Below are 72,089 nucleotides of genomic sequence, written 5' to 3' on the forward strand. Positions count from 1 at the left end.
ACTAATAGTTGTTGACTTAAGCAGTCACCTATTTGCTAAAGGTCAGGCTTACGTTGCTTTGAGCAGAGTGAGATCTTTCTCCGGGCTTGCTATCAGTTCTCTTGACCCTAAAAAATTACTTAATCAACCACATGATGTAAACTGTTTTAATGAATTGAACCGATTACGTCAAAGAGCAACACGGAGGGAAGTAGCCATGTACAGGCGTTCCCCTCTGTCAAGGTATAAGGCCAAATGGCCATATGCGTACAATAAAACTAGTTGCAGCCGTTCTGATCACTAGACTAAATCTAGTTGCGCGATTGAATCAACGTCCTTCAAAAAATGCCAAATTGTTCTGTTTTTTGCTTCAAAAAAAGATCTGCCACGTCAAATTTACTAAAACATGGCGATACCTTTCATACGTAAGTATTTTTTAATCACATTACTACTTGTATACTACTTTTAAACCTTTTTTAAACTTAAAAATTACAAATATTATCGGTCGTGTTGACTCGATTTGTTTACCAACATAGGCCGCTCGCCCTCATACAATATGCGGATCGGTCGAGCGACTGATCGGAGTCTATTTCCGAGAAGTCACTGTCGCCGAGCGATAGTGTTGTTACCGGTTTGTTTGTAGATAGTTATCGATAAAAACGGCAAAGGCAAAAGAGGTGACAGACATTTTTGAGATCTTGATTTATTTATAATATAATATTGCTAGCTTTTTTTAATAAACATAGTTATATAATAAAATTGCATTAAATTAAATATAATACGCGTATTACGAGTATTAATACATTTTACTAGAATTACTTAATGTGAACTTCGACCATAATGTTTTATATAAAAATTTGGCAGGTTTTCTGAAAATCCAAATTTAAGGAATACATGGAAAAAAATTGTAATAACAGACAGACCTGGACGCCCACAAAAAATAGTGTAATTTGTTCAGATCATATCAATACCACTAACTTTCAAGTGTTGGCGAACAATAGAAGGATTAGTCGAGGGCACCAAACCAACACTAACGCCACACTGTTTTTGTACCGTAAGTTTTTTTTTGTCTCATGTACAAGGTAATCAAGATAAGGTTCACCTTTGTCATAGTAGTGAAACGAAACTTAGATTTGTCAACTTTGAAAATTAACAATGTTAAGTCCATCCTTTCAGAGTCATCAACAAATCATTTAATCTAGCAGATGACAGGCTATCATCTTATGATGCCATTAGTGCTACGCTCCCTATTCCTGATTCGTTGACATCACAGTGTACATCATCAACTCCTCAAAATGTGGGTTAATTTTAAATCGTTTATTGTAGACTGGCATTGTTTGGCACAACAACGTTGCACCAAACGTATTGTGACATAATTATGTCTAACATATGCTGTCGCGACACTTTTTAACCGACTTCCAAAAAGGGAGGAGGGTCTCAATTCGAGTGTATTTTTTATGTATATTACTTCAGAACTTTTGACTGGGTGGACCAATTTTGATAATTTTTAATTTAATAGAAAGCTGATGTTTATCAAGTGGTTGCGCTTAAATTTCATCGAGATCTGATAACAACTTTTTGAGTAACCTTTGATAACGCGTATATATTACATATATTGTATTACTTGTCGATGTAATTGAAGTCAGTTTTTTTTTTCGTTTGCGAGCAAATACAATTATAGTAGATAATGATGTATTCTACAAAGTCTTACTACATTTTCTATTTCTATTATCATTAGTTTTTGCAGCGCACGCAATGTAAGGAATTTTTCAGGATATTTTTTTACCCTTTGGGTTACATTATTGGAGTTTTAGTAAAGATCCCTAATATTTTTAAAAATATAGTATAACCTATGTCGCTCAAGGATAGTGTAGCTTCTCAACGATGAAATAATTTTTTGAATCGGTACAATAGTTTCGGAGCCTATTCAATGCTAACAAACAAACAATCAAATCTTTACTCTTTATAATCGTTTATTTTACATGAAGATGTTTGATTTGTAGTATATAATAAATTAAGTCTATTTTTATAATAATATCTTACCTTTGTATCACTTTAAAAACATTATTTCCCTAACCGAGTAGTTGAATTTATCGATAATGCATATCGACAGTTGTTACAACCACGGCTGTTAGCAACTTTTCAGTGTAGTTGCGGCGTGTCATTATACTGTAATGACATAGAATGTATCTATGTGTGTGTGAAAAATGTAAGTGTGATTTTAATTTAGTATGTGTGAGTTTCGTAGTGACAGACGATTATTTTTGTGTGGGAATTAGATAAAGTGTGCATGTGTGTAATTTCCCCCCGCAAAAAATGACAGAAAGTTTTGTATCGGTAACAAACGCAATGGCCACTCCCCTCCGTGTTGCTCTATGGATTACGTAATTTGTCTGACTAAAAAGACATAAATAAAATAATAATTTAAAAAAAAACAAAAAACCCGCCTGCGTGAAGAACAACTAATAGAAAATCAACTGAAAAAGCTGGAACAAGATAAAAATTCAATATGTACACAAAGTCAGCGAAATAAATAAAAACAATATCAAACATTTTGTGCTGTACATTTAAAATATTTTAATACGGTAGTCCTTCGAAACTTTATGCAACGTCGTAGATAATATGCAGTCGGAGGCATGAAATTGAAGGATAAGTCAAATCATTCTCTCTTTGTATAGTGTATTGACACAATGTATCTATATGTATGTTTGTGAAAATTGTAAGTGTGTTTTTAATTTAGTATGTGTGATTTTCGTAGTGACAGACAATTAGGGAATTAGATGAAGGTGTGCGTAGCACAGATTTCCCACCGCAAAAAATAAGACAGTTTTGTATCGGTAAAAAACGCTATGCTACTCCCCTCCATGTTAGTCAATGCTTCCGTATGATCCGTATCGATTTTTTTATTACAGTTAGGTACTACTTCAGTTTTCACATTGCTTTAATACATTTATTAGAGATTTAGTTAGAGCATAATATACCTAATATAATATATTGTGTGTATAGTACAGAGTATACTAGTTTACAACTTATATGAAGTCTATCTATGGTATAGCTTTTTCTTTATATTCAATTTTATTTATATTATCTGTACTTGGTCTGTAGTCTGTACGAAGCATTGACATTTATCAAGCCATTTCGATTACCAAAAACCTGCTTGTTAAATTTTTCTACACCCGTCTTTTTTGCTAGAGTTGATAAAAGAGTTTTAGAATTTTACATTAATTATAATAAATTAGATAGAAGTAATTGATTCGTTTTTGATAAGTATTTAAGTAACCTTTAAGTAGTTGTTTAAAGTTTTAATGATCGTCAACTCGTCTAAAATTTTATGGAGTGCAAGATTTCTGTTTAAATTGTAGAAGCAAATATGGAATTGGTAAGTGAGCACGAAATAAATTGTCATAGTTACATATATTGTGATTAATACAATTTAATTCGTATTGTTATGCTATTGACATAACCTCACATTAAAAATAACAATATTGTAATAATAGGTTAATTTAAATGTCGTGTAAGACGTTTTCTTCCGTTTTTCAGAACAATAAAATACTGTAGTTGTCCTGTAAACGCTGAACTGCGTTAAGTTCAACTATACAGTAGCATTTGGCATGTGCAACGCATAGATACAGATCTGATCAATAACAAAATAATAGTTGTGACTACTTTTACAGCTTCATTGAAAAACTTGTTGTGTTGTAGTAATGCCAAATTGAATTGATACAAAGTTGTATCATAGCTGCTTGCTTCACATTGAATTAATAAATTAAACATACTTCAATCAACATCACAAATCAAAGAAATCATCTATTTAAGATATCCATTAAGTTAGAGTAATTTTGGTCGGTGGACTCACGTCTGCTTTAGCGACACCAAGCTAGAATAACTGGTTTTCTTAATGTCAGCTGCAGTAGTGTAGGTACCAAGTAACAATTATAAACAAAAATAAAAATTGGAATAACAAAAGCATGGGCATTATAATCCTGTGGGTATATCTTTATATAATAAAAAAAAATTAAAGAAATCAAAACAATTTATAGCCCCATGTATAAAATCTCGCATTGGCGCAACTGTCACAGCACTGGTTTGTGGCTGTTGTGCTAGCGGTTGCAGGTTCAATCCCCGCACATGACAAACATTCAGATTGGCCATTAAGGTGTTTGCCGTGGTCTGGGTGTTTGTGCAGTCCTAGTGGGTCTCCCCACCGTGCCTCGGAGAGCATGTTAAGCCGTCGGTCCCGGTTGTTATCGTGTACATCTGATAGCGATTGTTACTCATAGTAGGGAATATATCCGCCAACCTGCATTGGAGCAGCGTGGTGGATTAAGCTCTGATCTTTCTCCTACACGGGGAAAGAAGCCCATGCCCAGCTGTGGGATATTACAAGCGTCCATATAAAAATCATAATATCTCCGGTCAATACAGATGACTGCATAGATAGAAAGGCCAAAGATATCAGTAGAATAATAATTTATCATGTGGTTAATCTTGTAACCATATTGCGTATGCAACCACCAGCACTATGCCAGACTGTAGCGTTAAAATGCCGCTTACGTGAATATAATGTAGTGACGCTATCTAAGTGTGTTGCCGTCAGTTGCAGGGCGCGGAGGCGGCGGCGGCGCCGGGCGCGGCGGCAGGCGGTGAGTACCGCGGAGAGAGAGAGAGGCAGAGGCAGCAGGCAGCCGTCTAACGCGCCGCGGTGCTCGCTGTTGCAGGCGCGGCGCGGCGCGACGGCGGCCGGCGCGGCGCGGGCCCCTGCGCGGCGCCTCTCTCGCCTTCTCGCGCTCTCGCCCTCAGTGATCAGTGTTCTGCTTTCTGTTTCAGGCTAGATATAAGTTAGGTTTTTGGTAAACGCTTAGGCGATGGCCGCGCCGTCGCTCGTCGGCGCCTCGCCAGCTCCGCGCCGGACAATGTACCTACTTCAATATATCTGTCGTCCCCGCGTGCCCGATGACGGTTTGTGTGCGCCGCCGCGGCTCATGATGAACGGATGCTGATTAAGTGCGATTTTAAAAATTTGATCGGTATCTAGGCTCGAGGCTCGTCCGTAAACAGTGCCGTTTCACTAATGTAAATCTATTAAACATTACCAGTCCACATCTTTCGAGTATAAAATAATAGAATCATAAAATCCCAACTTCCAATGCGGTGTCGATTACGAAACCGATTTTAGATTAATTTAAACATATTGAACGAGGTACCTATCGTAGTTTTAATTAAAACGTGAAGTGAGAACCGCGCGAGAGCGAAAGGTGCGGCGTGGACGGGCCGGGGTGAGGCGAGCCGCGGCGGGTGCGAGCCGAGTGTCAGCGTGAGGCGTGCTCGCGTCCCCTCCCCCCGCGCCGCCCGCGCTCACGGCCTCTGTGTTGCAGGGTACCTCGCGGCGCCCGTGTACGACCTGCAGCAGGTGGGCGACGTGTACACAGGTGAGTGCCAGTGGGGGTGCCAGCGCGATAAGCCTAGTAGCCCGGCAGACTAAGAAGTTAGACCCGACATTTTCTTAAAAAATGCTATCTAAATTATAAGACATACGATTTTGCGTATTAAGGCTATTTTGTTTATCAAAACTTTTTCTCAAATTTTAATTGTGAGGCGAAAAGTCGAACACCTTTTGACTTGGCCCGACACGCATTAAAAAACCGTAAGCCAGCTTTATCTGGACGCCCGGCAGCCCTGATTGAGTGGTGCGAGTGCCTGCTAACCGGTTCATTAACGACACACCCGACGTCCAGGTCCAGGCGCGAAGTGCTCCACGCTGCCCGCCATCCTGGGCGGCACGCTGCCGCGCCTGTCGTCCGAGCAGGCGGACGCGGTGGCGCGCGCCAAGAAGTACGCCATGGAGCAGAGCATCAAGATGGTGCTGATGAAGCAGACGCTGGCGCACCAGCAGCAGCAGATGGCCTCGCAGCGCACGCAGGTGCAGCGCCAGCAGGCGCTCGCGCTCATGTGCAGGTGGCGGCAGCGTCGTTATAGCGAGATAAATGATACATAATATAAAATAGTTCTAACAGTGATAGCACAATTACTAAGCAGTGATGAGAGCGATATCTCGAGATTCCCGCTCCGGCTGGTCGAGTCTATGATTCTAAGCTGAAAAGATCTGAAATTTTATTTAAAAATATACTAGTAACTGGCTGTTCAAAACGAATCTTACAAAAATTATATTTTTACAGAGTCTACGTAGGATCAATCTCTTTTGAGCTGAAGGAAGATACCATAAGACAAGCGTTCCTTCCGTTCGGACCTATCAAATCTATCAACATGTCATGGGACCCTGTGACGCAAAAGCACAAAGGATTCGCCTTTGTTGAATATGAAATACCAGAAGCTGCACAACTGAGTCTCGAACAGATGAATGGTGTGATGTTGGGTGGAAGGTTCGTTTGGTATATTAAATTTTTAAGTATTGTGAAGAAAATAGAGTACAATACAATAACTAAGTAAAATGGTAAATTATTTATAACATCTTGATATGTTTGTAGAAACATTAAGGTTGTGGGGCGGCCGTCCAACATGCCACAGGCACAGGCTGTTATTGATGAGATCCAAGAGGAAGCTAAGCAGTACAACCGCATCTACGTTGCATCCATTCATCCCGAACTCACCGAAGACGATATTAAAAAGTGAGTAGTCCTCTCAAGTTGTCCTGTATTCATTATATAAATGTAAAATTATTCATTACAAATGATTGTATTATGCTACAAAATTTTTATTTTATTAGTGATTCACTTATTTGCTACCTTTTTAGTCAAATATGTGTACAAAAAAAAAAAAGTATGTGTCAGCTCTGACGCACGACTGGACTTTACTCCTTCAGATCTACTGTCTAAATAGGCACAAAGAAGGCTTACTAATCTAAGAAAAAGATTAATACCATATCAAATGGTAAATAAACGAATCAAATAATGCCATATATCGGCAAAAGACGTCGTTATTCAAAAACGTCATCGTCTATCGGAATCATATTGAGTTCCGATAGACATTGGACGGTGTTACGAGAAACGTAACGGTCATTCGTTCAGTAAATATACTCCTCATATTTTTTTCATTCAGGGAACTTATATAAAAATCAATTCTTAAGGAGTAAACTCCAAAAAAATAAAAATACATCACCTGTAACTTCTTTAAAACTAAATATGATCTAACTTTGAAATAATTTCTAGTGTTTTCGAGGCATTTGGACCAATCACATACTGCAAATTGGCGTACGGAGCGTCAGCGCACAAACACAAAGGGTACGGGTTCATAGAGTACGCGACGCTGCCTGCCGCGCTGGAGGCCATCGCCTCCATGAACCTCTTCGACCTCGGAGGTGCGCACCGTTCCCCAGAAATTCCTCCACCACATCCCACTTGTTGGTGGATTAATAATAATATGGATTTAATAATAATAAATAATAATTGATAAACACCTTACAATTAACAACTGCCATTAGCATTTTCTCTTAACTCAGAACACAATACACATGCATAAATGCTCAGACTACGGCAAATATCTGTATGGCCAATACAAATGTATTCTATGTACAAAGTGACCGCCTCCCTGCCCGCAGGCCAGTACCTGCGCGTGGGGCGCGCCATCACGCCGCCCAACGCGCTGGCGGGCCCGCCGCAGGCCTCCGCCATGCCCACCGCCGCCGCCGTGGCCGCCGCCGCCGCCACGGCCAAGATCCAGGCCATGGACGCCGTCGCCAGTAACGCGGTCGCGCTGGGGCTCACGAAACTCAACGCCCTCGGCGTGTCGCCCGCCGCCGCACTGCCCACGCTGGCGGCCGCGCTGCCGGTCGCGCTCCCGGCCGCGCTTCCTGCCGCGCTGCCGGCGGGCCTGCCCGGCGCTCTGCCGGTGACGTTACCCGGCGCTCTGCCGGTGACGCTGCCCGGAGCTCTGCCGGTGACGCTGCCCGGAGCTCTGCCGGCGACGTTACCCGGAGTTCTACCGGCGACGCTACCCGGCGCGTTACCCGCGACACTGCCCGGTGCCTTGCCTGGCGCCATACCGGCGGCGATCCCGGCAGCGTTGCCGGGAGCGTTACCGGGAGCGCTTCCCACGTCGTTGGCGGTTAGCGCCAGCGCGGCGCTTCCGGCCCAGGCCATCCCTCCGCCCGGCGTCGTCATTCCACCGCCACCACGGGCGCGCGCCCCCACCTCGGTATGTATCTCATCGCTCCCACTCCTACTCCTACTTTAACTCCCGCCACAACTTTCACTCACTGACACTCCCAATCCCGTGTGCCGCAGGCGGAGGGCGAGGGCGGCGGGCAGCAGGCGGCGCTGCAGCGCAAGCTGCTGGACAGCTCGCCCGACACGCTGCAGCAGCAGGAGTCGCTGTCCATCTCCGGCCAGTCGGCGCGCCACCTGGTCATGCAGCGGCTCATGCGGCGCCGCGCCTCGCGCACCGTGCTGCTGTGCAACATGGTGTCCGCCGAGGAGGTCGACGAGGCGCTGCACCACGAGATACAGGTACGAACCGTTCACCTCCCTTCATTAATATACTCGATAGCGATCGTTCTTCATAGTAGCGAGTTTATCCGCCAAAGTGTAACAGCGCCTTGAATTAAGTTCAATCCTCCTCCTCCAGGGACACAGTGGCCTGGGACCAGCAGTGGGATATTACTCTCTGAATCGTATTCATTAATATATTTAGTCATCCACCTCTAATTAAACTGACTTGTGAACGTGAAGAGCTAGTTCTAAAAACTTGCTCAGCCTATACGAAGTTTAACTGATGTGTGAACCGAATAATGGACCAGTGTTGTGTGGACAGGAGGAGTGCTCGAAGTGGGGCCGCGTGGAGCGGCTCGTGATCTACAACGAGCGGCAGAGCGAGGACGACGACCCCGCGCACGCCAACGTCAAGATCTTCGTGCAGTTCGCCGAGCCCGACGGTACGTCACACTTGCACTTCTCATTGCTCGAGTATCCTGCTAGATGATAGCTGATAGAAAAAAATACTGGCATAGTTGTTGCGTTTAGACGATTGGTAACAAACAACGGATGTAATTAAAATAAATATTTAATATGTTTTCTAACTTCGTTCTTTGATGTGTTATTTGAAAAAAAAAGGGTATAAATAATTGCACGCTGTTAATAACACTGTCTGTCGCCACAGAGGCGGGTGCGGCGGCGGGCGCGCTGGACGGGCGCTACTTCGGCGGTCGCACCGTGCGCGCCGCGCTGTACGACCAGGACCTGTTCGACCACGGCGACCTCTCCGGCTAGCGCTCGCGCCGCCACGTGGCAAGCGCCGCGCTGTACGACCAGGACCTGTTCGACCACGGCGACCTCTCCGGCTAGCGCTCGCGCCGCCACGTGGCAAGCGCCGCGCTGTACGACCAGGACCTGTTCGACCACGGCGACCTCTCCGGCTAGCGCTCGCGCCGCCACGTGGCAAGCGCCGCGCTGTACGACCAGGACCTGTTCGACCACGGCGACCTCTCACGCCTCTTAATATAATTATGATACTGATACTCCCTAAAAATTCTTTTATTCATTTTGTTTTTATTCACCTTTCAATTCGCCCTTTTTCGGCTAGATAACTGATGATGATGTTTTGTGTTGCATTTGAAATGTGACAACTGAAACCTTATTTCTTTTATTCCTTCCTCGAAACTGAATGTCCAGGATTGCACGATTAAACAACTAACTGGAAAACCTGCTATGTGTATTTATATCTTCTACAGTCTATAGAACATCTACGTATATTTATTTATGACACGTGACAGTCACACGTCACAAATAAGTGTTCTAGACAAAGCTGCCAAACAAGTGTACGGCCCACCCAGATAAGCTTTTAGCGGACCGTAGTTTATAGCGATCAGTACTTAATACCAGAAGAATCGCGAGTGCGTTTGTGTTCTGCACAGCTAAATTTCTTTAAAAAACCACAAAGCACATCATATTTTATGATTTTCATAATTATTAGCTAATTTTTAAAGCATTGTCGTTACAGAAAACCGTAAAACAACAACTCGAGTAATAGTATTGATACCCTTAGTAACAAGGCATTTGATTCGGTGCGGCATTAATCATCGTTAACTAGTCATTTACTACGGTGTTAAAACTGTTAGGGGCTGTTTCACCACTTGCCGATAAAAGATATGATTAGTTACCCAAATCATTGCATTATCCAACAGATAACATTTTATTTCTTTTTCACTATCGAACTTCTCATTAAATTCATACGCGCAAAGTTAGAAGTTGCCTAGTAAATTTTACAGAGCAGCAACAGCGCTTTTTTGCGTTTTGTAATTCGATAAAAATAAATTACGATAAAATATTTTTGGACTTTACTCCTAAGAATCGATTTTCATATTTAAAAAAATATGAGGAGCAAAATCTACTGACCTCGTTACGTTTCTCGTAACGCCATCCAACGTCTACATTGTTAACTTTTCTCACCCTGTTAAGTTCCGATAGGTGACGTTCTCTAATAACGCCGTATATCGCCGATAGATGGCGTTATTTGATTCGTTTATTTACCATTTAATTTTGATGACTCCAGTCCAAAGAGAAACGAGAGGGACATAGAGTAACTTATTATGGAGTGGGAGTAGCCATGTACAGGCGTTCCCCTCTGTCAAGGTATAAGTCCAAGTGGCCATATGCGTACAATAAAACTAGTTGCAGCCGCACTGATCACTAGACTAAATCCAACTAAATCTAGTTGCGCGATTGAATCAACGTCCTCCAAAAAATGCCAAATTGTTATGTTTTTTGCTGCAAAAACAGACCTGCCACGTCAAATTTACTAAAAGATGGCGTTACCTTTCATATGTAAGTATTTTTTAATCACATTATTACTGTATACTTCTTTTAAACATTTTTTGAACTTAAAAATTACAAGTGTTATTGGTCGTGTTGTTTCGTATTTGTTTACCAACACAGGCCGCTCGCCCTCATACAATATGCGGATCGGTCGAGCTACTGATCCCACAGTGTTGCCAACCCGAATTTTAGAAAATTAGTAGATTATGTGCCAAATGTTGGTAGAAGTTGGTAGAATGTAGAATGCAAAATGGTAGACCTGCCTCAATTTAGAAGATTTTTTAAGATTGTTGACGGCGATAAGGGTTGTTTATTGCTTGTTAGGTTTAAGCACAGTAAAACGACGTGTGGACTCTTTGACTGTTTATTTGTAACTGATGAAGTTCAAAAATTTGGAGATGCAGTGGACTGTATACTTATATATAATTATAACTAGGATTAGATGCTATGCGTTTAAACATTCCGCCCACCAAAGGATCTATCCTTTCAGTGACATTACAAAAATAAAACAAAAAACAATAAACTATAGTTGAATAATGTGCGTAGGCTTATGACATATTTTGACTTAATAATAAATGAAATAGAAATCACAATAGAAACAAAGATATTATAAAATAAAGATATAAACGATAAGTATTAATATTGTATGTAGTATTGCATTTACAGCTCCTAACCGCCCACCGTGCGATATTGTTTAATATTAATTTACTTATGTAGTTTTACGGATAAGTAGATTATTACCAAGCTAGGAATGCTCACTACGTACATAAAAAAGTAAGTAACTTATGATTACATTACATCTACATAACTAATGTAGGCACATTATTGAAAATGTATACAATTTATAAGAATAAAAACTAATTTTGTTTAGGTAACATACATAATTTACTCACTGGCCGTTTATAGACACCGTTTTTACATTTAACTGTTACAACACGAGTAATGCCATCTGGGCCTACATGCTTAAGAATTATTCTACCCAATATCCATTTACTTGGAGGAATATTATCTTCCTTTAGAATGACTATGTCATCGATTTCTGGTTCAGGATTCTTTTTATTCCATTTATATGTTTGGTTCAAGTTCACGAGATATTCTTTGTACCATCTGTTCCAGAAATCGTTAACTATTTTTTGTGTTAGCCTCCATCTATCTAAACTAGAAATATTTTAGTAAATTATGTATGTTACCTAAACAAAATTAGTTTTTATTCTTATAAATTGTATACATTTTCATCGCTTAAATTTATTAAAGGTTCACCAATCAGAAAGTGACCGGGTGTCAGCGGAAGGGGGTTATTAGGGTTATCACTTAGTAAAGTTATTGGTCGAGAATTCAAACAGGCTTCGACTTGTGCTAGTACTGTGGCTAGCTCCTCATAAGTAAGGGCAGTATCCCCAATGACTTTTCTAAGATGAGTCTTGGTGCTACGCACGCCAGCTTCCCAAAGCCCGCCAAAATTAGGTGCATGAGGAGGTATAAAGTGCCACGTAGTACGCTCTAGCGCTAACAACTCTGCTATCTCACCAGGAATGGTAGACTTGGCATTATTAAACATATCTCTTAGCTGTTTATCTGCACCTACGAAATTAGTACCGTTATCACTATAAATATCGTGGCAATGCCCTCGTCTCGACGTAAAGCGTCGGAATGCCGCAATAAATGCCTTAGAAGTTATCTCGGTGACGGCTTCCAGATGTATGGCACGCGTTACCATGCAGATAAATAGGCATATATATCCTTTGTAAGATTTACTTCCTCTACCTGGTGAGAAACGAATGTTGATGGGACCTGCATAGTCCACACCGGCTGATTTAAAAGGTCGGTCGGCCTTTACTCTTACGTCAGGTAACTGACCCATTAGTTGCGTGGTATTCTTCTTAGAATACCTAATACAAGTAATACACTCACGGTAAATTTTCTTTGTACGGTCTTTTGCTCGTAAGATCCAGTATTTTGATCTCAAATAATTAAGCATAACTAGAGGACCACCATGCATTGTCCTAAGATGTGCTTCTTTGATTACTAATTTACTAAGATGACTTTTCGCAGGTAAAATGATCGGATGCTGTGTATCATAAGCTATTTGAGATCTTTGAAGACGTCCGCCAACTCTTAGTATTCCAATGTTGTCTAGAAAGGGACAAAGGTTGCGTATCTTACTCTTTTTCAATACGTAACCATGAGACTTTAACTGCTTTATATCATCGCTAAATTCAATAGACTGGACTTGTTTAATACAGTTATTTAAAGATTCTGTTAACTCCTTTGGGGTAATAAATTTAAAATAAGTTTCACGTTTGTCTTTAGGTAATTTTAAATTAATAAATCGTCTACAATATGAAATTACTCTTAACATTTTTGATAAACTAGAAAATTTTGTCCAAATAAATTCTTCTTCGGTATTGTGTATAACATTTAAAGACCTAACACGTTCTTCTTCTTGTGTATCTTCGATGTTAGTAACACCGATGCTCATATTTAGGTCCGACAACCATACCGGTCCATTCCACCATAGTGAATGATTTAACAATTCTGAACCTTGTAAGCCCCGTGACGCACAGTCAGCTGGGTTGATATCTGTAGATACATGCCCCCATCGCTCGAAATCTACAGTGTTTAATATATCTGATACCCGGTTGCTTACAAAGGTGCTCCACCTGCTGGGTCCACCCTTCAACCAAGCTAGTACAATAGTGGAATCGGTCCACGCAAATAACTTATTTTTTGGTACACACAGCACTTGTGATGTTTCTAAAATCAGTTTAGCTGCTAATGCCGCTCCGCAAAGTTCCAATCTAGGAATCGAGATTTGTTTTTCGATTGGAGCGACCTTTGTTTTGGACGTTATTAGATTAACGTACACTCGTTCTTCGTTTATGACTCGCATATAAACTGCTGCTCCATATGCGGCTTGTGATGCATCTGCAAACACGTGCAATTCTATACTTATTGCGTTACTATAGTGTAACCATCGTGGTATACTCAGGTTTTTGATGTACGCTAAATTCTCACGATATCGATTCCATTCTGCTAACAAAATATTATCAATAGGTTCATCCCATTCTAATCCTGACTTCCATAATTTCTGCATGATAATTTTTGCGATTACTACAACGGGAGCTATCCAACCCAAAGGATCATATAGCTTAGCTATTTCTGAAAGAATATGTCTTTTAGTTACAGGTTGTTTAGGCTCTGGCAAGTTTACTGTGTATTCAAAACAATCGGTGTCTCGATTCCAACTTAGCCCTAATACTTTAACAACACTATTAACCTTTAAAGGCAACTCATGATCATCACGCTTATTTTTTCCTATGTACTGTAAAAGAGCTTCACTGTTGCTACTCCATTTTTGTAGCTGAAATCCCCCAGAGTTCATTAAATTGTTCATCTCGTTGTAAATATTCGTAGCTTGTTCCTCTGTGTCACAGCCTGATAGTAAATCGTCCATGTAGTAATCCGTTTTTGTTATTTTTGCAGCAGTAGGATATTTTAACTGCTCCTCATTGGCAAGTGTCTGTAAAGATTTAACTGCAAGGTATGGTGCACACGCTGTGCCAAAAGTCAATCTTAAGAGTTTGTAGTGTTTAATAGGTTCGTGGGGTGAAGACCTCCATAATAGTCTCTGATAGTCTGTATCTTCATCTGCCACACGAACCATTCTGTACATTTTAATTATATCTGCTGTAATACAGATTCTGTGAGTTCTCCATCTCATTAATATATGACGTAACTCTTGCTGCAATTGAGGCCCAACACACAAGTCATCATTTAAAGAATAGTTATTAGACCCCTTGCAAGATGCGTCGAAGACTATACGAAGCTTTGTGGTTGACTTGTCCTCTCGAACCACGGCGTGATGAGGAAGATAGACAGCTGTAGGCTTATCAATTTCTGAAGAATCGACCTCTACCATGTGCTTTAAATTAATATATTCATCCATTACCTTGTAGTATTCTTCTCGAAGCTTAGGATTTTTAGATAATTTTCTTTCTAAGAAATTAAACCTTTTAGCAGCTATTTCTCTTAATTCACCGTATTGACATTTTGGATCTTCGTTTTTAAATGGTAACCTTACCACAAATCTTCCATCTTCGTCTCTCACAGTTGTGGCATCATAAAATTCTTCACATTTTTCTTCTTCTTTTGAGAATTTCTTTCGTATATTGTTTGGTTCCCTCTCTATTTCCCAAAATCGTTTCAGTAAATCATCGTCTTTTACCTGTGTATGTAAACTTGTGATTTGTTTTCTTGCTGACATGGTTTCTAGTGTCATCCTGCCAGACACCACCCACCCTAGGATTGTATTTTGTGCCACTAATTTTCCCTCAGGGTGCTTGATAATACCATCTAGCAGTACGTCGCCATAAACGTCAGCTCCAAGTAAAATGTCAATTTTACCTGGTGTTATGAAATCTGGATCTGCTAAATCCAATTTCCGAAGTTCTAACCAATTAGGATGTTTAAGATTACTGGTAGGTAACAGTGTTGTTAGCGTACGCATGACATACGCGTTTATTCTAATAGACTCATGGGGATGATGACGTGATTTCACACAAAACGAAACCATATGTTTGATCCTCGTTTGCCCTTCCCCTACACCGGACACCCAACCAGTCACTGATTTACGTGTAAGACTTAATAATTGAACAGTTGCCTCAGATATAAATGACGCTTGTGATCCTTGATCTAGCAAGGCTCTGATAATATGTTTACAACCATTCTTACTATTAACTAACACCTTAGCAGTAGCTAATAACACAGCATTGGTTTGTATACGCTCACTTAAAAAATTAGACACAATATGCGAATCATTAAATGTAGGATCGGACTTACCTATCGTCGTGTCACGAACTGTACCTGTAGCCGTGTTTGTTCCTTCGTTAGGCTTCTCGATTATTTCTTCTCTCTCGAAGTGAAGAAGAGAATGATGCCGACGACCACATCGTTTGCAGCACGTCGACTGTCGACACTTGTTCACCGAGTGCGATGGTACGAGGCAGTTGAAGCAGAGTTTATTTTTCTTCACATTCTCTTGTCTTTCTTTCATTGACATATCGACGAATGCTTTGCATTGATAAATGTGATGCTGGCTTCCACACATTACACATTTAATTTCACGCTCTTTTCCCTCCTTGGTGACATTCACGTGAAATGTTTTAGGCTTAGATGCTGGTTTCAGTTGTGATGTTTTTGACTTACTGATCTCGATCATCTCCAAAGATCTAAACCTAGACTCCAAAAAATTTCTCAAGTCTTGCCAAGTAGGTAGATCGCTTTTGTTAGTGCTCAACTGTTGTTCCCACAGTCTTAGTGATTCTGGATCGAGCTTGGACACGGTTAAATAGTTAATAATTAAATCCCACTTATCGGTCTCAACATCTAAGTTCTTTAACGCCTTTAAGCATGTTGAAGTTGTGTCTACCAAATGTCTTATAAAACTCGCTGACTCCGTATGTATGTATTTTTGCGCAAAAAGAACTTTTAAAATTGCATTACAATTATAACGCTTGTTGTTATAACGTTGTATTAACTCGTTCCAAGCATCAGCGTAGTTTGCATCTGTCGTAGAATAATTGCGTAAGATTACTTCTGGTTCTCCTGTTAAATTGCTTTTCAAGTAATGTAGTTTCTGTACTGGAGATAGTTTTGTGTTTTTATTGATTAGAGAATTGAATAAGTCATAAAATGTTTGCCACTCTTCATATTTGCCGCTGAATGTTGGTATTTTGATTTGTGGCAATTTAATATCACTGTCCGAGGGAGAGGAGGATGACCCTTGAGATGACCCTTGGATGACCCTTCGAAATTATGATTTATACGTCGGATAAGGCGAAATCAGTCAATCAGAGACTAGCGCCAATCGGTAAAACAGGCCCTTAGGATTTGTTTCACAGATGAGGATGAGGATGAGGATTGCTTAATACCAGAATGTTTAACGCGAATTTTGGAAGGCTTACCTCCAGCAGTGGAATGCCATAGGATGATGAAGAAAGGTATATATCTCACATATAAAGGTAAGGTATATAAAGGTAAGAAAGGTATAGATCTCACAGTCTTATAACTCGGTATAAAATTTGATCTGCATTTGTCCACGGTTTATAAGGTTTTTTTCATAGGGGTCCACTAACTATTAACTACCTCAATGTGAAATTTAAAGTTTGTAGCACAAAAATTAGTAACTTTTATGAAATGTTTCGAGACTTCTTAGATCTCATTAATGTGGCTCTGTCGCAAAATTCGCTTTTATAGTGGACGTCTACTAACCATACACTAGCCCCTGCAATAGCCTGACGATGATAGATATACATATATAGATAGGTATTTAATGAGTATTAAATGCCAACATTTCATTTATTTAATATTATTTTTATATATATATATTCTTTATTGCACTTTAAAAAAAACATCATAATTACAAGTTTACAAAAAATGTTGGCAAGGGCGAACTTATCTCTGTAAGAGATCTCTACCAGTCTACCCATGGTGGTGAGAGAAAATGTTATCGCGGGACTCATAAGCGCATTTGTGATATAAAATACATATATACTTAAATACTTACACAGTTACATGCACATATGCATGCGTACATACCCACATACATATCTACACATATACATACATAAATACATACATACACACATACATACATACACATATACATACATAAATACATACACATATACATACATACACATTTTACTTTAGTTTAAATATTTTTTAATATTATATATAATCATTCTCGTAAGATTAACGATGTAGGTACTTAAGTTATTAATTATAAATCGAATCGAGTTAGTACCACATTTACCTATACATTACATAACGATATTTACTCAAATAGGTAAGAGCCTAACTGACACTGAGGCGACAGTATTTAAATAATAAACGTTAAACAATATTAATTTATTTTAATACCTTAACTTCCATAGTGTACAGCAAGTGTAACTTAGAATCTAGGATAAATTTACATCAATTAATACAACACTTTCACTTATAATAATAAATATTATTGCAATAATAATTATTTACACACACAAAACACTTCGTTTAAGTGCATTACAAAATACTATATGTATTACGTATACCTATATACTCGTATATAAAGGAGAAAAGGCAAAATAATAACCGGTAGCTGTTTATTGCTTTCTGCACTCGAGTATTACGTTATACATACTGACACGGGTATGCGAGGGTAACGTGTAGGTACGCCTAACACGGACACATGACACCCGGGTTCATGTCCGAGCACGCGCTCGTCAGTCGTCAGCAGGGCTGCCAGATGGGGCGATTTGTCGCGAATTGGGCGATTTTTTTCATGGATACGCTCCTTTTTTTAAGTTTGGGCGACAAGACGCAAATTAGGCTCTTTTTAATCCTCAGTGTTGGCAACAAGTTAAAAGTACAAAAACCGTTACAAAAAATTTTGTTTTTTTTTAATGTCCCAATAAGCTTCCTTTAATTTTGAAATTGAGTCAATATATTTTATCTGTATCTTTTATTTTATCTTTTGTATCTTGGGACATCATGTAAGTTAATGATATTTTAAATATATAATTTTTAATTTCGAGTCTGTTATGATAGACTGTCACAAAAAACTGACAGGCAGATCCTAGTGTATATTCAAACTGTCATTGGGCGACTTCTAAGAATATTTTGTGACTTTCGAACATAAATGGCGTGACTTGAATCAAAACTTCTGGCAGGCCTGAGTCGTCAGTGCGCCGCCGGCCGCCTCTCCTGGAACAGCAGCGGTAGGCCGCCGCGCACGGTCTGCACGATGCCGGCGGCGGGGTCCACGGGCGGGCGGCGCGCGGAGTGGGGCGCGGGCCGCACGCTGAAGCGCGACAGCACGGCCGCCAGCCCCGCCAGCGACTGCATCAGCCCGAGCCGCTCGCCTGCGGGGTTACCAGTACACACGTCAATGTATGAAATGCCATCGAAATATTTTGCCGTAAGGTGATACACACTTAACGAACGTCAAAAAAGTATCTCCATTTCGTAAAAATCTATTGTAGTCATAAGTTATCGGAGACGATATCGTATACGAAGTGGGACGGTTTTAAGATGTCTCTGAATGAATAAGAAAGTTTTCTACTAAAAATAGCGCATTTGTTAAGATTTATTATGTATTTGTTGATGAATTTTACTGTTGTAACATTCTCAAATGTAATTGGTTTTGGTTTTCACTAACAGTTTCGTTTTATTTATTTGTAAAAGTTTTTTTGAAGTGAAAACTTCTTTTGGCGCACCGCACAAACTTTTTTTCGTAGTTAGTAAGTTAGGCTGATCCGTCACGCTTTGAAGTGGAAGGCTCGATCGGGTTAAATTGGGTTAATTCGCACTTAAAATGGCGTGAACTCATGTGTTTTGCTCATAGTCACCACGCTGGGCAGGCCACCGAAGACGCTGATACTCATCTTTGGCCTGTGTATTTGAAAGCCAGCAGTTAGATGGTTATCCTGCCATAGGTCGGATTTATAACTTCCAAGGTGGTAGTGGAATTGTGCTACTTACTACCGTCTACTGCCGTAACCGCGCAGCAGTATGTATGTATGTATGTTTATTTATATGTGTATATATGTATATATACACATACTCAGACCCTACTACCAACAGGCTACATTTTATATTGCAAAAAATAATATCGACTCACCAATGCACGCTCGAGGTCCAATACCGAACGGCATATACACGTACTTATTGTCAGTATCAAAATTGTTCGGATCGAATCTTTCGGGGCGGAACTCACTCGGATTATCGAAATACTTAGGATCTTGGTGCAACGCCTGAAGAGGTATCATCACTCTCACGCCCTCGTCGATGGTTAGATCCATATCCTTGAAAGTGTATTTGCGCGAGCACTCTCTGATCAAATAACCCAGCGACGGGAACACTCTCATGCCCTCTTTGAACGTCCACTCTAAGTAATGCATTTCTTTCACGGCGTCGTAACTTAATTTGTTATCATACTTAGCTAGGACTCTATCTATATCTTCTTGTACCTTTGCTTGTACGTCGGGGTTATATGCTAGTTCGTGCAGGGTCATGCTCGTTGCAGAGGAAGATGTTTCGAAACCAGCGGCGAAGAATACAAATACTTGAGCGACAAGCAGATCTTCATCCATTTCCAAAGTAGCGGTCTCTGGTTTTCCATCCGACTTGAGTTTTTCGATGGATTCTCCAATCATCTTTCCCTTTTTTTGACATTCGAGTAACAAATCTATAAAATCGTTTCTTCCCGACGGTTCGTAATTTCTTTGTCGTAAGACTTCGTTGACTAAATGATAAACGTCTTTTTCGACGTGAGAGAAAAATTTTAGGCTCGAAAATGTTTTAGGGAAAATTTCTCGTAGTACAATTATAGTAATGATTCTAATTCCCACACTGAATATATTAACTCCCAGTTTTCTAAAGGCCGAGTCGTCCTCCAGAAGCGAATCAGAATCAAGCCCGAATCCGCAGGCCCCGATGAAGTCAATGGTGTAGCGAGCCATGAGGTCGCGCGCGTCAATCTCCTTGTTGGCGGCTGCGGCGCTGAGAGCGCGCGCCTGCAGCCTCTCGGCGCGCTCCACGATTAGCGGGAACATCGCTTTTAGTTTCCCACTGGTGAACGCAGGCGTTATGCGTTGACGCAGTAACTTCCAGAGGTCCCCGTCTGCAAAGAACAAATTTCTTAGCAGAGGCTCTATATTGTCTCGGTCCTGGTTCAGTCCTCGCAGATAAAAGTGGGCAAAATCAGTTATCAAGATTTGTTTGGCAACTTCTGGGTCTCTGATTACAAGTTCGGGCCGAGAAGCTCGATAGAAACCCACCACTTTCTCCGTTGGATACTTCCAGTACATTTCTTCTGTCATTTGGGACGTACTTATTTGCATAAAGTAATTTCTAAAGTTGTTGCCGAAAAACGGTACGGGCTTATCATGTTTCACCCCTCGATTTTCCCAGTACTTGTGGTTTCTCGTCCCAAATAAATAAAGACCGAAGATCACAATAACTACTAAGGCTAACGTAAACATTTTGAAAGATTTGTAATTCGATCGAAACCCTAAACCTTATAACAAGAAGCAAGTCCACCGAAGCGGGCGCGCGACCAGCTCGCCGCAAACCAACTGAGCTCTGTTCTCGTGACGTACGACTGTGATATAGCGACTATCGCCGAGTGCTGCTATCAAACGAGATAGTATACTTATGAACAATTAGCCACTTGCCCTGATTTTTTTCATTAATCTCAATGTTTTATTTCGAGTTTTAATGAGTACTTTGATATTTCGTAAGACTAAAGCAGCTAAATAGTTATTGGGCACTGCTTCATTGAAAATACACACACAGGATCTAGATTAAACGTATTAATTACACAAAAATTTTCATACAAAGACAAAAAAATAAAGGATTGTTATTATTAAGTTATAACTATTATAATACATATATAGAAAATGCAAGACTTCTTATTTGAATCACACACGTGAAGACAAGCGTCCTTTAACTACTGAGTATTGTGTAAGGTTTATCAATATGGGGGTTTTAATTCATAATTGAAAAATGTGACGTATTTTGACATGTTTAGGTATTTACATCTCTTCGTAGCAGTACCGTGAAAATTTATACAAATCGACCGCGATGATATCCTTATAATAATTTTTAAGACAAATCATAATTGTAGTATCTAAAATAACGTAAACCGCTTTGTAAATAAACGGATTTTTTAATATTAAATTAAATCGCTTAATTTAATACCATCAACAAGAACAAATGAGCTTCAGGACCTTTTTCATGTATCTGTGTATTATTTAGTTTCACAATCGAATTTCACTGTATTTGTGAGATTGTTACGAAACGCTCTTCGCCAGGATTTGCTGACCGGAGTTTGCTCTGAAGCATTCCTACGACTCGAAACGTTAGCCGGAGCTTGTTGCGAAACTTTTCCACCTGGGCATCGCGCCGGTAGAAAACGACCCAGCACGAAGAATGCCATACAACCCGATGCCCCGACTGAACGATGCTTCTTTAATTTTGAGTCACTCTTGTTTCTCACATCGAATAATTGTCACGTCTAATTAATTATAATTTAGTAATAAGAAATTTAATTTTAAGTTAAACTTTGCTTTTTTTTGCAACCTTCGGCTGTCGCTTTTATAATTAGATGCTTCTATTCGCAAATATGAACCTAAAATCTTGATTATTTATTGGGGTGAAACAAGTACAACGGGCTTATTCTGTCTGAAACAAGCCCTTAGAGTTCTAGATTAGCCCGAGAGAAGATTATTACAAGTAGGTAATCGACCATAATTATCGCCGCAATCGCTTCACTACAAGATGTTAGTTAAAGAGCTACTATACGGCTAACGGAAGTGATTTATTTTTATCTGCATGGTAATTATCAATTAAGTGCGAATTTTGAATTATCGTTTAATTTAAAATAATCAATATTATTAATATAATAATATCGTTTAATTTAAAATTACATATGAAAGTATAGATTAAGCCTACGATAATTATGATGTATCGAAAAATCTAGAATAATACTACATTTAAGTACCTGGTGGCCGTTTTGTTTATTAAAAACCTCAGATAAGCTATCAGGCATGTGGGAAACATACACATCCATATTCCGTGCAATTTTAACGAGAGATTCTTAAAGAGTCCTAATATATCACGTCACACGTCTTTTCTTAAGGTTCGGGAGGCTACTCCTTAGTGCTTCTTTACTTGACGCTCAGTTGCTGTCCACGGCATAATCTCTCACCGAATAAGACTTCTACCGAAACTGTTCGTTCGGGTTCAACCGCATTTGGCAAACTTTGGTAATAATCTTTTTTTAACCAACTTCAAAAAAGGAGGAGGTTACTCAATTCGACCGAATATATATGTATCTATATATTTTTTATGTATGTTCGGGGATAACTTCGTCGTTTATGAACCGATTTTGATAATTCTTTTTTTTTGTTGGAAAGGAGATATTCCATGTGTGGTACCAGGATAAGCAAACCAGGACCGGATGATGGGATCTCAGATAAATCGAGGGAAACACGAAAATCTGCATTACTTTTTACTGGGTGTACCGATTCTGATAATTTTTAATTTAATCGAAAGCCGATATTTATCATGTGGTCACATTTAAATTTCATCGAGATTTGATTACAACTTTTGGAGTAATCTTTGATAATGCGTATTTACTTGACTAATTTTTCGTCTAAGTACGTTGTATTACTTGTCGATATAATTGAAGTCGGATTTTTTTCGTTTGCCTGCAAACACATTGTATGTCCATCATTCCAACATCCGACCTAAATAGCCATTGAATTCTTTGATCTGTTGGTATTACATTCAAATTATTATTATCAGAAATTTTCATTTTACTAAATTTTTTCTACGATAAAAGTCATTTTTTTTATAAGTATGACGCAATTACGCGGAATGTGAAACAAACTAAAAGGATTATCCAAAGATTTCAAAGAAAATATGATATTCGCAGTTCATTTAATACTTTTCATATTTTTTCCTAACTTAACAGTTCATAAAACTTTTTGTATAAATCTATAACCTACTTTCAAATTAATTTTTATTCAAAAAAATTCTTAGGATGGAGGGGTTGCATCTGTTGTGACGTAATATTTTAGGGGGTCGCTGAAAGAGTGAGTTAGCGTGACAGAGGGGAAGGGAGGGACTAAAATGAAAAATTTTTGAAAGTAGTTTTCTTCGAACATTGCGCTAGATATATAGGAGAACCTGTACAAGTATTAGAAAAATATTTTTTTTTCTTTATAAGTGACCTTTCTTTATTGTTTTCGGTTTCTTAAAAATCGTTTTCCATGGTGCGTCAGCTGCGCACGATCCATTTTCACACACCTATCTCATCTATTCTTTTCTTTGTTGATTTAATTAAAACAGATCTGATTGATAGAATGTTGGTCTGTTTGTGTAAGTTTTCTCACGGTCGTCTATATATAGAGCTACATTACATGTTACCGGTTCATGTTTAACGCAAAAAATTTAAACTTAAGCGTCCATCGGAAGATCTAATGTAACTAGTCTTATTGATTAAGTATATTATTATAGTGCAAACATTTTCGAAACAAGCTCCTTATCGCGCGCTACACACACTGGGCGGGAAGTGATCATGATCGAAAAAAAAAACGTAAGCGTTTCAGTCAAATCAAAATTTGGCTTTTTGCGTAAGTACCTATTACTTTTTACAGCGAATGTCTACCATAAACCGAAAGGAACTTCGTTCCGACCGAGTGTTTTTAGACCGCTCACGCCGTTTTTTAAATAATTGACTCTATGTCTTATTGCCTTCGGGTTTTGTGCAACACAACGATGTTATTGTTACGAAATCTAATTTTCGTAAAACGGCATGACAAAGAAACTTGATATTATTTAGAGTAACTTTGAATGAGGGTGTGAGGCGCACACGCAAGGCTTTCGGCTCGCGTGTGGCGCCCGCATGGCGCGAACACCGCTCGAGCGCGGAGCCCGCGTCGCGCCGCGGTAGTTCTCAGGGGGAGGATCGCGACGCATCCCTTAGCTTGCGGGCCGCCTCGTGCCCGCGTACGAACTAAATAAAATTAAAAAATATTTATAACATACACACACGGTCCACTTAGGGTAAGCAACTTAACGCTCGTGTTATAAGTTACAGCGGCCTGATATAGATACATATTTTTTTTTTCGATAACCCTACACATAATCTAATATATAAAATTCTCATGTCGCGGTGTTTTAGTTAAACTCCTCCGAAGCGGCTTGACCGATTCTCATGAAATTTTGTATGCATATTGGGTAGGTCTGAGAATCGAAAAACATCTATTTTTCATCCCCCTAAATGTTAAGGGTGGACCCCCTAATTTATTTTAATTTTTAGATAAATTATATATTTTTTATTTTATTATGATTTGGCGTTGAAAAATACATACAACTATAAATTTTCACCCTTCTATCACCAACCCCTATTTTTAAATAGCGTTTAGCGGCAAGACAACGTTTGCCGAGTCAGCTAGTACATATATATAAATATATTTACTACACCTAGACTAGTGATGGGAATCGATCCCACAACCTCCGGAGTAGAAAGCAGGGTCACTACAATCTGCATCTACGGACTAGTCAAAACTCAAGTCACTGCTCGGCCCATTCGTCCGACACGCCCGTGCGCACACCACACGCGGTACAGGCGCAGTGTCGCGCGCGGAGTCTGCGCGAACGCATGTGCTCCAGATCTGTTTCTCATTCGAATCTGACCCATTTTAGCTGTCGTGAAGTAAACTGTTGAAAGAGTGATAGGATGCAAAATATTGTGATATACTCGGAGGTCGTTTACACGTCTTTTTAGCAGAGGTACGTCTGAAATTGTTTTTAAATTGTTTCAGTCACAGTTCCAATCATTCAGGTGAAAACGTGATTGAAATAAGAGTAGACACGTTACTAAACTTGTTTACTTATGTGACTACAAGTACTACAATAACAGACAAAAAATAGAACGACATTTTACTTACCTATTTCAGAACCTTATAGCACTGCAAAACGCTAATGTGTAGAGCTGCGGATAGACTTTCGTGTAATTATAATAGAAAGACGTTTTAATCAGTAGCTGTTTACATCAAGAGCAAACTATAGTCTTCTATCGAGGACCATACTTTATTCTTTTTTTATTTCTTCGCAACATTTTGCAATCCACCCGTTTGGAATCGTAAACGATTTGAGTGCATTTAAGTAATTATAACGGTTCACGATAATTATATAAAGCAGATAGTTTTCAATAAGGGTTGTGTTAAGATATCTCAAGAGTAACATGTTACGACTCATTATAACATTGCATTGAATTACTTATCACCTCAAGATTAAACTGACACGTTGTCTCCAACGACGAGTCTCTATAATCATTTAGAAGAAAAAAAAATATATATATTTGATATTGTTATTTGTAATATATTCAAAGCCTACTCCATTTCAACAAGCTCTAGATAATTAATTATGAGTTAGTACGAGCATGTATTATTTTTAAATGGTATCCACCATTAGCTAAAGGTCTAACGAATCATTGTAGAGCCGCTGGCACCCCGCCGTTTGGGGCAGGAACCGATGCTCCGTTGAAATTAATTTAATTTTATAATTAAACAAGGCGTGTAGACATTTGTCTTTATTGCATTTTTGAGTTAAGTATCCGTGGGCCGCCGCCTGGTGCGGCGCAACACGACCAAGCGAACGCTCTTTGTACTTAAATAGGAAAGAGGAATGCCGTCGGAGAGAAACCTCTCAGGTATTTAAGCAACAAATAGAAACATGCATTTTTTCAATGTACTCGCTTACACTTCTCTCATCCTACAGCTTATTGCGTGATATTTGAAAGTCGAATGTCCTTCACTAAACGGGCTTTCTAAAGCAAAATAGTTGTAATGAACAAACGTGCAAAATATCCTTCTTCACATCATTACTTTTTCCTAAATAAATTAATAGTCCTTAATCGTGTTATGGATTATTACAAGGATAGATTATAAAGTCGTGATATGTTCTGAATGAACCACTAACTGATTTATTATGGCCAAGCAAAACTATTGTACCTCGACATAAAGATTTAGCCAGTAGGTCTAATTTATTCAATATTTATTGATGAAAGTTTATTTATTTATTCATAAGTCAACACCAACAAGTAGTACAACAACAAATACGAAATTAATAAAGTAAACATCGATATCTAGATAATTGCCTACTTTTTAATAATAATAATAATAGTAATAATAAGATTTCAGATTTAAGATTTCAGACTAGATTTTAAGTCCATATTGGGTTAGTACAACAAAACAACATTTAGAATAAAAAACAAAACAAAATTAAATTAAAAAATTAATAAATAAAAATAAAATTAAATAAAGTAAAAGTAAAACCAAAAACTAAAAATCAAAAAATTCAAAAATTCAAAAAATTCAAAAATGCTGTTAGTAGACAAAAAAAAAACAGAAAATTAATAAAATAAAAATAAATAACAATAATTTACAGGTGTCCTTTAGTTACTAAGCATATCGTCAACATCGAAATATTAAGTCAAATTAAAAATTGTCCATTTAGCATACAATATGAAATCTTACATTAATGTCAGAGAGCAATATAAAAAAAGTCAAAAACATCCAAAGTTTGTTAACATTTAGTGTTAGTGTATAAATACAAATTACATTTTTACCAAATAAATTAATTCAAAAAAAAAAAATGTCAAGTTATACTTAATTTAGCAAATATTCAGATTTTAGTAACATACGCTTACGCTTCAGCTTGTAATATCCCACTACTGGGCATAGGACTCTTTCCCCATGTAAGAGAAGGAGAGCTTAAACCACCACGCTGCTCCAATGCGGGTTGGTGGATATATTTCTCACTATGAGTAACGATCGTTATCAGGTGTACATGATAACAACCGGGACCGATGGTTTGACGTGCTCTCCGAGGCACAGTGGGGAGACCCACAAGAACTGCACAAACACCCAGACCACGGCAAACACCTGTATGCACAATACAAATGTTTGTCATGTGCGGGGATCGAACCCGCAACCGCCAGCGCAACAGATACAATCCATGGCTGTAACCGTTGCGCCAACGCGTTAGTAACATGGAGTATGGTGATATGATCATCATAAGTCTGAGTAGGTACATAAATAATTGTGTATGCTCGCAAACGAAAAAAAAACCGACTTCAATTTCATCTACGAGTAATACAACGTAGATCGACGAAAAAATAGTCAAGTAACTACGCGTTATCAAAGATTACTCAAAAAGTAGTTATCAGATCTCGATAAAATTTACATGATAAACATCAGCTTTCGATTAAATTAAAAATTATCAAAATCGGTACACCCAGTAAAAAGTTATTGCAGATTTTCGAGAGTTTCCCTCGATTTCTCTGGGATCCCATCATCAGATCCTGATTTCCTTATCATGGTACCAAACTAGGGATATTCCGTTTTCAACAAAAAAAGAATTATCAAAATCGGTACATCCAGTAGAAAGTTATGCTGTATAATACAACGTAGGTCGACGAAAAAACGTCAAGTAAAAACGCATTATTAGATATAACTCGAAAAGTAGTTGTGAGATCTCAAATAAATTCAAATTGGACCAATTGACACACACCACTTTTCGATTAAAAAAAATTGTGGAAATCGGTCCACCCGGTCAAAAGTTCTGATGTAACATGCATAAAAATAATTGTGTTTGCTCGCAAACGAAAAAAAAACCGACTTCAATTACATCGACGAGTAATACAACGTAGATCGACGCAAAAATAGTCAAGTAACTACGCGTTATCAAAGATTACTCAAAAAGTAGTAATCAGATCTCAATAAAATTTATATGTGACCACATGACAAACATCACCTATCGATTAAATTAAAAATTATCAAAATCGGTACACCCAGTAAAAAGTTATTGCGGATTTTCAAGAAGTTCCCTTGATTTCTCTGGGATCCCATGATCAGATCTTGGTTTCCTTATCATGGTACTAAGCTAGGGATATCTTCTTTCCAACAAAAAAAAGAATTATCAAAATCGGTACACCCAGTAAAAAGTTATTGCGGATTTTCAAGAGTTTCCCTCGATTTCTCTGGGATCCCATCACCAGATCCTGGTTTCCTTATCATGGAACTAAATTTGGGATATCCTCTTTCCAACAAAAAAAGAATTATCAAAATCGGTACATCCAGTAGAAAGTTATGCGGTGTAACACAATGTAGGTCGACGAAAAAAGCGTCAAGTAAAAACGCATTATTAGATATAACTCGAAAAGTAGTTGTTAGATCTCAAATAAATTTAAATGGGACCAATTGGCACACACCACCTTTCGATTAAAATAAAATTTGTCGAAATCGGTCCACACGATCAAAAGTTCTGATGTAACATACATAAAAAAAAAAAAAAAAAAATACAGTCGAATTGAGAACCTCCTCCTTTTTTGGAAGTCGGTTAAAAATACAGTCGAATTGAGAACCTCCTCCTTTTTTGGAAGTCGGTTAAAAAAGTAATAATATACACATGTCAAAGTGTTAAATGTCATTGCTATTAATAAAATACACTGTTGTTTTTTTCTTAAAGTACCTTAAATTATCACCAAAACTGTCGAGGCCAGGACCGTCTGCTTCTTTTAAAATTATGTATTTTTTAAAGTAAAGGGTTATCGATTGGTTATTTTAGTGTTATGGTGTAGTTACTGTGCGTCTTTATATACGTGTGTATATATGAGTGTTTAATTGTATTACAATGCTCCCGAGTAGAAATTTTTTCGTCTTCCTTAGAAGGACCGGACCAGGCATACCTGATCAGGACTAGATAAGGCATGTAACGCAGATGATTGGCCTGGACCTGATCAGGATGAGATGAGATTTCCTGATCGGGTCCAGATCAGAAAATCTCCTCTCATCCTGATCAGCCGGTTCGGTCCGGTCCTTTTAAAAAACACGAATTAATGTATATTCTTGAAAAAATTGTTTAACAAAAAAAAAAAAGCGAATTGATATTATAAATATGTTACTTAACATAATTATTATGATATTTATTTCCGTTTATTTTTTTAATGTATTATTTATTTGTGTTTTTACTTTAAATATTAATTATTTTTATTTATTTTTAACCGACTTCAAAAAAAGGAGGAGGTTCTCAATTCGACTGTATTTTTTAACCGACTTCCAAAAAAGGAGGAGGTTCTCAATTCGACTGTATTTTTTTTTTTTTTATGTATGTTACATCAGAACTTTTGGCTGGGTGGAGCGATTTCGACAAATTTTCTTTTAATCGAAAGGTGGTGTGTGCCAATTGGTCCCATTTAAATTTATTTGAGATCTAACAACTACTTTTCGAGCTATATCTAATAATGCGTTTTTACTTGACGCTTTTTTCGTCGACCTACGTTGTATTATACCACATAACTTTCTAATGGATGTATCGATTTTGACAATTCTTTTTTTGTTGGAAAGGAGATATCCCAAGTTTAGTACTATGACAAGGAAACCAGGATTTGATGATGGGATCCCAGAGAAATTGATGGGAATTCTTGAAAATTCGCAATAACTTTTTACTAGGTGTACCGATTTTGATAATTCTTCTTTTGTTGGAAAGAAGATATCCCTAGTTTAGTACCATGATAGGGAAACCAGGATCTGATGATGGGATCTCAGAGAAATCGAGGGAACTTCTTGAAGATCCGCAATAACTTTTTACTTGGTGTACCGATTTTAATAATTTTTAATTTAATCGAAAGCTGATGTTTGTCATGTGGTCACATATAAATTTTATTGAGATCTGATAACTACTTTTGGAGTAATCTTTGATAACGCGCAGTTACTTGACTATTTTTTCGTCTATCTACGTTGTACTACTCGTCGATGTAATTGAAGTCGGTTTTTTTTCGTTTGCGAGCAAACACAATTATTTTAATGTATGTTACATCAGAACTTTTGACCGTGTGAACCGATTTCGACAAAAATTTTTTTAATCGAAAGGTGGCGTGTGCCAATTGGTCCCATTTAAATTTATTTGAGATCTAACAATTACTTTTCGAGTTATATCTAATAATGCGTTTTTACTTGACGCTTTTTTCGTCGACCTACGTTGTATTATACCGCATAACTTTCTACTGAATGTACCTGATATTAATAATTCTTTTTTTGCTGGAAAAGAGATATCCCTAGTTTAGTACTATGATAAGGAAACTAGGATCTGATGATAGAATCTCAGAGAAATCGAGGGAAACTGTTAAAAATCCGCAATAACTTTTTACTGGGTGTACCGATTTTGATAATTCTTTTTTTGTTGGAAAGAAGATATCCTTAGTTTAGTACCATGATAAGGAAACCAAGATCTGATAATGGGATCCCAGAGAAATCGAGGGAACTTCTTGAAAATCCGCAATAACTTTTTACTGGGTGTACCGATTTTAATAATTTTTAATTTAATCGAAAGCTGATGTTTGTCATGTGGTCACATATAAATTTCATGGAGATCTGATAACTACTTTTTGAGTAATCTTTGATAACGCGCAGTTACTTGAGTATTTTTTCGTCGATGTACGTTGTATTACTCGTCGATGTAATTGAAGTCGGTTTTTTTCGTTTGCGAGCAAACATAATTATATACTAACACGTGGTTCAATAAGTCCTGAGACTAAGTACTAAAAAAAGGTCTTTTTTATAAAATTAATTTTTATTCATTAACATAGTCTCCTCCAAGAGCGATACAGTCCCTCCAACGCTTTTCTAACTTTTCTATCCCATGTGTGTAGAACTATTTGTCTTTGGCTTCAAAATAAGCCTCCGTTGCTGCGATAACTTCACTATTTGAGTCAAATTTCTTACCCTGAAGCATTTTTTTGAGGTCTGCAAACAGCCAGTAATCGCTGGGGGCCAAGTCTGGCGAATAAGGGGGATGAGGAAGCAATTCAAAGCCCAATTCGTTAATTTTGGCCATCGTTCTCACGGACTTGTGACAAGGCGCGTTATCCTGGTGAAACACCACTTTCTTTTTGTTCATGTGAGGCTGTTTATCCGCAATTTCGTACTTCAATCGCTCCAATAAGCACATGTAATAGTCACTATTTATATTTTGCCCCTTTTCAAGGTAGTCGATGAAAAGTATTCCATGCGCATCCAAAAATATAGACGCCATAACCTTACCGGCCGATTTCTGAGTCTTTGGACGCTTCGGGCGGCTTTCACCAGCCGCTCTCCACTCCGCTGCCTGCCGATTGGATTCCGGAGTGAAATGGTATATCCAGGTTTCATCCATTGTTACATACCGACGTAAAAAATCCTTTTTATTATGATTCATCAGCGCCAAACATCGCTCTGAATCATTGATACGTTGTTCCTTTTGAGTAGTTGTAAGCAAACGCGGCACCCACTTAGAAAAAAGCTTTTTCATGGCCAAATTTTTATGTAAAATAGTGAAAACACTACCAGCTGAAATCTTCACTATCTCGGCTATCTCTCGCACTTTTACCTTCCGATCTTCCAATACGATTTTGAGGACTTGCTTAATATTTTGTTGAGTCACTGCTTCATTTGGACGACCTGAACGTTCCCCATCATTGGTGTCCATGCGACCGCGTTTGAAGTCGGCATACCACCGACAAATGGTTGCTTTAGAGGGAGCTGATCCTGCATAACATTTTATAAGCCATTGCTGTGCTTCAACGGTATTTTTTCCCATTAAAAAACAATGTTTTATCAACACGCGAAACTCGTTTTTTTCCATTGTATCGAAATTACAACCGTAGCGTCACTTAAATGTTTCAAAATCAATAATTTTATTGTTCCATTTTTAAAAATTTGACACATATTCTTGTATTGATAGCCAGTACTTTTTAAAAATCAAAAGAGTTTTTAATATATGCGCCATTTCCAGCTTAGTCTTGGAACTTATTGAACGATCTAGTATGTAATGATGATAATGCGTTGACTATATTACTATACATATAATGCGTTACTACTACTTTTTAACCGACTTCCAAAAAGGAGGAGGTTCTCAATTCGACTGTATTTTTCTTATGTATCTTACTTCAGAACTTTTAACTGGGTGGACCGATTTCGACAAAAAAAATTTAATCGAAAGGTGATGAGTGTCATTTGGTCTCATTTAAATTTATTTGAGTACTTTTCGAGTTATATCTAATAATGCGTTTTTACTTACGCTTTTTTCGTCAACCTACGTTGTATACGACATAACTTTTTACTGGATGTACCGATTTTGATAATTCTTTTTTTTGTTGGAAAGGAGATATCCCTAGTTTGGTACCATGATAATGAAACCAGTATTTGATGATAGGATCCCAGAGAAATCGAGGGAAACTCTCGAAAATCCGCATAACTTTTTACTGGGTGTACCGATTTTGATAATTTTTAATTTAATCGAAAGCTGATGTTTATCATGTGGTCACGTTTGTATTTCATAGAGATCTGATTACAACTTTTGGAGTAATCTTTTGATAATGCGTATTTACTTGACTATTTTTTCGTCTACCTACGTTGTGTTGCTTGTCGATGTAATTGAAGTCGATTTTTTTTCGTTTGCGTGCAAAGATTATACTTTGTATACGCACGTCTTCACGTAAGCACATATATATGGAAAGTCACTTTTGATTATTTGTATTAGTTCTATAACTATGGATTAACTTTGTAACATCGAAAAAAAAGTTATTTTTTAGGTACTTATCTAACTTAGTATTTCAAAATCGGTTAATCTATTTCGACGATAATACATAGTTATCGTAATGGCTTATGAATAAAACGCTCTCGAATTATCGCTACATTGCACTAATATGTCAACGAAGATTTTGAAGTAGTAGCGGAGAAATTAAAACCAAATGTTCCACCAAAAATAGACGCGACCATTCCGGCGCCCATGATCCGCGTAATGATCCTGTCAAGTGTCACCGCTGTCAGCGAGCGTGACGCTCCGCTCATGGCTAGGCGACAACGCCAAGCGAACGATTTAAAATTATACTTTTAGTATTATAATATTTACTCAAATAGCTAAGATAATGAAAAATGACTTCCTTCCACTCAAAAATAGAATCGGTTCGCTAAACGGTCTCAGGTCCAGATTCCTCTTCCGACCGCTGCAAGACGATACGAACGTGAATCACGTCGGTTTCACGTGACACGTGACATTATTTTGCTTCATTACATGAGACATTTTAACATTTACGAATGAGCTACGACTCCAGCTCCGTACCGCCCACTCCGCCAGCTTAAGTGAACATAAAGACATGTGCGACGTGAACAAAAGTACCTAATAGTATATTATACAATATCATCTTATCTTTGTGCCTTTGATACCAAAGCAAGCGGACCAGCGTGCTTAAAACAATCCCTCTATTATTTTCCACTCTATTATGTACAGATATTAAAGACTCAATTATTTGGCAATTGTATAGTCCACTAATAAATTCATATTAAATAATATTGCATTTAAGTGGCACGGCTTGTCCGATGGTCAACGTGGAAATGCAAGCGTTTGTGAAATTCCTCATCCCGCGGCTGTCAGGCGACGCGGCGGTGACGACACGGTGACACGAGCGCGCGCAGCTGTGCCGTGGCCCGCGTCACCTCCGCGCGGTGTTCCGGACGCGCTATTTGCGGCGGCGCGCGAATAGCACGCGCAGACCTCTGCCTGCCGCAGACCCTCCGGGCTGGTCACGTACGCCCTTTCCGCCTTCGAGCTCCTGTAATTTAGTGTTTTGTATAATCGAACTAATTATCTTAAAATTATTATTGTAATTATTTTATAACTAAGCGCTGCTCACACTTTTTACGACTTTCCGATTACGCATCGTAAAAGAGAGTGAGATGAAATAAAGATTGTCCATATGACTGGAGCGGTTACATTTTTCTCAGCTCGGAGTTTCTTTGTGGAGTTTGGTGTCGATAGCCAGGCCGGCGCGAGCGGCGCCGGCGAGTGGTGTAAATCACGGCGCGCGGGAAGATCAAAGTGCTTTCTTACGACCGTTAAAGAGCTCGGACTTTGTGCCCACTTTGTGCACAAGTACGCGTTTAATTAGTTATACACCGCGAGAGAATACGCCGAGACCACTTTACGACTTATAGGGAAATTCAGAATGTGCTCGTATTTACGACTTACGCATAAGTGAGTTTCTAGCTAACCACCACAAAACAAATTAGTTAATTATTTAAAGTTTTGTAGAACATTGTCAATGAGTGAGTTTATTATCATATATCGATAAGCTACTCAATATTTACTTGATATATCTTTCCAAGAACGTAGGGATTGATTAAATAAAGTAGTACTATAAAACGGTGTAGTTGTTTGTCTTTTTCAAAATATAACGTTCGTATGTCACGGGCGTATGCTATACACGATAAGTCTTCTCAACTCTTCAATTACCATCATATGGACGTTCCTCTTCTTCTGCTTGGCATTATTGATCCTAGCTTTTATTGCCAGAGTCAGCCGTCCAACTAAAACTTTTCCAGTTTGCACGATCTTTTGCATCGTTCTGGGTTAGACCATTGGCTCTCATTTCCAAACAATATCTCAATGTTTATAACGTAAAATAAAAATGACCTATTTAATAAGTACACTGCTAGTAAACAATGGCAGTTCATAAAACGTTCCTGAGTCTGACTCACCATTGGCTCGTTTTATCTTATTCTTAAAATTATTATTTTTTATAAAAGTTGATTTCTAGCTGAACATGTAAATAAAGGATGCCACCTCTCCCCGCGGCGAAGGCGCGTGTCCTCGCGCGCACATTCCGCGGCTCGCGTCCTGTCCATCTCCTCCGTGCACATTTGTCCATATTCTTGTTCGAACGTTTCTTCGCTTTCTTCTCTCAAGTAACTGTCACTGTGAACGTGGTGCTCGTCGAATTGTTAATTATAAGTTTGTCATAACGTGTTCCCATTTCAACACCGGCAGTGATTTTACGGCTATAATAAAAGTTGGTACTTAAACGATGAATAATTATAATCATTCAAATTTATTCGACCATTAAAGCCAAGTCACTGCGCACACAGGGATCCGTGTGGGAAAATTGATAAACACGAGCACGTTGGCGAGCTCGTTTAGATATATATGTATTATATTATGTTGACGATGCGCTGGCGCAGCCGTCGCGGTACTGTATGTTGCCCTGGCGGTCGCGGGTTCGATTCCCGCACATGTTAACGCTTACATTGGCCATATATATGTTTGTTGTGGTGATCTGGACATTTGTGTATGTTTCCGGATCCCCTCAGGAGAAAATCCTACTGAGGTCCGTTGAGCGTGAAGTGTTTGTTTTATTTATTTACGTTGCGCCTCCGCGATCTTGGCGTGCAGTTTACAGTATGACATGTTACTATAAACTTTACGACTTAAAGTGTAACATAGATATTGATGCACGTGAAATTAAATTAATTAAATGAACTGTGATTGTCACAAAATACTGTTACTGTAATTCTTGTATCGTATATACCTAATGTTGTGTAAAAAAAAACAACAAAGTTTGTATTGTTTGTACAATTTTAAAATTTGCCCAATTAATATTTGTCAGAAGTAATAAGTAAAAACTTAATTGGCTTATGAATTTTCTAGTTTGTAAGAATCATATGTGTAATTACAAGCTGTATGTTTTCTTCATAAATAAAATAAACTAAAAATAAAGTTTTATTATGTTAGACATTTAACAGTATGGCTGTATGAATTATGCATCTGAGATTTTAACGTTGACCCTTTTATCTTCTTCTTGCAGATGCGTAAAGTTCGCGACTCAATCGACACGAAATGCCATTGACGATGTGTTTGACAAAACTAAGTGCAGTGCAAATTGTTTAGTGTGAAGTGCGTTTGCTCGTGTGTGTGGACATTCATACACTGTGTTGCACACAGGATGTGTGTGTGCGTGCTGCTGCTGCTGTTCGCTGCGCTTCCAGCGCTCGCTGGTACAGTATAACATTTAACATAACTGATGAATTTGTACATTGTTTTACGAGCAATGAAACAAAAATCGTCTAAATTCTATATAATGGGTTACAATGCCTTGCCATAATTTATTTACTCATCTGTTACTTGTAACTGGATTTCGAGTAAATGTTGTAACTTTGATAGTTTGAATTAGTTTTAAATAAATATCCGTTAAGGCAGTAAAGGTGGGCAACGTGTTCGAAGCGCCCGCAGCGCGCAGGCGGTCGATGCGCACGCTCCGCGCTCGATTCCCATAAAAGCTTTTATTGGCAGCCGCGAGCTGACGACAGAGCAGCGCACACATGGCTCTGATTTGTCATGGGAACATATATTTAGTGTCCAAATTATATAGTTATGGGCACGACGCTCGCTTCGACATTTAGTCGAGAAATTTCTGCGGAATGTTTCACTTGCGATACTCATAAATTTCGTTGAAAATTATGTTTCGCAAAATATTAATATACCAAATCATTTGATTCTAAATATAGTCAACAACTCTTATTTAGCACTGGTGGCAAAATGTGGCGGGCGGATAAAAAACTCACCCGCTTGGTTTGGTTTGTTTCTAATTTTTTAACGCCTCTCTCATTATTTGAATAAAGATAACTCGATAATAAATGTTTCACTATATGTAGATACATATATCATACATCACATACATACTCGCATCATATATATACATCACAGTCGAACTCTCAAATTATTTATTGTAGGATCTTATTCTATGTCAAACAATCATCGCACTGCAACAACACTGCAAGTCGAGTTCCCACTGCTCCACAATGACCGGCAAACTTGAGGCGCCGTCATCCGTTGAATGTGCAATATTATTGTGTTTTTACGATCGCAAGCGTGCACTACCCACGTGGGCGCTACTACGGCCGCCACTACTCTCTGACTGATGTGTGTTTATATCAGGCCAAATGTTTCTAATCAACACGATTTATTAAAAATTAATCTTTGTAGAAATTCTAATTCGATAAAGCTAGTTTCCGTTGTCCCAAGATATAACTCCTCTTCTTCTTTAGGGTTAATGGTTTTTAATAGTGCCAAATGAGACAGATGATTTCGCCAATGTCACGTAGAATGGAGAATAAGATATAACTCTTATCATACGTGCTCCCAGTTGTCATACGAAAGTTGACTTTGACGGTGATAACTGTTATTCTTTGTTGATAGTTTTGTCCAGATTATATCTATCTCTGGTTCTCTAACTTGACCGATCTACCGACCGACTTTGACCTATGACAATAGGTTAAAGTCGGCTGACCATTTATATCGTTGTATTTATAACTGTATCGTGTTGAATATTAATAATTTATAACTGTACCTACCAGACGACTTGCCCGGTTTTATTATTGTTTACCATTATTGATTCATTCCTGTAGGTATATGTGTATTTACCTAAAAGCCTAAAGGGCCATGGCCCGGAGTGGCATTCTGCGAGGGGCGGCGCAAGTCAAACACAAGGGGCGGCGTAAGCCGAGCATACTTATATTCCAGAGGTTTCCCGTGACTCGATTATTAATGAATTATCAATGCATACGCTGATTTTACCTTTTCCCTTAGTTTTTGGGGCGGAAAATTAAAATGGTCCGGGGCGCTGAATCTTAAAATACCGAGTCGCAATGTGTTTGTGACAAAAAAGTAGGCAATTTTTGAAGTAACGCTTCTTTACGCACGCTTGACTTGAGGAGTAAGCTGCTGAATGAGTGACGAGAACGTTTCGAAAAGTGTAATCGGGCGAGGTGCGCGGTGCAAGAGAGAGAGGTGCAAGCACACATTTTCACTCTCTTTTCTCTCTTACCAGTGACGTCTCGTATATCTCAGACACAGTACAGCCCTATAGTGCAGGCCTATTGATAAAGAAGTTTACTTCAGTCATGTGGTCTAAAGCACACTCGTTTTATTTTAACTTTTCGGACTCCAAATACATAAACAAAGAGACAGCCAGCATACAAACAAACTCTTCTGTTTCATAATATTGTAAGGTAATGATGCACAAACGTGACGTCCTCATTCACGACACGAGCGACACTACAGCGTGTCACGCGCCGCCGTTATTTCGGTCGCGAGTGACGAGCTGCGGACGAGTGCGTGAGCGAGGCGCAGAGCTTTCGCTAATCTCAGATCCTTCCGCGTTCGCGATGGCCGCCGGGAGTTTGCCAGGAGCTGCGTATGGGCAACTCCGTGCGTAAACATGATTGATTACCCTGAACTGGGCCACTTTGGTAGTTATTAAAGTATATGTCTCTATAAACATCCGCTTCTGGAGCACGGCCAAATATTTTAAATAAAATTTGTAGTTTCGCAAAAAAAGTTTAAATTAGTTTAAATATACAGTTTGTCTTATATTTTTATATATATCCTTGAAGGCCTAGGCCTAGGCCTTTCTCTCAAAACATAACAATAAAAATCTAGTTCCGCTTAGAACATAAATAAGTATACCTATGCTGTGAAAGTGATTTAATAAAAACTTACGTGCTTTTGTATATTATATAACTTTAATGAGGAATCAAACGAATAAAAACAACCTCTTAACTGCGACTGCAGTGCAACCATTTGAACTTTATTATATACTTACATCTTTAAAAATTGGCAATGAATCTTCTATTTGGATTTCAAAATCGATTTTTACTTCGAACATTATAGCATTAGGAATCAGTTACTGAACCAAACCAAACGAATTTACACACAATAATGATTATTAAAAAGATAAATTCGTTGGGCTGTCGTACAAACCAAAAAATTATACATATTCAATTGGAATACGAAGTACTGCACTAACCTTGCTAGTGTAATCGCATTGATTGATAACAGCAGTCGACGTGCAGCGTAGTTCACAAATCTTTCGTTCGGTATTATCGAAGGGATTTATCATTATAATGTGAATTAAATCGATATCGATCGCATCTTGCATCACGTGCGATAATTTGTCGCGATTGCCTAACACGGCAGGTGTTGTGTGGTCAGCGGCCGCGGTGCCCGTGACGTCACAGCGAGCACGCTGTCACGCTCCGCGCTCCGCTCGCAGAACTCGACGCTCTCACACGCGCTCGATCTCATTTTATTTTTAACCGACGTTGTTTTAATCTAAACCATTAGGGCATTATTTTGTTTGTTTTCACTCGTGTAATATGTTAATGAAATTTTTCGTGTACGCTGCAACATAAATATTGAGAATTTACTAACAACTGTTAAACAAACACGACTCTCAGACTGTTCGTGTGTGCTCATGACTTCTTATTTTCGATGCGGTTGATAGTACATACACATATAGTTAGGGAAGGGGTTTTGTAATGAAGTAGCAAGTTTAGGTCGCGTTTTAAGAAAGTTAATCTATGACGTTTAAAGCAGCAATTACGGAATCTGAAATAGAAGGTTTTCAATCGAATTTTAACTTAAATTTTTTTATATATATTTTTCAATTTATATTTATCAAGTTATTTTATAAGCATGTTAATTGAGTTTCTACATACTTACTGATAAGCGGTGTTGTGTTTCAGTTGTTTGACTATTAAATCGAATACATTTATTTAATACTTGTGGACGAACGTTTTCTACATAATCAATTTTATCGATATTGACGTAACTGCATACAGGTGTACTATTTAAGCATTTCTGATATTGACCGCAACATGTGTATGTAAAAATGAAATGTAAAAGTGACCGTTGGTAACGAGATTGTCGTGTGGGAGGAGGCGGTCAGCGCTGGCAGTGAGTCAGGTCCGCGCGCGCCCCGCACGCGGCACGCACTTCCGACCGACGACTATAAAAGACAAGCATACCGAGAGCGATGATTTGGCGCTGGAATCGAGATGGCATTCGAAACAGAGGAAAAAATATATTTTTATTACGGAGTAGGCAAAATGACTTAACTTCCACCGTTCCGGTGACTCAGAGCCGAGAGCGCGCTCCAGATGTTGTTAAATGATTTCATCAAAGGGAAGTCGGCGACTTCGAGTGAAACGAATGCCCGTTTGGATGCGAAATTAGAATAAATATTTAGCGAACTTCGAAGTAGTGACAGCACCGTCCTGTACAATCGTTTACGTTGTTAGGCGAGTTAGCGCGCGCCATTAGACCGTTCAAGTCATTTTGTGCTGGACTCCAACGGCGAGAGCTAACAAACAGACGATCGATTAAGGCCCGTCATATCGTCGTAACTGAAGCCGTCGGTCGGCACTCAATAGTTCCCGATTAGTGCGCAATAAACATCGCCGCGAGGGTTGCTGTCTCATCGTCAGCGCGTGATCAAAGATATATCTTTCGACGCTTATGAATTAGGACGAGCGAATCGTTTACGGACCTCGCACGAAACGCATTTAATCCTACAACATCACGACCAATGAAAACAAATAGTAACTGACATGACTACTTTCCCGCTAAATTAATTTCGATTACAAAGCTCACATTAGTTACTTTACCTACTTGGACGAGTAGAAGTTAAATGAATGGAAATAAATTTTTGGGAGATCTCTAGTATTGAGACGGTTGGGATGAGGATTGTGAATGAGTGTTGTGGCGAGAAAGGAACAGGAACAGGAATCATGCGTGCCGACTGAGGTGATGAGTGATGATTATCGATATTGAAAAGAAGCGAGACTGTAGGGAAACTAACTAACGAGTACTAGGAAAACTAAATTAAGTAATTTATCTTTGGAAAAATAGACTGAGATTTTAATTACCAACTAGATGTAATAATATCGCTGACTGTTCTGTTTGGTGGATTATTCAAGCCAAATTAAGAGTGAAAAATGCAAATTGTATCGGCAAAGTACAGCGGCGACCCGGTGCCGGTCCGGTGGCGGCCACCGGCAGCCCAGTGGCGCCGCGCGACCGCGTCGGATAAACACGTTTAATTGAGCGCTTTCATCTCCCGGTTGAGCAACAACAGCTTCCGCGATACTCACCGCTGCGCATGTTGTTTATGATTACGTTTCGAGTAACTGCGCTATATATTAGCTCTTTAATCTCTTTTATTCGATGTCAATTTGTTACATTTGGTTGCTGAAATTATTGTATGTATATATGAGGCTCCCCTCTTTATACTCCACAATATAAAATAGAGCGCAGTAACATTATTAAAGGTCATAAATTATAGTCTCTATTGAACGCTTAGTGACGCGGACGCGGCTCCTGTTAATTTGCTGAGCGGTGTTTACTCTGTTTAAAGCGCTAATAAGCGCGAACTTGTCGATTTGCATGACAATACTGTTTAATGTCTGTTGACTACCGCCGTACAGTGTGCATTGTGCAAGTGCGCGCCACACACAGCGCGGACCAGCGGTGGTCCTCATTGTTTCGTGGGCCCCTATGTGACGCATTTTTAATACCCCTAATACGAAAAAAGTATTATGTTGATCATAATATTTTCAAAGGGCTATTGGGAGTAAGATTTCGTTAGCTGATTTAGTTACAAAGAGTGAAGAGTTCTGAAGCTTTAGGTTTAATCGTTTTACGAGCAATGTATTTGAATAAATCCGCTTACCTTGAGATGTCTTCAGTGATATGAAGCTACACTGGTTCTTCGTTCTCGATAGAAATCCATTCGGAAATAGCGGCACGTGGTGTTTTCCTCCGGATATACCCTGAGAGCTAGAGATAGCGGCGCGTGGGCAGTTGGCAATATTTGTGTGTCAGGCTACGTATAAATATCGCGAAGCTGCGATGAAGTGTTGAAATGTTAATAATGCGAGGCCGGTCGTTCCCACCCGCCCGCACACACTCGCGCCCGCGTTCGCGTCCGCTCCCGCGCTGCCGACCGCAAGCTCGTCAATAAAATTGCTATAATTATGAAGCTCAACAGCTTTGTACTGAAGATTGCATGAGGACATAATAAGGGTAGGGTTGAGAAAGCCTGAATTTGATTAATAAAATGTTGAGGGTGAAGACCAATGAGGATCAAGACCAAGAAGGTTGTTACCATTCACTTGATGGTAGGTTTGACCGATTTAAATACAGTTTTCTGCAACGGACGCCAATAAAACAGAAAGACGGCATCGTAAACTATGCAAAACAGCTTGAAGAAATATCACACAATGCTTAGACCACACGAGTATAGATAAAAATAAAACTGCTAAAATTTGGTCGACCGAGAGCGGCAGATGGTAATCACTCCGGATGTTCTTCAGATTGAAAAAGGATTTAATTAATTAATCGCTTCCAATCACAACCTCACATCGTCACATTTTATATAATTTCTATTTGTGTTTCATCATCGCATCGGATGATTGCATCTTATCTTAACGAACTAGCACATTGCGATACGCGTGCATACGTGATACGCGTGTTAAATGATTAGCGGATATATTCAATGAATTAGGTAGGTATATTTTGGTCTCATACATCTATATATTGTATTTTTAGCCAATTTCGAAAAAAAGAGGAGATTCTGAATTCGACTGTAGTTTTTTTAAAGTGTCATAACTTTTCACAGTATACCGATTTTGATGATGATTCTTTTGAAAGCTGGTGCTTGTTCTGTGGTTCCATTCAAATTTAATCGAGATCTGACGAATAGTTTTATGCAATAGTATTAAATTGATTTTTTTCGTCAGCCTATATTTATTGTATCATTTTATTACTTTTCACTACTTCAATTTGAAGTCGCTTTTTTACCCGACTGTCAAGAAGGTTTATTTTTTGATAACAAATTTAAAGTAATGTTATGAATTAGCAGCTGACCTCTGTCGCTAATTGAACAAATTATGACACATTGTTGTAATTGCTATAAGAAAGAACCCCTAGCGGAGCGCAGTCCATACTTCCTGTATTATCGTTTGTCACGCCATCTCTCCGACACCGCGACACGCCCGACTCGCCCGCCTTGTTCGCGCTGCGCTCGTTCTTATTCACCTCGCACTTGTCATTTGAGTTGAAATAAATAATATAGGAACATAGTAGGCACTAGTGAGCATAGGAAAATCTTATTTCATTCCAATGAAGGTGGGGGAGTAAGTATATAAACAAACTTTATACTTTACACTTTACTATTTAATTGATTCATATGTAAATAGTTTAGATAAAAATTGACAAAAATTGAAGTTACTTACTACTACTAAAATGCTTAAAGGGATCAACGCGCCATCTTTGTAATTTTCCCTGAACGTTGCTAAATTTATTCGCTTCTAGCTCTCGTTCCCAAGACCATAGTGTTCAAAGCCTCGTCAGTAGGTGTAGCTCGTAGCCGAATGTCTCAAACTGAAAACTTCAGTCGTGGAAGCTTCTTCACGAATGATTGTAGTACTATTACGTATTATAATTCATTAGAAAAAATCATATAGTACCCAGTTGTGGCTGAGTTCAACTAACTTTAATAATTTATAAAAACATTTTTGGTTAAATTTCAATATTTACCGCAAGTAAAAAGCTCATTTCAACACAGTACAGTACAAGTATCAAAAGAAGTCAAGTAAATGCGCGTTATTAGAGATAAAAAAAAACTAAATTTGTAAGTTTTTACAATTTTAAAGTTTGCCCAATTAATATTTGCCAGAAGTAAGCTCCTGGGGGGATTGGGGACTGGGTCGGCAACGCGCTTGCGATGCTTCTGGTGTTGCAGGCGTCTATAAGCTACGGTAATCGCTTACCATCAGGTGAGCCGTACGCTTGGTTTGCCGACCTAGTGACATAAAATAAAAAAGTGAAAACTTAATTGGCTTATGAATTTTCTAGTTTGTAAGAATCATATGTGTAATAACAAGCTGTATGTGTTCTTCATAAATAAAATAAAATAACTCAAAGCACTAATAAGATCTCGGTCAAATTTAAATCATATAACAAGCATCAACTTTCGATTAACAGAAGAATTATCGACATTGTCCACCCAATAAAAAGTTATGACGTATAATTCAACGTATATCGACAATAAAATGTCAAGTAAATACGCATTATTAGCAATAATTCAAGAAGTTCGTGTCAGATCCCAAATAAATTTAAATGGGTGGTCCATGGCACCTTTCGATTTAAAAGAAAAGCAATAAGGTTGGTCCAAGTCAAAGTCAATAGTCCTGAGGATTATTAGGTAACTAAAATTTAAATTAATCTATTTAAATTTTAGTTAGTTGTATAAAGTTATTATTTAATTGCTCGATACAATTGTTATTTATTATTATTGTTTTTAATGTTAATCGGTAATTTAAATATTTCACACTCTCTCAATTATTCAATTTATGTTTTGCTTGGTTTCGAGAGGCGCATCTACGCCTCGTACCTACTTTATCATGCGTTAAATAATCATTGGAAACTGTTTTGGTAATGAATTCCAAATGTGCTAGGTATAAAATTTATTATTTACTGTCTGTTTCCCTAAAACAGAATTAATAACATAAATAAACAAAAACATACAATCGAATTGAGACCCTCCTCATTTTTCGAAGTCGGTTAATGAAGTACGATAGAAAATAACATCGCATATCAAAGACGGCTCGTGTTTACTTCGACTCACAGAACCACTGCGAGTAATGTAAATATTAGGAGCTCGTTGAAATGTTGTTACTGCGCGCTCACAGCGATCGAACGACAATATATGCTAAACAATTATTTTGAACTTTTGTTTTCGATGAGTTAATACAAATGTTAATGTTTTTTTTTTTGAATTTTCATATTTATCACTTTTTGCATTCATATTATAAATATGACACTTATTGGTGATTTTTTAACCGACTTCCAAAAAAGGAGGAGGTTCTCAATTCGACTGTATTTTTTTTTTTTTTATGTATGTTACATCAGAACTTTTGACTGGGTAGACCGATTTCGACAAATTTTGTTTTAATCGAAAGGTGGTGTGTGCCATTTGGTCCCATTTAAATTTATTTGAGATCTAACAACTACTTTTCGAGTTATATCTAATAATGCGTTTTTACTTGACGCTTTTTTCGTCGACCTACGTTGTATTATACCGCATAACTTTCTACTGGATGTACCGATTTTGATAATTCTTTTTTTATTGGAAAGGAGATATCCCTAGTTTGATACCGTGATAAGGAAACCAGGATCTGATGATGAAATCCCAGAGAAATCGAGGGAAACTCTCGAAAATCCGTAATAACTTTTTACTGGGTGTACCGATTTTGATAATTTTTTATTTAATCGAAAGCTGATGTTTATCATGTGGTCACATATAAATTTTATCGAGATCTGATAACCACTTTTTGAGTAATCTTTGATAACGCGTAGTTGCTTGACTATTTTTTCGTCGATCTACGTTGTATTACTTGTCGATGTAATTGAAGTCGGTTGTTTTTTTCGTTTGCGAGCAAACACAATTATTTACTGATAAATTTCAACTAAAAAATATTAAGTATAAGTGTTAGTTTAATTGTTCCGAAAATAGGAGGAGGTTCTTAATTCGACTGTATTTTTTATGTTTGTTATTTCGGTCGAATCATGTGGTCCCATTTAAATTTAATCGAGACCTAACAAGTACTGTGTGGCTACGGTTGTACTGTGTGGCTACGGTACTAAAGAATATGGCCACCCCCTCTCTTCCCGTGGGTGTCGTAAGAGGCGACTGAGGGATAACACGGTTCCGCTACCAGCTTGGAACTTAAAAAGCCGACCGGTGGCTGGATAACCATCCAACTGCTGGCTTTGAAATACACAGGCCGTAGACGGGCAGCAGCGTCTTCGGTGCGACAAAGCCAGCCCTGCGGTCACTAACCCGCCTGCCCAGCGTGGTGACTATGGGCAACACACATGAGTTCACGCATTTTTGGCGCGAACTTGTGGAGGCCTACGTCCAGCAGTGGACTATATAGGCTGTAATAATGACAAGTACTGATCGAGTTATAAGTAAGAATTTAAATTAAGATTGAGCCTAATTATGCGTATTTATTTGACTATTTTTACGTGTATCTACGTTGTATTACTGGTCCATGAAATGGAAATCGGTTATTTTTGACTAGCAAGTAAACACAATTATTTTAATTAAGTGATTAATGAAACCGACGACCGGAAAAATAAAAACATAGGCAACAGTTATGAACATAGAACTTAAATGTTTTATTTAAAAGCTTGATATTGTTATATTTGTTTAACCATTTTTAATTACTCAGAGCTTCGCAAGCTTCATGAATTCATTAACACAGTCTGTTCGTACTCGGCGAGTGGTTGCCGCCGCAGACACGAGGCGCTTCTTGCTCGTGCCGCTCGCGCTGTCATGTGGAGTACATTTATGACCTCGATAACATTACAAATTATTCCTGGAAAAAGGAGCGTCAACATGTCATTCTCTCATATTTTGTATCTTATTGAAGATAAAGGTTCAAGTGTATATTCAAATGGTTATCATTTTAAATGGTAAGCACTCGCTCATTCGCTAGCTATTATAGTTTGGAATCTTAAAAGAAAACTGGAAAAATGTTGTTTAAAAAATATATAATATACACTTACACCGACTATATAACACCAGCGAAAATTTATTAAAACAATCCTAATCATGTGCTAGAGGTAATATGATCATTAGAAAATTAATTTTAAATTTTTGTAGAAGTATTTTGTAATATATATGGAATTAGTCAATAGCCGGAGATAATATGTCAAGTGAATATATTTATAATGTTGAAAACTCAACAATGTCCAAAGTATTTCTGAAGTTCAACAATGACAAAAGCACTGTTCCCTCATAGTACAAACCAACTTAGTTTTTTTTTTTTTAAATATATAGACTAGCGCTTGACTGCGATCTCACCTGATGGCAAGTGAAGATGCAGCCTAAGGTGGTGCGCGCTTGTCTAAAAGATGCCTATTCACTCTTGATTTAAAGATACCCAAGTTATAGTTCGTTGGAAAAACGGAAGCCGGAAGGGTATTCCAAATTTTTGCGGTGCGTATTAGGAACGAGGAAGCAAATCGCTTAGTGCGAGATCGTGGGATTTCAACCACATAGCGGTGCAGATTCATGCGATGCCTTGCGGTTCGGTGGTAGAAAGGTGATGGTGGAACCAAATTGTATAGTTCTAGAGCACACTCTCCGAAATATAACCTGTAAAATACCGACAAACAGGCAACCTTACGCCGATGTTCGAGACTTTGAAGTCTAGAGCGAACCAGCTAGAGTTTAGTAACTCCGACCAACTCAGTGGACTATGACAACAATCGAAAACTGGATGATAAAAAAAAATCTCTGAAATACACGGGCTCAATTGGCATAACAGTATAACATAATATTTATTAAATATTGGTTAGAGATGTTGTTGTCATATTCACCAGATAGCGACACGTTAGTCATAGTACGGAATATATCCGCCAATCTGCAGTAGAGCAGTGTGGTGGATTAATTTCAGATCCGATAGGAGAAAGCTCGCGAACAGAAGGCGCCACGGTCGCTTAGACCGAATATAAAATCATCATATCAAAAAGTTTCGATCTAACGGGTACATCGTTACATAGTTTAATTGGCTAGAGCACTGACTCGGTCAGTCGGAGATGCAGGTTCGATCCCCGCTGGAATGGTCGATTTATGATATGATATTTAAAAAAAATGTTTAGCTTCTGACTGTTGCACTAGCGGAAGCGGGTTCGATCCCCACACATTGCATACATTTGTGTTTTCCATACAGGTGTTTTTGGACCCACGATAGAGGAGAAAATCCTAGTTGTCGCCGTTGAGTGTGAGGCGTTTATTTATTATTTATTAGTATGCTTACTATTGACACGAGTATGTAATATTAGAACAAATGTTACTCCTATAATGTAATTAACAATCTGTGTGTGTCTGTGTCTAGGTCCTCGCGGTGCTCCCGTGTCCGCGGTCCCCGTTGGGCCGGAGTTCGAGGCCGGCCAGCAGACCACGGTGCTGGCGCGTGTGGGCGAGACCGCTGCTCTGCGCTGCCGCGTGCTCCGCCTCGCTGACAGAGCGGTAATTGCTATCCTTGATTTACTCCCTAATTGATTGTGCCAAAAGATTTTCCTAATATTAGTTGGAGTAGTATATGGTCTACTGTTTCGGTAAATTTATTTAGTTAGACCGACAGACCGTGTGATTAATCAGAAGAACCTTATTGTAAAACTCATTGTGATTTGCTACATACGATACATTCGGATTGTCATCGATTAACATGGTCATTTTATTAGACCTTTTATGATATTAACAATGTAGTTATATATTTTAAAAACGTTTGCATCGTATCGCGTCTCGAGCTTCGTCGTGTTGTTCTTGAGTAAACAGTGTCAGCCTTATAAATCTGCCAAAAACTTTTCAAACCAAGGCAATCTACATCGTCTATGATGGTGTAATAGAATAGTTTGAGAGTGAATCATGATCGAACTAGAACTACTCGACTCGGAATATTTTTGCTGTAAATGTTTAGTGGTTTGCTATCAGTCGCATGCCGCAGCTATCTGAGCTATCTGAGAATAGAGCATGATCTGTGTCCGCGGGCGAGCGATTGCCGGTCGCGCGGCGCGGGCTCGCTCGGAGCCGCAACTCGCACTAATAATACTCAATGCCAATGTCAAGCGCTCCACGTGCATCGGATGTCCGTTCGTTTGTTTGCAAGTTTCCGCTGTTTGATTCATCGGCACCACCCCTATTAAATTTACTCCAGTCCACTCTTATGTATTGACCGATTTATGTTTAGATTCGAAGATGTATTAGATATTTTACTAGTAGCATGTGCTGTGTGGCTACGGCACTAAAGAATTTAGCCACCCCCTCTCTTCCCGTGGGTGTCGTAAGAGGCGACTAAGGGATAACAAGGTTCCACAACCATCTTGGAACTTAAGAAGCCGACCGATGGCGGGATAGCCATCCAACTGCTGGCTTTGAAATACACAGGCCGAAGACGGGCAGCAGCGTCTTTGGTGCGACAAAGCCAGTACTGCGGTCACCAACCCGCCTGCCCAGCGTGGTGACTATGGGCAAAACACATGAGTTCACGTTATTTTTGACGTAAACTTCTGGAGGCCTATGTCCAGCAGTGGACTGTATAGGCTGTAATGAAATAATGATGATGTGCATTAAAAGCCATTGGTTAGTTTCCATAAAAATAACGTGACAAAGTTGTGAATTTACAATTCAAAAGAAATGATTTAATAAAATTTAATTTGAATTTGAGTTTGTAGAACTTCAATACTACTCTTTTTAAGTATATTTTTTGTCTTTTGCTGAATTCGTTGTAATTAGAAATTATGGAAATGAAAACTTAGTTGTAACTTAACTTGGTACTAATATGTACTAAACTTTATCTTCCACACTAGTCATGACGAATATATTTGTAACATAAACGTGCTCTGGTTTTATTGCCGCCAATAATATCTAACATCTGAGCGGAAAACAACAGTGACGGAATGAAAATAATGCTCGAATTACTCGCTGGGAACAGAATTTCCGAGGTATGAGTCGTCGAGAGGAAATAGACCGCGGTATAGTGTAGGTCGAAGAGCGGCATGCGAGGCGTGCGAGGCGCGGTGACGTCACGAACAGCCGCGGAAGCGTTTGCGAATCCTTGCGGCGACGTCACGCGCCAAAAGCGACTCGCGATGTCGACCGAACTCCCAGCGAGCGGGTCATCGACTCACGCCCGATATAGCGACACGCGCCGCTTCCCGGAAACGCTGCCAGCGAGGATTTGCGAGGAGTGCCCGGCGCGAGCGGCCGCGACGTGACACTCTCCGAACACGCTGCGACACGAACGACCGATCGCTTCGTTTTTATATTTTTATAGCGCCAGCTTCCTATAAGCTATTTTAATTCAAAACAGAGCATCAAATTTATTTTAGTAGAAGTAATAATAATACACACAAAATACTTTTTACATTAAAATGTTCTCGCGCTCGTAATAGTTTGTAAATTGTGTTTTGTCGGTTCTGATAACGAAACTATTTAGCAGCAAAAGCGGATGGACTAAAACAAGTTGCAATACGAAATACCTAATGGGATAATATATGCAAGCTCTCGTCAAGTATATTGCAGTATTACGTGCAGCGTAATTCCTTTCGACACTTTTCATATGAAATTAAGTTCCAATAATAAATGCTATAAAGAAGGTGTTCGCGCAGGTGTCGTGGGTGCGGTCCAGCGACCTGCAGATCCTGACGCACGCGGGCTCCGTGTTCACGGCGGACGCGCGCGTGTCGGTGTCGCAGGCGCCCGCGGCGGCGCGCGAGGCGCTCACGTCGCGCGACGACGCGGCGGCCGGCGCCGTGCACACGCTGCGCCTGGAGCGCCTGCGCGCCGCGGACGCCGGCCGCTACGAGTGCCAGGTCAACACCGAGCCCAAGATGAGCCTGTTCTTCAACCTCACTGTAGTCCGTACGTATTCAAGCTGATTGTGTATATCACTAGCAGTTCATCTGCGATAGTTTTAGAAAAAAACGTACTAAAATTGTATACAGTCTTGTCTTAATCTGTAATTGGACTATCCAACACAATAGGAACTTTTCATTTCGAATCGACAAGCCAACTGTTTAGCTTTATACTAGAACATTGTTTGACGGCAGCGGAGTCGGCGATGCCGGTGCTGGCGGTGCGCGCGGTGGGCGCGGAGGGCGGGCAGGTGGTGGGCGCGCGCGGCGGCGCGGCGCGGCTGGCGTGCGAGGCGCGCTACGAGCCCGCGCCCGGCGCCGCCGCGCTGGCGCCCGACGCGCTCGCCGCGCTGCCGCCGCTGCGCATCCGCTGGACGCACGACGGGGAGACGCTGGACCCACAGGTCCTTATGAAATCTTTGTAAAAATAAATTAATGAAACCTAACTATTACGTTCTGGAAATTCTGCCTTGTCGAGAAAGGTATATTTTCATAAGAAAGAGAAGATTTGATTACGCTGCTCTGCTTCATGACAGATCCTCATATAATAATTTGTCATACTTGCCCAATATTTCTATATTGCTTCGCAAGCAAGCAAATATTGCATGCAGCGGTAAAAGTCCTGATCTGACCAACTATTATTCCACGATTCCATTCCATATACAACTATCTCGAATGTATTATCAAAATAATAATAGCTTTTAAAAATTTAATTTGTCATTTTATGAGGATTAGATAGTATTTTGAAGCCTATTTTAATAAATTTGTTTTGATTTGATTTAATTGACGGGTTTTATCAGCGGGGTCACGTACAATAGAAATGTCAAAGCCCACCAACGTTAACGTAGCGCTCAGAAGCGTGACCTAGCGGCCAGTAGTGTGACGTAGCAGTCAGCGGTGTAACGCTCGGCGTCGGCACAGAGCGCGCGCGGCGGCATCTCGCTGGACGCGGAGCGCTGGGCGGGCGGCGCGCGCTCGCGCCTGACGCTGGCGGCGCTGGGCGCGCGCGACGCGGGCCGCTACACGTGCGCGGCGGCCGGCCGCAGCGCCACGCTGCTGCTGCGCCTGCGCGCCGACGACGACCAGGACTACGACGTCACGGGTACCTGTCTACCTACTACTGCGTTGCATACCTACTTACAGAGGATTCAAAGGAACCAAATAGCTAAAACTGTAACTTTTTTTTTTTAATTATGTGATATATCCACAGGCTTATTATGCCCGTGCCTTTGTTATTCCATATATTATTATGATTATTTTTTAACATGCATCGGTACTTCACCGCAACTTAGAATCTAGAAGCCTTAATAACTGTAGTCTTAAATTTCAAATTTCTAAAAGTCGACGCGAGTCCACTGACCAAGACTATTCTACATATTGCTTTTTTTATAATCTTATATACTAATTATTTTTATTATATTTACACTTATTTGCTAACTACAATATATGTACACTTATTTTCTAACTACAATATATGTGCACTTATTTGCTTCTTACAATGTACACTTAACCTATGTTATTGTTAGTAGTTAGGTACTTTTTTTTTGTGCTTAGGAATCGTTTTATCCATTTAAATTTCTTTTTTTTTAATTTTTATTAATATATTATATGACTAATCCTATCTTATTAAGTAAATATATAAAGCCTTATCATTACAATTACAAAAAAAAACTGTAACTTTGGAGGAAGGTGCAGTATTTGCAAACTTTCCACCAGGTTCTTCACGACTGAAGAACAGAGTTGTTGAGAGTATTCTAGTAGCGTAAGAAGTTTAAACAGAATTACAAATGTAAATTCATATGTCTATCAGTACCAGTCCACAGTTGACAACAACGACTGCTGGTTTACTTAGCTTGGTTGACGCTTCGTAAGCTAATGCTAATGTTAATCTTAATGATGAGATTAGCACAGTACACGTAGTACGTTTATAACAAGGCTTATAATGTAATTAACATTTACCTACTGATATCTTTTGAAAGTGCACCGCTCGGTTATTTTGTGATCTCGTGAGAGCTCACATTCTGACCTATTGAAGCGTACAAACGACTGAATTTTCCACTGAAATCCTCGCTCATACACGTGTATACATTTGAGCTGCATTGTATTTAATGAGTTCTCGGTTAGCTATTTGGGTCACCTCGAATAATAAAACTGCGAGAGATTTAACCGCGAAGGTCTCTCGTAATAACACATCTATTTCACTAATTTCCTTCATTTGTTCGCCTCTCGAATCTGGCATAGTTTGAGGTACATTATGAAGTAGGTATTTTGAATAGCTGCTCGTAATTTGCCAAATAACTTCGTTGCTAGGGATGTTGTCGACCGCTTAATTGATATGTGGGCTGAGGAAATTTGGCAAATGTTTTAACACATTATAAGCACCGTCCATGTGAACTACGACGACACAAAATTAAAATAGTCGAATAATTAAAAAGTTCACGATAAAATATAGTTCCACGAAGTAAAGAATAACATACAAATATAGGCCATCGTGTCGAAATTACAGAGAACTCCTGGCAAACGTATGGATTTCAAAACAGAACAGTTTACGGTATGCGTTAAAAATTATAGCAATCATACAGTTGCTGACTCGACTCGACGATGTCGAGACTCGACGATGTGTTACTTAATCCAAACGACCTGCTTGCTACGAGGCGCTCGAGTGTGAGCTTACGTGGGATTTAACAAAACTATCACTTAGCTTATGCTCAGACCACTTTCTAGTTCCATTCGGAACATTTTAAACTAATATCTCAAAATTTGCGACGCGTTGGCGCAACGAGTACATTCCTGGCTTGCGTCGCGAGTTCGATTCCCGCAAATGACAATTTTTTAATGGGAAATACAGATGTTGATCGTCGTCTCAGCGTTTGTGCTTGAGTATTGTATATGTTTCCGGATCTCCGACACAGGAGAAAATCCTACTGGGGGCCGTTGAGTGTGAGGCGTTTATTATTTATTATTGTCGCTTAGTGTATGCTCGGGCCACTAGTTCCGTTCGGGACACCTTTGCACTCTCTACATTTCAAGGAACGAATCCTAATCCTAATTTAAGTGAGCTATAATTGTGTGAGTGTGTTTTTGGTTGAGTGCTGTCAGTGATGTCGCTCCAAGCAGGTGATAATGAGGAATCATTGAAAATCAGCGTCTCACCATTGTTTGCAATAATGTGGCAAATGCTGAGTGGCTGCCTGTATTGTTCGTAATATCTTACGCTTCAGCCTGTAATATCCCACTACTGGGCATAGGCCTCTTTCCCCATGTAGGAGAAGGATCAGAGCTTAATCCACCACGCTGCTCCAATGCGGGTTGGCGGATATATTCCCGACTATGAGTAACGATCGCTATCAGGTGTACACGATAACAACTGGGACCGACGGCTTAACGTGCTCATCGAGGCACGGTGGGGAGGCCCACACGGACTGCACAAACATCCAGACCACTGCAAACACCTGTATGGCCAATACAAACGTTTGTCATGTGCGGGGATCGAACGCGCAACCGCCAGCGCAACAGGTACAATCCATGACTGTAACCGTTGCGCCAACGCGGCGTTCGTAATATCTATGAAACCGTATTTGTGTTTTGATCTTTTAATTGTGAACAATAAAATATTTTTCTTTCTTTCTTCTTTCTTTCTAACCCGCCGTCGCCTCGTTCCAGAGGGCGAGGCGGAGGCGATGCAGCGCGACGCGGCCGCGGCGCGCGCGAGCCCGGCCGCCCGCGCGCGCGCGCCCGCCGCCTGGCTGCTGGCGCTCGCGCCGCTCTTCCTCACGTGACGTCGCGCTGCTGTCGCTTCTGCCGGAACTGCCAACGTGACGTCACTTGAAAAGCTGTGCTGCGCAACTGCGTACGTCACACGGTCACGTGCACTGCGCTGCGCACTATCTCTGTACATAGCCTATTTATAGAATGTAAATAAATGTCGGATAGTACGCTGGTTGTTTCTCTTCATAAATTACTACGATGTTTAGGTCGCCGCTTGCGATTATTGGCGCGGCGCTGGCACGAGCGCCGGTTTTACCGAACGAATTAGAACGGTCGTGTTGTGTCCCGATCTCAATATGTAGCAGCGCCTCTTTTATTTATATTTATAACGTATATTTTTGTGACATTTACAACTATATTATAATGTTTGAAATGTTAGTATATATACATGTAGCAGTTTTGATAACATCTAAATTCATAAGCGAGTATTTTAGTGTTAGTTACGTTCGATAAAACCGAGTCCCTCGTGAAAATAGCGACATAAAGTTGTGAAGTTCGCTAGTTTACTGCTAATAGCGCGGTGTTCTCGGCACGTATAAAGTATTTAGTTAAAGAAAGTTAGAAACTAATTCAATAATTTAGTTTGTTTAAATTGGATAGATAAAAGTTATAAATCATTCCGATAACATCACCAATATTTCATACCTCAATGTAGCTCAGTGTAAGCTTTCCATATACATTTAATCTTTTTAATGTGATAATATTATTTCGTTATCATTACAACAATACATAAATACTGTGATTATTAGTTATCAATTTCGAGCATCGCTACAGAATGGACATCCGGCAGCCTTGACACTAAATGCGAAACGTATGCTTCTCAAAAAATTCCCTTGTCTCATATATCTAACTGGTGGATAAGAGTTATCCGTCGATGCGTGTCCGAGGTATGTGAGCGCGCCAGTAATAGCGCTCCTGAAACAGCTCGCTATTACGAGCTCCCACGCACACACACGCACAGGCGCTTACGTTCTCACCGGATTTTATTGTAAGCCACTCGTTAATAGTTTGATTTATTACTAATTAATTGAAGATTTATCTGTGAGCATGAAATGTGACGCGACGGAATCGAGTTAAGATACTCTTGTTTCGAGGGAACCGTATCTGTTATTCTAGGACGCGGAAGTAGTAACACCCGAACGCTGTCGTGCTGGTCGCAAATACGCTCTTTATAAATACTGCTCTTAATATACGCACGACAAGCCGTGCGTCTAAATATAAATTGTGATATATGTGCGATCTTAAATCGTTTTAATGCTTCTGCAATATTTATTGTTGTCATTTTACTTATAGTTTTAAATAGGTATAAATACAATTATTGAAAATTTAAAAACAGTTACTTTTAGCGGCGTCGCTGCACCATCCTCTGGATGTTACGCTCACGGACGAAAGCGTCTTCTTGTTCTGTTACCCTTCTTAACCCTTTCCAGACTTCGGAGATTCAGATTTCAGAGGAAAACAGTAACATGATTTATTTTATTTGATTTTTTATTTTATTTGGAAAACATACAATTATTACAACATAAATCAAGTTTTCACAGAAAATTATAACACTTGACAATCCATTATAAAAACAAAAACTAAACATAAAGTAAACACAGTAATTAAACAATTAAAACAATTGTTCCCTAAATAATAATTCATGTAAACTATTCTTATATCTACTAATTTTCATGGTAAATATATCTAAACTCTCACAATGCTTATTATAATTCTTACAGGCACGTAGCAAAAACACATTTTGGCATAATTATTTTTACAACGGGGCATAAAGAATAATGATTGATTTCTCGAGTTAAGAGAAAAAAAGAATTGAAAAACATTAAAAAAAAATGATACTAATAGGTTTTAACTTTGAGGATTAACCTTAATTAATGAACTAAAATAGTTATTTTCTTGTTGAGATTGAATGTTTTTGAAGGTGTTAGCGGGTTATTAACTCCACGCGTCTCCGCAGGACACTTAGTATGGGTACTGCTACTACTTACTGAACTAAACTGAGCTGTAAGAGGTTATAAATGTCTCGTCATGTATATAAGCCATATCTCCTACGAAATACTGAAAAAAAAATTACTCTACTATTTAAACTGTTGTTCGATGGTAAAGTGCAGCCCTAATGCGACGTAATCAATATTCCAATTGTAACCCACTGAGCTATTTTCTTTTGATACAAAACAGATTTTGGTTAACTTGATTTTTTATATTATTTTTATTTTATTTTGATTTATTTGGAAAACAGACAGTGTACAGAGACTTAGTTAAAGCTAATTACATAGAAAAGAAAATAAAAATATTAAAATTTAAAAGTTTAAAAGTTTTCACATACGGTTGCTACATAAAAAAACTAGAGCTTGTACAGTAAGTAGTGACTAATATAAAACAATTGCACAGCGTTCAATTAGATAAACATATTTACAAGTTATATAGAATCACGGTAATCCATTATATGTAAACAACTGTGTCACGTGTTGTGCTATACATTACATATGTAGGTTCAGGCGTAGCGATCTGATTAGTTGTTATAGTGCGTTCTTGAAAGTCAACAGAGATTTGCTGACCAGCGTCGACTGCAACACACATGAGTTCCTGCCATTTTTGGCGTGAACTCATGTCTGTTGTGTATGTCCAGCAGTGGATTGCTATGGGCTGAAGTGAGTGAGTGTCGACGTCTGGCCGATAACATCGGGACTTAATCTTTTTGTTTTCGTATTTTTAACGTTTTGTTACATTGGAAAATTATAGTACCATACAAATTGATTATTATCACTAATAAACGGCGTGTTATAAGTATTGGCGACTTAACAATTGATAAATGTAAATCAATTACAATAATTTGATTCTTATTGCTACTTTTATTTATTGTGATTTTAATGGATATAATAATATTAATAAACTCTTGGGATCTGTATTTCTGTTGCTCGCACGACACGTTTTTGTTTAACATCAAATTAAACGACGTTTATAGACGTATAAATACGACTATCATGAAATAGAATCCGTATTTAAAATAGTAGACACATGTAAACGAAGAGAAAAGGCGCTAGGAACAGAACGGCGCGTAAATAACTCTAAATTGGACAGTTTCGTCAATTACCGCCCGAGATTGTGTTTACCCGGACCGGAGTTAGGAGAGCATTAGTTCTGTTCCCGCGCTACGTTTCCAACACAAATGCCTACGGAATCGAGGTTAATTTCCTAAAAATGTTGGCTTCAGTATCGCGAGAAATGATTCGGAAGATAATCTTGGCGTGAGTTGCGGGGCGTCTTCACAATTATATTTAAAAAAGTAATAAGAACATGAGCATCTCTCGTTGATATTGTAATTACTTTCACACGTTGTTACGTAATCATAATTAGTTTAATACTTCAGGCGGTATGCGAGTTGGCAGCTGTAGTACGATACGGCGTGCCAGAGCCGTGACGAGGTTCAGCAGAAGAGGGCTCGAGAAATAGAATAATTATAGGTATATGAATGTCATGTGATTAATAAATCTGTAACCTGTTCTGAGCACCGCGCTGGTAACTGTATGCAAACTATGAATGTTGGCACGTGACCTGTTTACTACTCGTAGGTAAACAAAAACATTTTTGTCTTAGCAATAAATCCTAAGCAAAAGTAGATAGATTTCTAATAAAGTGTGACGTGCCCGTTTTTATATTATCTGTCATTACTGATAAAATTTAGTTTTTAAGTATCGATAAATTGAGTGGATGACACATTACGACATTGTGGTAGATCTATAATAAATGACAAAAAATCGATGAAACATTGAAGGAACACCTACCATAAAATGCAAGTGATCTTGCGGTCACGGTGACGCGGCGCCTTCACTCTGACGTCGGCCGCTTGTTTGTATTGTTTCAATGAATTGACGGTAACGATGTCCTGTGCTCTTCTCAGTGCTGAAGATCACTTGAATTCTTTTTTGCCACTGGTTTGAACCGGTGAAATTAGGTAATATAAGTAGTAAAGAGCGTCAATATGTAATAAAATAAATATAAATATCTACATCACACGGTCGTCTGTTCCTAAAGTAAGCAACTTAATGCTTGTGTTATAGGTAACAGCTGACTGGTATAGCTACATTTTTTTTCGATAAACATACATATTAATACTACATATATATATTACACCCAGACTAGGGGGTGGGAATCGAACTCACAATCCCCGGAGCAAAAAGCAGGGTAACTACAAACTGCGCCAACGAGCTAGTCAGAAAAAATCTGTTGTTGCGATAACTTTATACCTTTGGGGTGATTTAAAATTAGAAACAAGATAAAGTTTGGTATTGTTGTAGTAGATAAAAAGAATTGTTAAATAATTTAAGGTCTGATTATTCACCGGACAAGGCTCGAATAGCTGTCTCATAGAACTGTACTGAAAAAGAAACATACTTTTCGTGTGTTCTTATAACATCAGTTCAGCAAAACTTAAGGTATACGCTATTCCAACGAGTTCACAAGAAAATATTTCGTAATCACGTTTCTTTTCCAAATTTCATAGAATTTTTTTGTGTCATTTCAGCCTAATTGCAACGCCATTTCCATTTTTGAAAATAAGTAAACAATATCAATTTGAATCACAGTCAATTCGATTTAAGTCTATTAAATTATACACAGTTTAATTTAGGAATATATGATTTTATTCTGAGTAGGCAACGTATGAGAACTTTAAACATATTAGTGTCATAAAAATGCCTTTGAAAATAAAAACGGTACGAAGAAAATTGTGACTGCCAACTAGACCAATTTGGTATAATAGTTCATTTCAAATATTTCTTTGTATATCTTTGTTTCAATATACCGCTAGTATAGCCGTATTGCGCTAGTTAAAGAAACAATTTTCGTTTATATGAGTTTTTTGAAGCAGTCAATTTTTCAGTAGGCAATTCGAGCCAGTCTTTGGCTTCTGCTGTTAATTACGGCACGCCTGGTGGACCCAAATATTGTTTATATTTCCATTCCCCTCAAGCTGTACTGTCACGGCGAGTATCATAAGCAACTATACGTAACAAAATGAATTGTAACGACATTTTCTTCTCAAAAAGTTAAAAAAAACATAACGAAATGAAAGGAATCTTTACTTTTTCGGTTTGGGACAATGCTGTGACGTACGAGGTCTATTAGGTTTAATTAGAAGTAAATTTTCTCTTAAATTATCCATAGGTACGATAATTATAATGAATTGCGAATGAGCAAAGGTGTCCTTAAGAGACAAGGTTTAGGGCTTAATATGTCTTGTAGATACACTCCGAGCTGGCGGATGGTATAAAACGTCGATTATCCAAATATATATGTTCAGCTGCTCGAAAATAAATTGCGCGTCTGGTAGTTGGTATTTGAAGCTAGTTTTAAAATACATTATAGGGGTATAAATAAATCAGCTTTGATAAAGATACCCGTGTGTGACACGTTTATATGACCTGGAAGAGTTCGGTCACCGCTTTCGGTATCGGTCGTCACGCTCAGATCAAAGCAGCTCTGATAAAAGTCCTAACTCCTGAATAAAGTACTGAAATCTACTACTTTTATTTGAAATTAGTCAATGTCAACAAAATATTTATAGATATTGGATTCCTTGGCATCTGCGGCGATCAAATATTTCCTGGCAAAATTGTTACAGATATTTACGTAAAGCGGAAATTTGAAGCATTTTAATAAAGCAAAATAATGCGAATAGGTATATTCTAAAATTTTCGATTCATTTGAAATTGAAGGTCTCATGCTGTGGCGGTAAAAATTTTATTCAAACATTTTTGGCGTCTTTTAAGACTAAAGCAAAAGTAATCGTAATTTGAAGTGTCGTTTGTTTAAAGGCAAAATATATTTTTTTGACAAAGCCAGCCCTGCGGTCACCAACCCGCCTGCCCAGCGTGGTGAGTATGGGCAAAACACATGAGTTCATGTTATATTGGCGTAAACTTGTGGAGGCCTATGTCCAGCAGTGGACTGTATGCCTATACAGTATTACAGCCTTGTAATGATGATGATGATGATATATTTTTTTTAATTCTGATTTTCTAACTAAAGTCCGAGAATTTTGATGCCGACGCGCTCGTTGCGCTGGCGATCACATGTTCAATCTCCGCACACGACAAACACTTGTATAAGCCAAACAGATCTCGTGGTCTAGGAAATTGAGCATTTGTTTTATGAGTTTCTGGACATAAGAGCAAAACTTTGTAGGGATCACGAATTCATTAGTTAACAAACACTTTCGTATACGATATTAGTAATTAAATTGTCCGAATAATTGTTTGAACAGTACAGTACTACACTTATTCAGAGAACTGTTTCAGGCTGAATCAATAAAAAAGTCTTGAGGACCAGTGTCTGACTGAGCGCGTCAACAATATCATGTATATATGCAAAGTTTCGTAAATGTTATTAAAAAATAAATTTACCGAGTAGTAAACACCTGTATCCTTCACACCATCATTGACTTTTATTTATTTATTTATTTATTTAAAGCGCCACCAACAGAATCATATATAGTACAAACATAATATATATAGTAGCCTTAGGTGCTATATAAACATATGATTCAACTTAAAGGTAGCTACAGCATGCATAGTAATTATTCAAGTCGACGCTGAGTGAAATTAAAAACTACATCATCTTAAAGTAACTAATAGTACACAAAACAAATAAAAACTAATCAAACAAAAGTAACAATAAAGAACTTTATATTAATTAAAAAAAAGAATGATGGAAAAAAGCAGTACAATAAATTATAATTAGAATCTGGCTAGCCAAGAGTTTTTAGTACTTTATCTTTGAAATTTGGCAGTTTGTCTTTAAATATATCAATTGAGTTATCCTTATCAACAAAATGTTTGTATAAATTACTTAATCTGGGTATCAAAGAGTGACGACCAAGATTGGTTCTTCAGAATCGGTGGGTGAAGAGTGGAACAGGGTAGCGCGGTGTTCGGATGGGAACCTTTAAAGAGATTTGGCCCAACAACTCTGAGTTGTTCGATGTACCGTTTACGAGCTTGTGCAAAAAGACCATGTCGTGAATTTTGCGTCTATCTGACAGTGAGAGCAATTTGAAGGTTTTGATACGAGTACAATAAGGTGATCTTTTATGTTTTCCAATGGAATAGAATTGGGTAAATCGCCTCTGTATGCTTTCTATACGATCTTTATGTACCTGATAGCTAGGGTTCCATATCACCGTGCCATACTCAAGTTTGCTTCTTACTAATGTTGCGAACAGAGTTTTAATGGTGCTGAGTTTTTTGAAAGGCTTAGCATTTCTGATCACGAACCCCAGCATTTTACGTGCCAATCTACAGATGTTTTCGATATGCACATTAAAACGTAATTTTGCATCTATAGTTATCCCCAGATCCCGGACAGATTCAACCCGCTGCAGTGGGCAGTTGTTAATAGTGTATTTTCTTTCTATTACAGAGCGTTTGCGACTAAAACTGATATATGAACACTTGGAGGGATTTAGATCCATGCCATTTAGTTTGCACCAACTAGCAATTCTATCTACGTCTTCCTGAAGGGAAAGAGCGTCGTTATCTTTCACAATCTGCTTTACTAGTTTTAGATCATCCGCAAAGATTAAACACTTAGAATTAAGTATACAATCCGTGACGTCATTTATAAAAATGTTGAATAGAAGTGACCCCAATATAGAACCCTGGGGGACACCTGACAATGCGTTATATAACTGGGAAGAATATCCTTTTATAGCTACATAAGATTTTCTATCGACAAGATACGATGATAGCCACGACAGGAGCGATCCACCGAGTCCAAAAGACGATAGTTTTTTTATTAACAGTTTATGATTAACTCTGTCGAAGGCCTTTGAGAGATCGGTGTAAATAGCATCTACTTCTAGTTTAGAATCAACGGCGGCTGTGACGAAATTTATGAAATTTGATAAATTTGTGACAGTTGATCTAGAACTAATAAAACCATGCTGAGCCTCAGAAAGCATATGCAGTACATGGCGTGAGAGTATTGGGTGCACGAGAGACTCGAAAACCTTCGACAGAGCTGACAATATTGAAATTGGCCTGTAGTTGGTAATGTTATCGCGACCACCCTTTTTGTAGATTGGCACTATCCTTGCTCGTTTCCATAAATCCGGGAATGATCCAGTGCACAATGATTTGTTAAATATCGTGCAGACTGGCTTTGATAATGAGATAGCACATTTGTTAATAAGTAATGGGGGGAGCTCGTCTGGGCCAGCCCCCTTGCTCGTATCAAGTCTTTTTAATTTTATAATAACTTCCTTCACGGTGATATTAACATGACAGAGGGAGTTTTCTGAATTGGAAGGTACATACGTATTGGCGTAGGGAGGATCATTAGTATCGTAGACTGAGGCGAAGTAATCAGCGAACATGTTGCACAGGTTGGGGCCATCAGTAGCGACCTTATCATTATAAACCATTCTGGCTGGATACGTGTTAGTTGATTGTTTTAAATTTTTTAAATGAGTCCAGAAATATTTTGGATTCTTTGTCAGATTATTTTCGATTCAATCAATCAATCATTACAGCCTATACAGTCCACTGCTGGACATAGGCCTCCACAAGTTTACGCCAAAAACAACGTGAACTCATGTGTTTTGCCCATAGTCACCACGCTGGGCAGGCGGGTTGGTGACCGCAGTACTGGCTTTGTCACACCGAAGACGCTGCTGCCCGTCTTCGGCCTGTGTATTTCAAAGCCAGCAGTTGGATGGTTATCCCGCCATCGGTCGGCTTCTTAAGTTCCAAGGTGGTTGTGGAACCTTGTTATCCCTTAGTCGCCTCTTACGACACCCACGGGAAGAGAGGGGGTAGCTAAATTCTTTAGTGCCGTAGCCACACAGCATATTTTCGATTGATTCAATGTAACTATTGTAGCACTCCCCGATTAGATTATTACATTCGGTTCTTAAGGATTGAAACTTCAATATGTCTAGAGGATTTTTATAAATCTTGACTTTTAATCTATATTTATTTTTGAGTTTCAACAACGAAGTAAGTTTATTATTATACCATACGGGAAATCTGATGTTTCTGGCTTTCGTCTTCGGTATGTGTTTAGCAATAATTGAGTTTAGTCTATCATAAAATATCGTAAGCATACCATTAACACTGTCGCAATTTTGAAATAGATCTAACCATGGCGTGCTGTTCAAATCCTTTGAGATAGCATCGTAATCGGCTTTATAGAAATTATACTTTTCCACAACTTTTTCATTAATGTTAGATATCATACCTAGCTTTAGGCTTATAAGTAAAGGTGGATGGTGATTATCGACTGTGCTGATGGGGTTGGGAGTATTGTTGACTGTAATTTGGGCGTTGTTCGATAAGACCAGATCAAGTATTCTGTTATTAGTGTTGGGTATGGAGTTAAATTGTTTCAGATCGTGTTCTTCAATAAAGTCCACGAAGGTGGAATCCAGACAACAACTACACGATGGATTTAAGTAGTTTAATTCCGGCAATTTGGACCATGATAGACCACTCATATTAAGATCTCCTATAATAAGCACGTGTTTGTTGGTGTTGATAATTTTGGAGGTATTTGAAAGGAAATCATTGAGTGTATCTTTTTTAACGGGTGGTGGCAGATACACAGAGCAAATGGCTAAGTGGCTTGGCTTATTTTGAACGAGTATTTCTACTGTCACCCACAGGTCTTCGCATTTGCTCTACCACTGTGATACCCGATTAGATTTAAGGTTGTTATTGACTGCAATCATGACGCCACCTCCATTCTTTAACCTATTAATATCTGTTTGTTCCCTATCTCTCCGATACCCATTGTAGCGGCCATCGATAAACTCTCCATCTAAAACCCCATCGTTGAGCCATGTCTCAGTGAATATAAGGATATCATAATCATTACATAAAATATTAAGTTTTACATCTTGTGTTTTACTCTTGATTCCCCTAACATTTTGGTAATATATTTTTAAATTATCGTATGCTAACAGTATCGTAAAAATAGACTAGACACCAAATAAAAAACAAAAAAAAAAAAAAAAGATAGCTGCATCAAGATTTTAACTGTTCCAGCTGTTCGATACTTCTCACAGCGATGTGTTCGGAGTCGACCGATTTCCTCAGAAAGACACGTCCATTCTTTATCCATACAAACTTATAGTTTAATTTCTTAGCTGTTGACCTGGCGAGTGCGTGTATTTTCTTCAATTCTGGGGTTAAGTGATCAACTACATAAATTGGTCTTTTATCACCTCCTATTCCAACATGACTCGTGTTTAGTTTATCCTCTTTGTTTTTCATGTTAAATTTAATAACTCCGGCTAGAACTGTGTCTCGGATACCTGGACTCGAGAACTTGACAATGACAGATCGCGGGCGCGCATTTTCAGGATTTAACTTAGCGATTCTGGTGCATTTATGAATGTCGGCGTCCATAATGCTGCTGCCGGTTGCTTTGCCAATTTGTTGAATGATGTTTGGGAGGTTTTCGGCTTTATGCTCCGGCAAACATTTTATCTCCAGGTTACACATTCTCGAGTGTTGCTCCATTATACCTAGTCTGCTGTTGAGGTCTTTAACTGTAGATTTAAGTGTTTCGTTTTCCTTTTTTAGTTCCTTAATCTGGGTTAATTTTCCTTGTAACTCGTTTTTTAAGTCTTCGTATTGGTTATTAATAAAATTCACGGAATCTTTTATCTGGTTTATTTCGTTAACCATTTCTTTAGTTTTATCTTCAAGTATTTTCGTTCAGTTTTTTTCCATTTTCACCAGTAAGATATCTAATTCTTCCCTTATTAGTTGCTTGACGTTTTCGATCGCAATGAGTTCCTGTGTCTGGGATTGAGACGATGCCTGCGTGCGCCTCAGCATGATATTGGCCGATGGACTTGTATCGAAAGGCATGTCAGCCGGGGCACGCACAGGCGTATTAGTATTGTCTCCCCTTGGTTGTTTGGGGCGACAGGAAGGACACATCCATTCGGATTTGAACTCATTGGTGAGCTCCTTGAATTTTTTGCCTGGCGCATTGATGCAATCAAAGTGATATTTCAGGCCACATGTAACGCATTTAAGTTGTTCAGCCGTTGAGAGGTCGTTTAGACAGGCAGCACATTTCTTAGCTTTAGGTATTTTTGTGCTCATATTGAACTCCTATGATGTTCTTGTAAGTTGTAGGATAGGTAGGCGCCGTTTTATACTACACGTCCGACGAAACCTGAAGATTTGTTTAGACAAATGTGCGCATATACGGTGTTGCCTTAATTTTTTTTCAGGCGCCCCGCTCACACTGCACGCTGGATGAATGTTATTAAGGTTGAGGGTACACAAAAAAATCTTGTTTGTCACTGTTTATTTGAGTGTTATTGTTAGCAGATTATTTATTTTTCTATTGTTTTAGGAGTGATATTGATCGAATAGTGCGCAATAACAGGGCTTGAGAAGTTCGATGTAAGTTTTTGTTGACACTCACTTGCACTGATACAACTTCGTAATTAAACGTACTTCCCCCTAATTTCACACTGAGACAGCATTTATACTTAGGCTTTAGAACTATATTAACACTTTATGAACACTGTTTTATTATTTACGCTATGAATTTAATTGTAATAACGAACAAAATACGGAAATACTTCGCGCGACTTGACGTTGACGTATCGTGACTTAATGTTGTATTTCTTTAGTGTTAATTATTTCTAAATAAGGCATCGATCTTTTTTGAAATTTTTGTTGGTTAAAAATACCTATACTGTTTACATAAACATAGAACAATAACCCTAAAGACGCGAAATCAAACTCGAAGTCACTTTATTGCGAATGAAAGATTCAAATGAAACTAAATGTAAAAATCCGCTACAAATATTTTAAATAGCTCTTAATACGTTAAAAATGTAAACAGCTCTTTGTGTTGAGCTCTTATAGAATTCGTCAAACTTAATATGACTGAATGCATAAATAGTTCTTCAAGAGTCAAAGCGGACTTCATCCACTCAAAGAAATCCTTTTGAAAACTTAATCGACTTTGTGAAGAAGAAACGCAGAAACTCGACAAAGCTTTGTGGTCACCTCGGCGTCTTTGTGCCGGCATTAGACTTTATTCACTATTTATATTTAAAAATCGTTTGTATTTATTCCATTACTGATAAAGCTGTTATAATTTTTTTATATTACTGTGTAGGCAAACAGCATACGCCCACTTAATGGTAAGCAGTTACCGTACCTTAAAGACGCCCGCAACACCAAGCGCGTTGCCGACCCTACCGCCGACTCTCGGCAGGAGCCCTGGCTACCTCCCTCACCACAGAAACAACACTGCTTGAAAGCAGTATTATTTAGCTGTGATCTTCTGTAAGGTCAAGGTAATACCCCAGTCGGGCTGCCCCAGATTTTGAGGAAGATATATCATTGCCCTATCTAATGACATCAACGTAAATTGAAATATTCAACAGATTAAAATGATATTAATATGAAGGTTGTCGAGCCACCTGGTCACCGGTCACCGGTCGCCGGTCGCTAGCTGAAGTCTTATATAATTACATCGACCAGTAATACAACGTAGGTCGAATTAAAAATAGTCAAGTAAATACGCATTATTAGATATAACTTTAAAAGTACTCAGTAGATCTCAATCAAATTTAAAGATTTATGTCATTTTAAGGGTCCACATAACACACACCACTTTTTAATTATTATGTAAAAGAAAAAATACAATCGAATTGAGAAAAAAGGAGAAGGCTCCTTTTTTGGAAGTCGGTCAAAAAAGTATATGAAATGTACACGCGTGCTAGTGTTATTTGTTTCTTGATGGCGCTAATTCTTGTTTATCTGTTGTACAAAGTCTCATTCGGAAAAGTTTCGAAAATATATTTAAATACAAATATAATTATGATAAAAATGTTAATAAATCGAACACGAGTATTACCTGATGTTATCACACAAAGAATTATAACGGTTAATGTTTGTGATATCATAAACTAGTTGCGGTAGTAGAGAGGTAAAGCGAGGTCTCATTCCTATACCAGTGAGAGTTATTTGTGTCAAAGACGAGTTTTAATATATGAGCGTCGAGTTGCGCGGTGGTCTGAAGGCGTAGGTCGCGGGGCGCGGGCGGGGGCGGGGGGAGAAATTCTCGCTAGAAAAACTTCTCACATCGCTGGAAAATAAAAAGGTGCAGCTGTAATTCATGATTCTCTTTGATATAGATATTTTACTGAATCGAATTGACTGCGATCGACTGAATGTATATGAGAACCGCTTGTGACAATTAACTAATTAATTTACTAAAATCTGTTGAGATACTTTCACAGATTGTCGTCCGTCTTGTCTACTGTAGAAATAGCGATTAATGAAAAGAAGTATCCATAGGATAGCAAAAATTGCCGTAAAACTGTTAGTATTGTGATAGTCCTGTCCTGCAACGAAGATCAGGTCGATAGCTCGGTAAGTTTAAAGCATAAACTGCAAAGTAGAGAATCAGACGCAGTGAATGGCTCCAGCTGTAAACTGAAGAGTTTCTTGCATATCGTTCTCTGCAGAATCTCCATTTCGAATCGATGGTCGCTTCACATAATATAATATAATTAACTGACCCCGCAAACGTTATTTTGCCATTTATGTTATTAATCCCCTTAATCCCCTCATAACTTATGGGTATGAAAAAATGGATGTTGGCCAATTCTCAGACCTACCCGATATGCACACAAAATTTCATTAAAATCGCCCTAGCCGTTTCGGAGAAGTATTATAACTAATATTGTGACACGAGAGTTTTATATTACATAAGATAACTAACTATTGTCAAATTAGTAAGAACGAGTATAATTATTCAAATGACGATTCAAAACAGGTTTTGAAGCCTTCTTGAATGTTGAAGGTGAAGTTACGGCACGAGCCGACTGTAGCATTTCGTTCCATCGCTGCTCCGTAGGGTTTGTTTCGGAAACGGGCGTCTCGGGCGCTCGTAGCGCTCTCGGAGCGCGCGAAATATTTGCGTAAACGCTTCGGCATAAGCAGTGGATATGCTCGTTGTTTAACGCTTTATACTTCTAAAAGAACTCATTTTGCTTGTCCTTTTATAAAATATAATCGTTTTATAAGAAAACGCATTATTCTATTCATTTCACTATAAAAATGAATGTAGGTAATTAAACCAATTCCCACGAGGGTTGTACATTATATTTCGGAATTATGAAAGCATTATAAGTCGATTTAGTCGAAGCCATTTCCTAGTCGTCGGTATCTTCTAAAAGAATCGGTAACCATAACTCAAGCTATTACCATGACAATGGCCGCGGGAGCCGCAACAATTCCTGCCCATTGAGCCGACTCCGCTCGTTATACGGAATAAATAAAGTGGGAAGACCCTCGAAGGCTGAGCGTTTCTTTGCCGATATAGGATTACAACTAAGTGAACCAAACTGCGCTGTACCGCAGTAAGAATAAGGATCAGGCTGAGCGCAGGGTCACGGCACCGGGCGCTGAATCTCGAGAGGCGCTATGACGACGTAATTGCTTATAGCCCTTTATGTTTAGCATTATTCGCTGATAGCATTGTCGTGCCTCACCGATGCTTGAACGTAATTTGTTCGGCGCGATTCGCGTGTCGACTGAGTCATTGTTGAAATTAAGCTGCCTTTGTCGACCGAAGGGTCTATTAGCGTTCCGGCGTGTAGTTAACTCATAAAGTACAAGTCCTCATTAAACTTTTTCCGCCTCGGCTTTATTAAGACGTTTAGCGCTCGCTATGTTAACACAAAGCGGCTCAAAAGTCTAAAAGAAAACGCCGTGGGTTGCGCGTAAATCCGAAAATCTCAAGGTGAACGTAATTACTGGGCACGTAATGTGTTAAAACTGTGCACTTCGTCGTTACAGCTTTCTAATTAGACCTTTAGTCAGTTAAGTTTTTTTCATATAGGTATTAAATTAATATCTTGTGATAAGATGCTTTAAGAATAAATAGTGAAATAATATACCTATTCAAAATAAAGATCTCGACAGCTCCTGTATTTGTATTGTTAGTGATTGATTTTTTCTTCACAAAATTTTTGGGATTCGTTTAATTTGAGACCCTGTTCGTTACAAGCTGTTGTGAAATTTTTAAATTAGGGTTATTACCCTTTAATTTTCCACATAAGGAAGATGAATATTTTTCTTTCATTCCAAGAGGGATAAACCTCGACTACGCCCAGTTTTATCAAAACTATTTTTGAAAAACATTTTATGATTAGGGAAGAGGTACTTATTTTTTGAAGTAATAATAATTTTTTTATACGTGTCCTCAAAATTTAAAATATCCTTTGAAATACTTTAATAATAACAACATACACTGATGTTCCTCTATGTAACTCCTAAATATTCTGCACAATTGTAAAAGGTTTACATTAGAAATCCAAACGTACAACGTAGCGTGTACGTGCGTCATGCGGCGCTCACTCGCGTAAGGAGAACTTTATTGACAATAAAATAGTGCATTTGTTGCAATCGTGCAGTAATAGCGGAGCGCGGCCGCGACCCGCAGGCGTCTGCGGAGCGATCGCTCCCGAGCTCGCAATAAAGTTCCGATATCAAAAATCGAGTGTCGAATGCGACCGCTTCGAAAAATTGTCCTCGTAAAACGAGCGCTGCGGCGGGCGCTGGCCGCCGACTTTATGACGGCTCGCGCTACTCACACGATGCCGCGCTCAGACTTAGATATAAAGCTCCCGCAGGCGGTGGTCGCTTGCGACTTGTACGCTTACGTTCACTCCACACTTTATTTTACTCACTGCGGCTAAAACAACACAAATAAATCGCGCAAATTGCAGATCTGTAAGACTGAGAGCCGCCGACTCGCTCGACGAGTGATTTAGGTTCGTTACGAGTTAACGTTGAACCGCGCGAGTCTTTCACCGAGTTGAATAATTTATGCCCGAATATTTTAGAATTATGCAACAGTATCGCTCGCGACATAGCATTACATAAACTGTCTGCTGCGAACTAGAAGCTAGAACATTTTTGTATCGAAAACACCATGCTTGTAGCAGTAAAGCAAGTTTGACGTCAAGCAGAGTACGCACGGGTTCGTTGTTAAAAATAATAATGTTAGATGCCTCAAAAAGCACTATAGTTACGTAATGAGCACATTATTACTGCGTGTTTCTAAACAAGAGCTCGTTCGAGTTCCAGTTACAATTAGCTCAGCAGCAGCGCCAGGGATTAACACCGAGTTGACGGAAATTTTAAATTGTTAGTTAAAAATAAACGAAACCCTTAACTGAAAAATATGCCCCGCTGTGCCCGCGCTCACACCCGCGTTGATTTAAGGAAAAATGTACATTAAAATATTATATAGCAAACCGGTAAATTTACTATTCCACACAAAAATAATATTTGAATTCGAACGAGCACTTCATAAAATTAGCGCAATTAAACAAAAAAAAAAAAAAACGAATAAACTTTTCAGTTTTATTTATCTACACTACACTACAAATAAATAAAATTGGAGTGGCTGTTTGTAATATTAAAATAACCGCTTTTTACTAAATTCATATGAATGTATAGACGGTACATATACCAAAATAACGTTTTTTACAATTTTCGTCTGTCTGTCTGTCTGTCTGTTTGTTCCGGCTATAATCCCTGAAATGGCTGGAGCGATTTTGACGGGACTTTTACTGGCAGGTATAGCTGGTGTAATAAGGAGTAACTAAGCTAAGCTACTTAAGCTACTTTCATTTTATAGCTCAACGAACTAAACAATAATATTTTTTGTTAAATTCCACGCGGACGAGGCCGCGGGCACGGCTAGTATTAAAAGAAATTACAATGTGGTACATGCTTATATATTAAATACTAGCTGCTGCACGCGACGTCGTCTGCGTGAACGCTATACAGCACCAAAAATACCTACGATTATACCTTTTAAAATAACATTCATTTACCCGTTTCTTCTTTACATTTCATATCTACAGAAAAATCTCATAGATGGCGCTGCTTTAAAATTGTCTTTTCTACTTATATTCATTTAATTATGTTTATCGGCTTAGTTACTTGTATTACGTGATTTTTATAGTGTAAAGCTAGCTTATATAGCATGGTTATTAACATAATAACAACAATACAGTAATACCCCGACTTACGCTACCTCGACTTACGCGAATTGGGAGTTACGCGATTTAATTTTCTCGTCTATTCGTTTTTTGTTTGAACGCCGCGCAGTCAAAGTCAAGTGGCGGCATTTGTTTCTGACTCCCCCCACCCGCATTGTTATTCGTTCAGTTTACAACAGGCACAGACGTGTAGTGCGGAATCGGCGCGTAGGTACTTATGTTACGATTTTGTGTTTTTTGGGAATCGACAGTCAGATCAATTACGAAAAATACCCCGCAAAACTGTACCCCGACTTACGCGAATTCGACTTACGCGGATAGCGCTCAGTCCCACCTATCGCGTAAGTCCGGGGTATTACTGTATTCAAATATGCGTCGTTAGATTACACGTTGTTACAGAATGCGTTGAGGAAATAAAGGTTCACTGCTCGTTTCCGGTAGGTGATAGCATGATAATATGTAGCCTATATGATGACGCGACTTCTTAATAATATTCGTGCCAAATTTGAAGTAAATCCACGTGGTACTTTTTGAGTTTATCCTGGAAATACATACAGACAAACAGACAAAAATTCTAAAAACTATATTTTTGGCTTCGGTATCGATTGTAGATCACACCCCAAGTATTCTTTTAAAAAAATATTTAATGTACAGTTTTGACTTTCCTACTATTTTGTTATATGTATAGATACATATACTCTTAAAGTAGTTACAGCGTGTGCTTTAGACAATAAAGTCGCCTGTCTATTCTAAAAATTATAACTATTTAAAGTTTAAGAAAAAAAAAAATACAAAATATAGAACTAAATAACTATTACTATTAGAAA

General features: G+C 38.7%; 4 protein-coding genes across 4 annotated transcripts; 2 read left to right on the forward strand and 2 right to left on the reverse strand.

Annotated features, from left to right (window-relative positions):
- The first annotated feature begins 5,803 nt into the window (after positions 1 to 5,803).
- Positions 5,804 to 9,459, forward strand: LOC123658843 (poly(U)-binding-splicing factor half pint). The gene is made up of 8 exons (XM_045594138.1): positions 5,804 to 5,934; positions 6,156 to 6,359; positions 6,465 to 6,605; positions 7,146 to 7,294; positions 7,535 to 7,995; positions 8,232 to 8,441; positions 8,746 to 8,866; positions 9,091 to 9,459. Exons 1-8 carry the CDS (start codon positions 5,819 to 5,821, stop codon positions 9,198 to 9,200), a joined length of 1,512 nt encoding a protein of 503 aa, XP_045450094.1. The 5' UTR covers positions 5,804 to 5,818; the 3' UTR covers positions 9,201 to 9,459.
- LOC123659197 lies at positions 9,347 to 17,567 on the reverse strand. Its single transcript, XM_045594448.1, has 4 exons — positions 17,560 to 17,567; positions 12,510 to 16,549; positions 12,109 to 12,326; positions 9,347 to 9,424 (listed from the first exon to the last, which is right to left on the reverse strand). Exons 1-4 carry the CDS (start codon positions 17,565 to 17,567, stop codon positions 9,347 to 9,349), a joined length of 4,344 nt encoding a protein of 1,447 aa, XP_045450404.1.
- An 897-nt stretch (positions 17,568 to 18,464) lies between these two features.
- On the reverse strand, positions 18,465 to 20,767 carry LOC123659036 (cytochrome P450 6B6-like). Its single transcript, XM_045594312.1, has 2 exons — positions 19,405 to 20,767; positions 18,465 to 18,646 (listed from the first exon to the last, which is right to left on the reverse strand). The coding sequence occupies exons 1-2, from the start codon at positions 20,765 to 20,767 to the stop codon at positions 18,465 to 18,467; spliced, it is 1,545 nt and encodes a 514-aa protein (XP_045450268.1).
- A 4,162-nt stretch (positions 20,768 to 24,929) lies between these two features.
- Positions 24,930 to 54,373, forward strand: LOC123659198 (obscurin-like). The gene is made up of 7 exons (XM_045594450.1): positions 24,930 to 25,085; positions 35,977 to 36,166; positions 47,918 to 48,051; positions 50,193 to 50,445; positions 50,634 to 50,842; positions 51,360 to 51,540; positions 54,102 to 54,373. Exons 2-7 carry the CDS (start codon positions 36,115 to 36,117, stop codon positions 54,215 to 54,217), a joined length of 945 nt encoding a protein of 314 aa, XP_045450406.1. The 5' UTR covers positions 24,930 to 25,085; positions 35,977 to 36,114; the 3' UTR covers positions 54,218 to 54,373.
- Positions 54,374 to 72,089: the final 17,716 nt, after the last annotated feature.

Source organism: Melitaea cinxia, chromosome 13, assembly GCF_905220565.1.
Source record: "Melitaea cinxia chromosome 13, ilMelCinx1.1, whole genome shotgun sequence".
Classification (NCBI taxonomy): domain Eukaryota; kingdom Metazoa; phylum Arthropoda; class Insecta; order Lepidoptera; family Nymphalidae; genus Melitaea; species Melitaea cinxia.

Coding starts and splice junctions, on each gene's coding strand:
- LOC123659036 (XM_045594312.1), bottom strand. CDS start 20,767: ATGTTTACGTTAGCCTTAGTAGTTATTGTGATCTTCGGTCTTTATTTA. Junction 18,647..19,404: donor TGGACCTCGAGCGTGCATTG/GTGAGTCGATAT, acceptor GTAACCCCGCAG/GCGAGCGGCTCGGGCTGATG.
- LOC123658843 (XM_045594138.1), top strand. CDS start 5,819: ATGGAGCAGAGCATCAAGATGGTGCTGATGAAGCAGACGCTGGCGCAC. Junction 6,360..6,464: donor GGTGTGATGTTGGGTGGAAG/GTTCGTTTGGTA, acceptor ATATGTTTGTAG/AAACATTAAGGTTGTGGGGC. Junction 7,295..7,534: donor GAACCTCTTCGACCTCGGAG/GTGCGCACCGTT, acceptor CCCTGCCCGCAG/GCCAGTACCTGCGCGTGGGG.
- LOC123659198 (XM_045594450.1), top strand. CDS start 36,115: ATGTGTGTGTGCGTGCTGCTGCTGCTGTTCGCTGCGCTTCCAGCGCTC. Junction 50,446..50,633: donor CTTCAACCTCACTGTAGTCC/GTACGTATTCAA, acceptor GTTTGACGGCAG/CGGAGTCGGCGATGCCGGTG. Junction 50,843..51,359: donor GGGAGACGCTGGACCCACAG/GTCCTTATGAAA, acceptor GCGTCGGCACAG/AGCGCGCGCGGCGGCATCTC.
- LOC123659197 (XM_045594448.1), bottom strand. Junction 12,327..12,509: donor CAACATTCGTTTCTCACCAG/GTAGAGGAAGTA, acceptor CTAATTTCGTAG/GTGCAGATAAACAGCTAAGA. Junction 9,425..12,108: donor CTTATGAGGAGCTAGCCACA/GTACTAGCACAA, acceptor AATTATATTAAG/AGGCGTGAGAGGTCGCCGTG.